The sequence below is a fragment of the Enhydra lutris genome, unplaced genomic scaffold (assembly GCF_002288905.1).
Source record: "Enhydra lutris kenyoni isolate GAN:26980312 unplaced genomic scaffold, ASM228890v2 scaffoldscaffold20, whole genome shotgun sequence".
Lineage (NCBI taxonomy): Eukaryota > Metazoa > Chordata > Mammalia > Carnivora > Mustelidae > Enhydra > Enhydra lutris.
Genome location: NW_019154104.1, coordinates 25,607,913 through 25,679,062, shown reverse-complemented (window position 1 = coordinate 25,679,062; position 71,150 = coordinate 25,607,913). Strand labels below are relative to the sequence as shown.

The 71,150-nt window shown below is 51.8% G+C and overlaps 1 protein-coding gene across 1 annotated transcript; it reads right to left on the bottom strand.

Moving 5' to 3' along the window:
* Positions 1-16,742: 16,742 nt before the first annotated feature.
* LOC111148748 (chromosome unknown C14orf132 homolog) lies at positions 16,743-63,485 on the bottom strand. Its single transcript, XM_022505537.1, has 2 exons — positions 63,459-63,485; positions 16,743-16,967 (listed from the first exon to the last, which is right to left on the bottom strand). The coding sequence occupies exons 1-2, from the start codon at positions 63,483-63,485 to the stop codon at positions 16,743-16,745; spliced, it is 252 nt and encodes an 83-aa protein (XP_022361245.1).
* Between the last annotated feature and the right edge of the window lie 7,665 nt (positions 63,486-71,150).

Sequence of the window (71,150 nt, the reverse complement as noted above, 5' to 3'; positions counted from 1 at the left end):
AATTTTGGGGAATGAATTAATGCTCTGGAGTTTTCTGGGCAAAGCAGGAGTTTGAATGTGGGTTTTCAGGGGGTTGGAAAGTGTTAGCATAGGTGCAGACACACATAGGTCCTCCTTTCCTGTGGGAGGGGGCCGCCCGTGGGGGTGGGGGTGTGGAGAGGGAGTCGTGCCTCTTGCCAAACACTCCGGGGAAGGAGAATCACATTCCATGACAAGGTCATCCCAGGTCCGCATGCCCGGAACCGACCATCGGCAATGACACTCTATTTTCATCTTTATCTTCACCAAATAATGCTCCTGCCTCCTCTCCCCTCCCTGGCTAGAAGCAGAGTAAACTGAAACAGGAGGGGCAGGAGGAGAAGACTTGAGTGGACACAAGGAAATCTTCCTAAGTGGCTTTGTAACAAGAATGTTTTCGCCCCCTAAGTTAATGGAAACAAGTTTTCATTATGCAGCTTTTAAATACAGAAAAATAAATCTCTTTTTATTCTCTGTACAGCAAATACATAGTATTTGTGCTTTGTCCATCTCCAATGCCCTTTGTCATAGAAGATATGGTTTTTAAACTCTACGCAAATGGAATTCTTAATCCCTTGGACCTTCCTGTGTATGCATAACAGACGAGTGCAATAAGATTGGCAAATCCTAAACTTTCCTCGGCTTCTAAATCACACGGGTTTGAACTGTGCGGTGTGTGAGACAGAGTTTTTCCAATAAATACAGTCCAGCTCTGCAAATGTCCTTTCTCTTCCTTATGATTTTCTTAATAACATTTTCTCCTCTCTGGCTTACTTCATTGTAAGAATCCAGAACACAATACACACGACACACAAAATATGCATCAGTTGATGGTTTATGTTATCGGTTGGGCTCAGTCGATGGTAGGCTATCAGGGGTTAAATTTGGGGGGAGTCAGAAGATGTATGCAGATTTCCAGCTGTGGGTGGGGTTGGTGTCCCTCACCCCCGTGGTGTTCAAAGGGCACCTGAATATTGATGATTTAGCATTCCTTTTTTTTCCCCTTTTAGTTACTTATTCTTCGTTTGTGGTTTTTAGAAATAACACATTCACCTAAGACATGCTGATCGCTTGGCTTTGACTCGACATGCATGATGCCACAAAATGGACACTTCGTGAACGTTGGTTCATATCGACAAGATGGTTCAGATCCACAGGCTGAAGATTTGACTTCAACACTGACGCCTGTGGCCAGCATCTCTCTGCCTGGGAAGCAGTCACAGCTGCGCCCGTGTCCTGGGACGGCTGCTGTGTATCGGTGCCCTTCAGGGGTCTAGAAAGGGACGGGTGATGGTGTCCATCTCAGGAGCCACACTACTGACTCATGAAACAAGGAACAGGATGCGGGGCTATGGCTGCTGTTGGTAGAGATCCACAATGAATCGGGGCTGCAGAGAGCTCCCTGAGGCTCTGGCCATGAACGTGAAGCTGGGGGGGCCATAGTGCCTGCAGACCACTGTGACGTGCACCGTGATGTGACAGGACAGAACATGCTGAAGCCTAGCTTATGGGGACTGGCCGCGGGTGGCAGCTTCGGGTGCCTCATTGATCCATGCAGGAAGAGGCTGCGTAGGTTGTGGGGTCCAGAAGAAGTGGGTTTGAGCTGGCTGTGTGACATTGGACAAGTCACCTAACCTCTCTGAGCCGCAACTTTCCCATCTGTACGATGGAAGTGAACGGATCTAGCTCTCAGGGCAGTTAGGGTGAAGGCTTAAGATGTGTTCCCCAGAAACAGACCCGAGACAAGGCTCATGTGCAAGTGATTTATGAAGGAAGTTCTTCTGGGCATGTTGGGAGACTTGGGAGGAAGACGTGGAAGTGCAGAAAGCAAAGCCAGGGTAGCAGTTTCAGGCAAAGCCCTGCAGAGGGCAGTCTCGGCCTGATCCTGCAGGGAGCTTGGAGATGTAATTTCTCTCTCCCGTTAGAGGGGAAGGAGCAGCACCTGTCAGTCACAGGTTAAGGGCCACCCCAGGGGTGGGCATCCGGGAAGCAGGCTCAGGCTTTTCCAGCTGCTCTCTCCAAGTGGGCGAAGCCACTTAGACGGCAGGAGGCTGGTGTCACAGTGGGTGGGGGCCAAAGCATCCTGCATGGGGACAAGCCAAAGTATGCAAATGCTGGGAGGGATTCCTGGCAGAGCGGCTCAGGGGTGTGACAAGATCAGATCAGAAAATGTAGGTCAAGGAACTCTGTAAACTATGGAGCACTGGGCATGTGCTGGTTTCGTTAGGCTTCAGAAAGCAACAGTGATTACACGGGACTGTGTTGGGGCTGCCCCCCCCCCCCCCCCCCCAACACTCTACTGATGAGGGAAAATAGGGAGGGCGCGGTCTGACAGGTTGTCATTCTTCTGGGGCCTGACCCAAAGGAATGCTATAACACGCTGAGACCAGGGTCAGGCCCTAGGTGCTGGGAACTCATTGGTGGGCCGTACCTGGGGCCATCAGAGGCCAATGGACAAGACTAAGGCCAGGGGTGATGTGTCAAGCCAGAAAAGCTGAGCCTGTGGTCAGACACAGAGTGCAAGCCACCAGAAAAAAGGGGAGCCGGGCGGGAGCAGAAACAGGTGGCAGCAAGGCCAGAGAGTCCAGGATGGTTGATGTTGAATATGATGGGGCCCCTGGAGCTTGTCACCTTAGGGGTTGGCCCACTGTCATGGGGGTTAAAAGACAGACTGCAGAGAGAGTGTGTCAGTACAGACTATTACAAGGGGCAGAACCCCAACTCAAACCAGTTCAGACATACAGGGAATTTATTAGTTCATGCAGCTGAGAATCCTGAAGGTCAACTTTCAGGAATGGCTTGATCCAGGAGTCCAGTCAGACCCATCAGGAACCATTGTTTTTCATGTCTGGGTTCTGTGTCCTCTGTGTCATTCTTTGATGGTTCTCCTTGTGGGGGCAATATGGCAGGTGGCCAGTGCAGACTCATGCCCTCATGACTCTCTGCGCAGCAGAGAATCTTCCTGGTATTCCCTTATGAGTCAAGTGACCATTCTGCCTATTTGTGCTTGGTTGCATGACCATCGCTGACCCAGTCACTGGGGCCAGGGTCATAAAGTGTCACAGTGGCTGGGCCAGAGCCCCGTGCCCACCGTGCATGTGTCACTGTGGCCATGGGGCCTGGGATGAACCCAATGCGCAGATGGAGAGGGAGCTATGCTAAAAGGGGGGCGGCAGATGTAGGCAGTCCATGGGCACACACCTGCCCTGGAACCCAGCAGGGGAGCTTGAAGGCTGGAGGTGCTCCCTCCCAGGGACACCCGCCAGAGTCATGCAGGGTGGCCCTCTCTACTTAGAAGAGGCCAATAAGGTAAGGGGTCCCACCAGGCACGCAGCCAAGACATCACTCCCTGTCCCGTCTCCCACACATGTGGACCCCGCTGGTAATAAGGTGCTTGAAGATGCTCGAGCAGAGGCTTGATTTTGGGGGGCTGGGGGGGTGGGACCTGGGGCATGTCTCTGAGTAGGACTTCAGAACCTTCAGTGAGGGCCCTGGCGGCCCCTTGGGGGACATACGTAGTCTGGCGTGTCTAGCTCAGCTTGGGGGCTTGCTGAACGCTTGTGGAACGAACAGAGGAAGGGTGTCATTTCCGAAGGCCCTTCTGGGACCAGACCGCACTTTGTCGGAACTGAGTCCAAAACCCTTCTCCCCCAGCTCCCCAGGGTGGTGGGCACCTTGGGTCGCTGGTGTGAACTGTCGTCTTAGGCTGAGCCAGCTCCACACCTGTCCCTGCAAGCTGGAGTTTTGAGAACAGCAAACAGCTCTCTTGGCCCTGGCTGGCTCTGTTCAAAGCCCCACCCGAGAGACTTTGCATGGTCTCCAGCAGCCAAAGGCCGGTCCCCAGGGTCCTCCAGCTCCTTTTGGACTCCTATCTGGAAAAGCTCAGGGCTGCCCGAAGAACTGTCTTTCTACCCAACACCTGACATGGGCCCCTCACCTCCTTTTCTTAAAAACATTTACTAAAAAGGTGGGGGGGACTTACACCGTGAGCCCTCCCTGGGTCTCTGCACACCTACAACTTCAGAGAACCTTTCTCAAGGCTTAGAGCCATTTCCCCAGAAATGTCATCGTGGGGAAGGACGGGGCCTCTGTTGCGGGGTCTCTGCGGGAGGGAACTTTGGAGAGTCGCCGGCTGGCAGACACAGCTGGCCTCCCGGCATGTCCACGGACCCTGGCTTTGCACTTGGTCACTCCTGACTCTACTTGCGTCCCGGCCCCTGCTGCACCTGCCCCCTCCCCATCTCCTCCCTGCTCCCTCCTGTCACGCTTGCACAAGTGGGGTGCGCTCAGGGCTGCCCTGCTGACAGTGGTGACTCGGGGCGCCAGTGTCACACTTGAACTTCTGCTGGGCCTTCCCGGGGTTCCTGACAACCCTCCCCCAAACCAGGCGCCCCCATCCCGCCAGCCTGGCCCTCTTTGCTGTGGTCCAAATATTCATCACCACTTGACGTTATAGAAGGAAAACCCTTGCTCTGTGTACACTACTTCTGATGCAGTACATGTGGACGCGTGTGGGGTTCTCCGACTCTTGGATGTCTATGGGGTGGGGGGGCCTGGGCTTTCATTCCATTCTGAGGTGAACTACCTGGAGGCTTTCTGGCCCAGACCCATCAGACTGCCCCAATGTCGGATGGTCCCCAGGGTCCCCACACTTGTGTCTGACCTGCTGTTCGCACAGCGCCTTCGTCAGTTTCAATGATTTGCTAGAACAGCTCACAGAACGCAGGGAAATACTTGCTTGTGTGTACGGGTGTGTGATAAAGGATGCCATGTCACAGGGGATACAGGACAGGGGCTGGAAAGGGTCCTGGGGCAGGAGCCTCCCTCCCTGAGGAGTTTGGGGTGCACCACCGCTGGCCTGTGGAGGAGTTCCCCCACTTGGAGTTCTCCCAACCCTCTAGTTGAGGGATTCTGTGGTGTGTCTTGGAGCAGGCGGGATGGATTCCTTATCTCTAGCCGCTGAGCTTCCCCCAGAGGATGGGGGTGGGGCTGAAAGTTCCAAGGTCAAGGGCTTTCTGGTGACCAGCCCCCACCCAGGAGGCCGGGGAGTGCCCCTGGAGTCACCTTATTTGAGTAAAGGCGCTGCTATCACCCAGGAAATTGCTCTGGAGAGGGGGTCCTGCCTTGTTCCCTGGGCCCGTCAGCGTCCCGTCCAGACCAGACGGAGGTGTGGCCGAAGCAGGTGGATGTTGGATGGGAGGGGCCCACACTGGAGCGGCCCCCCTCCCCTCCCACCCCGAAGATCAATGCTGGGTGGGAAAGAGCTTTGCAAATCCCCAGAGCAGCTCCTGGCAAGTGCGGTTACCATGGTGGTTAATGGGATTTGTGTCCTTTGCAGAAAAGGCCCCCACAGCCTGACTTGTATGAATATTCATCATCAGCCGTTTCTGCTGCCCGGGTCAGGCTTGCACTCCGCAGCACCCGACTTTAGAGGCCAGCCCTGGCCAAACGGAAAATCACCAGGGAGGGCAGACTTGGGAGCTAGGCTACAGGAACAGGCAGGGCTCCAGCCAGAATCCCCGGGGAGGGGGCCCCACCACCATCCCAGGAATTGTCCCTCCCCCACTCTGCTTCTCCCTCTTCCTCTCTCAGCTCAGACAGCCCCGGGATAATGCTGACACCCAAGGGCGATGTGTTTTTTCATTCCATCTGCTCTGGTTTATTTATTCACCCGCTGGTGTGAAGTATGACACGGTGCCGTGTCTGGGCTGGGCACTGGCGGGGGGACACAAGGGTAAGCCAAAGGGGACAGGCTGGCTTACCCAGGAGAAGGGAGCACGCCTCCCCCACCAACTCAGCAACCGACTGGCTCCTGGACGGGAGAGCGGTGCCCGTTGGAACGTTAATTTCTTTACGGGCCCGATGTTGGATATGTTCACATTCGGAGCCAGCAAACCCATTTCAAACCATCAAAATCACAAGACGGATTGGGAGCAGTCAAATAGAATGCAAACCTATGTATTTACAAACCAAATTTGTAAAACCAAAACTTAAGTATAAACGCTAAAGCGTGGCAGCGGTGGGGGCGGGGAGCAGGGCACATTTTCCCTGTGGGCGCGTTTGGCAGCGGACTCTTGAAACAGAAATACAGCAGTGCTGGGCTGTGGCTGCCACCTTCTTTTCGTTAGAAACCTTGCTGTGGCTTTCTTAGTGGTTCCTAAGTGATGTACCCCATCAGTTCTTGAGAACAGGGTCGCTGGGCTGCGGGAAGGCCTGTGCCATCTTTGCCATCTTTGCACGCTGTTTGATGGGGACAAAGACTCGAGGCTTTGGCCAGAGGCAAGAAGGCAGGGTTGGGGTGTGTGTGGGGGGCTGGTACCAAGAAGATAGCTGGAGGAGCTGGTGTGAGACAAAATCAATAGTCACTTCCCAGCTCCTTGCTGCCTTCCTCTTCCAGACACTGTGTCTCCTCCACTCCGTAGCCCACTGCCTACCATGACCCCCCAACCCTGACATTCAGGGCCCCTTCAAGCTGGCTTTATCTGCCTATCAGCCTTATCCCCATTATTGCTTTGACCTCCAGGATCCATTCTGACCTCCCAACCCACCCCCCAGCACCCATGTACCCCTCTGCTGTGCACCTGCTTCTTCTTGTGATGAGGGAACAGAAGGCCAGTGGAAGACAAAGCAGAACCTGACACAACCCCTCCCCATGGCATCTAGGTGACATTCCTCATGCGCTCTGAGTGCCCCGAAGCTAAGGAAAGGAAAAACCAATAGTTAAAGTTACAGAGATGACAGTCCTGCAAGACGGGAGTCTCCCTCGGAAGCATTGTGCCAGTAACCCAGCTTCCAGAAGGAAATGTAGACACGATTAAAGCCTTTATAACCTGCAGCCACTGACAGGCAATTGAAGCGGGCAGAGGGCAAAGTTGGCAGAGGGCAAAGTTCCTCCAGGAAGCTCCCAACTATCTCAGTGTAATGTCTTACTAGCGGGGTAAACAACCTGAACTCCACAATGGCAAGGCCTCCAGTATCTGGCAGGTCTGGTCTAGCATATGAAAGTTCTTTTGAAAACCTCCCTTCTTCCTTACCTCCCCCAACCGCATGGTGTATAATCAGCCACCCCTCACAACTCCTGGGCCGCAGCTCTCTCTGCCCACGGGTCCTGTCTCCGTGCTTTAATAAACCACCATTTTGCAACAAAGATGTCTCATGGGCCCCAGAGTCTGCCCCACCAAACCTCACCGATATTCCCAAACCACAGCACACGCGAGGTTGTGCCTGTCTCCTCCTAGCGGCCTTCAGTGATCTATTTGACTGACTTGCTGCCTAGGGAACCCTGTCCAGCACCTTCTTTTCCTTGAATCTCTCCCTCCACTGGCTCACTTCCCCCATCTAGCAGGCGAGCCTTGGCTAGACCTGGCCCAGGATTTCAAAGTCATCAAGACGGGAAACAGAGGGCGCCTGGGTGGCTCAGTCGGTTAAGTGTCTGCCTTTGGCTCAGGTCATGATCCTGGGGTCCTGGGATTGAGTCCTGCGTCGGGCTCCCTGCTACATGGGGAACCTGCTTCTCCCTCTGCCTCTTAGTCTCTCTCTCATGAAGAAATAAATAAAATCTTGAAAAAAAAAAAAGACAGGAAATGGCAAGTCTTCTCTCTCTCTCTCTCTTTTTAAAGGAGGTTCCATGACCAACCAGCATGGAGCCCAACACAGGGCCTGAACTCACGACCCCGGGATCGACACCTGACCTGAGATCAAGAGCTGGAAACATCACTGAATGAGCCCCCCAGGCGCCCCAGCAACCTGTCAGCCTTCCCGAGGCTTACGCCCAGGACTGGATCAACGTCAGTCCTGCCCAAACCTCTTGGTCGACACAGGTCACAAGGCCAGTCCCAAGGGACAGATGTTGGGAGACAGGCTCCACCTCCGCATGGGGGAACCTCAAAGCCACAGTGCCAAAGGAGCCGGCATGCAGGAATGAGAACGTCTTCTGGTCCTTTCTGTTTCTTCCCCAGCAGCCGGCATGAATTCTCCCGAAAAGCATGTTGGGAGAGAACACGGTACCATGTGGCATGGAGTGTGTCGCCCTGCCCCTCTCTTCCCCTGGCTGCGTGGCTCCGAGCGGTGGCAGCCAGGGCTGCTTTGTGGGCCTGTGACCTGTCCCGTGGCAGGCGTCCCTGCATTCAGAAGAGCCCGACGCCGGGTTTGATATCCTGCGGTCACCTCTTGAAATTCTTCAGAACATTGAACAACAGCTCCGCGTTCTCGTTTTATCCTGGGTCCCACAGATTAGGGTGGTAGGGACTGAAGACGCACCCAGCACAGGAAGCCGCCTGCTCTGGGAGCCCTAACGATGTCCCTGACAGAAGGGACTACAAGCGCTGGAACCGGTCTGAGACTGCAGTTACGGGTGGGAGGTGTGTGTATGTCAGGGGTACAGGGTCGGCAGCCCAAGATTTCATGGTCATAAAGCCCTCGACACCTGACACATGGATGTTTTGACCGGCACATCCCCTCCTGCACCTGCCTCCTACTTTTGAGGATGACCAGACTTTAAGTTGACCAGGGCTTGGGATATAAGGTTGCATTAGCCATCAGCGATTGCCCGAGTCACTGATCCAATCAGTTCCTTGCAGGGCTCCTACCTCAGTGGGACCAGGGTGCACCTCCTCTGGGGCCTGATATGGGTCCTTTACTTCTTAAAGATTTTTATTTATTTATTTGTCAGAGAGAGAGCGAGAGACCACAGGCAGGGGGAACGGTAGGCAGAGGGAGAAGCAGGCTCCCAGCCAAGCTGAGAGTCTGATGTGGGGTTCGAACCCACAACCCTGGGATCACGACTGAGCCAAAGGCAGCTGCTTAATCAACTGAGCCCCCTGGTGCCCTGCTATGGATCCCTTGGTGGGAACCCTGCTGCAGAACCCAGCATGTGGTCCCTTATCACTCTGGCATGTAACCCTGAGAGTGACACTCTTTGTGCCTCTCACCCCCTCAAGCATGTGTTTGAGGACAGAGGCTGCTCGCTGGCCCGGCATCCCTGAGTCCTTGTGCCAGGAGCAGGGATGCTGGGCCAGCGGGCAGCCTCTGTCCTCAAACACATGCTCAAACAGAAGGCACTTACCAGGTTTCTGGGTTCTGGAGCAGGGTCCCCACTAAGGGAATCCAGGCTGGGCTCAGAGTCCACATTCTAACAGCTGTAAATGCCCCCCATTTGTTGAGCACTCTGAGCCCAGCCTGGATTCTGGTCCTGGTCCTGCCATCTGCCAGCTACACCGCCTTGGGCCAGGAAACACCTCCTGCCTCCCGTTTCCCCTTTTGTAAAAACAGAAACAGGGTAACAACAGTACCTACTTCATACAGTTGCTGTGGAGGCTACGTGAGTTAATACAGAGGTAAAGAGCTCAGACCTGCGCAGAAACCTGTTTCTGTTTGCTTTCTGTTTGCTCTTACCGGTGAATGAATGAAACTGTTAAGTGCAGGCTCACCGTCTGGTGTTGTGTGGAAATGTATTAGGCTGGTTTTCCAGATATCATTCACTCATCCCCTGAGTGTCGGGTGTTTACCGTGAGCCAGGCACAGTGCTAGGTGCGGGGGAATTAAAAACTTGAGTAAGATACACCTTGCTCTGGGAGGACATACCTGGGGAGGGCTCCTGATGTTAGGTAAATGAACGCAGCTCTGGTGATCTGCTCCCCACTGTAGGGGTGAGGCTGGGGAGGAGTGTGGGGAAGAGGGGGGTCATCCTGCCTCCAGTGGGGGCAGGAGCACCAGGATGGAGGTGCCCTAGAGCTGAGCGTCGCTGCGATGAACAGACAGCATCCTTGCGTAAAGTACAGGCTGGATTCAAACACTTAGGCGTTAAAGTTTTGTTTTTAATGATCATCATAGAAAAGGACAAAATCAAACAGTGCTAACAAAGGGACACGATTCCACAGCCACAGTTTTACGTCCATCAAGGTCAGATACTTCTCAAAGAGCACACTGAAGCCTTACATTAAGAAATCGCCTTTTCACTGTAGTAAAAGTTAGTGATCTCATCGTGAAACCAGGGGGCTTGAGTAGCAAAGAATTACAAGAATAGTTAAAATACCTTTTATTATTATTATTATTAAGTAAACTACTTACAAGTTGATTATGAAAACGTTCGTCAGACCCAGAAACATCTCTGATTCTCTCTGCAGGAAGAACTGATCTATGGAAAACAGTTTGTTACCAGAATAAGGTTCCTGTAAAACTTTAAATAGTAGAAAGTGTGAATATGCCTTCAAGCCGGTGGAGGGAGGGGGGCAGGGAACAGGGTGGGATATGTGGAAAAGAGTCACAAACAAGGTTAAAATGCAGGTTTGCCCAAAGAGAGTGAGGCGGCCCCTCCCATCCTCATCCCGTCTAAGCTCCCCTCCACCCACCACCCCAGCCCACTCCCCCATCCCAGCAGTGCTGCTCAGATGTCTGGTGGAGGTCAGGTCCCTCCAGGTCCCAGAGACCAAGTTACCTGGACAAGTTCAAGTTCAGCCCCGCCTTCCCATTCGCTTTGTAGGGCTTCTTCCATCCAGGCCGTGTCTCCCCTTGAAAGCCCAAGATGGTGGGGATGGAGGGTCCGTGGGTGCCCAAAGGACTCGGCAGGCGTCAGACCACTGCCCTCCGCTGGGATGACCGGGACTCGGGGCCACAGCCATGATCACTGCTGTTGCCCAGAGGAGCTCTGGTTTATTCCAGGACTCGCAAACGGGGAAAAGCGGAACTCTGGAGAACTCCCATACTTTTGGATTCAGAGACAGCATTGCCTGGCGCCGGGTTTCCCCACCTCGGTGCTGTTGGTGCTTGGGGCCACATCATGAATTCTTTGTTGCTGGGGAAGCTCAGCAGCATCGTGGCTTCTATCCACCAGACGCCAGTAGAACATCAACCCCCAACAAGTTGTGAAAATCAAAACTGTCTCCGCACATCGCCGAAGGTCCCCCGGACAGAATTTTCCCAGGTTGAGAACCACTGGCCTAATTGTTCAGAAACGTTGCTATACAGATGCTCTGGGCTCAGGACTCCGCCCTCCTGCCGACCGGCCTGAGCCGGCAAACTCCCCCAAACCCCTCAGACACTCCGTCCCCTCAAGTGTGAAAGTCTGGGACTTCCTTCCTACCAGTTTACAGGGCCGTGGTCGGAATCGCCTGGGTTGCTTGATTCTCTCGTTCCTGAAGCCCCCCACTGTGGGACAGACACTGGGGTCACTGGTGGCTGCTTACCCACATGGGGGGCTCCATGAATAAGGCTCTGGATTTCCCCAACTGTTGTGTGCACAAGTTCCCTGCAAATATACCTTGTGTATCTGTCAGGATTTATTCCCAAGGTAGGAAGGGCCTCAGCCCTCCTTCTGGGAAGGCAGGAGGTCGCCTGGTGAAGGACCCAGAGGTGAAGGCCGGAGTCTCATTAAAGCATCTGGACAGATGCTGGCAGGTGCAAACCTGGACCGTGGCTGAAGGATGGGCGTGGCGTACGTCCCAGGTACTGTGCACACTGTCCCCCCCTCCAAAGGCTTCCTCTGATTTTATTCTCTTTTGATTAAAAAAAATACATACGACTTTCCCAGTGACTCAGAAGAACAGCACAGACTTACATTCCAAAATTGATGCAATTTCCCAAACTTTCGATTACGTTCCTGGAAGCTGCCCTTTTTTCACTCTGGGGAACTTCTTCCTCTCTTCAGTCCCTGTGGTTTGCACTATTTTGTCCCCAGCAACACCCTCTCCCCAAAAAGGGGAAAGAAAATATCCAATGTCTAATCTTAGAAGTGACTTTCTGGAGACATCTGACTGCTGCTTGATGCTGATGACCTGGGTTTCTCGGAGAGGCTCCTTTTTCACTTGGAGATTATGAGCTCCATTCCTCTGGGCTCCCAGCTCTCAGCTCAGCCAGCCTGTTCCTTGTCCCTGTCACTGAATGATGGATGGGGTGGGAGAGGTAGGGCAGGCCACTACAGAACTGCTCCCTTTGGCCCTCTGAGCACAGCCCCTTAGTTGTCCCATCAGGGCATCCCAGCCCACCTAGGGCCTGCTCTAGGGATGCTCAAAGGGCAGGTACCAGGACATGGCAGAGGGGGTGACAGCTGGCAGAGAGCACGGTGCCTGTCCTGGGACTGGCGCTGGTAATCCAGGGCCATCCCTGCACTCCCCAGTGAATGCCCAGCAGGCTGGGAGATGATGTCCTGGACCAGGCAGCCGGAGACTTGCCAGGTCTCCCCTCCTTTCCCGTGTGGCCCCATTTGCCCTTCCTAATATTACAGGTCCTGACTGGAAGCTCCTAACACCTCCTACTGCTGTGAGGCTCTCAGACTGCTAAACGCGTGCGCACCACTCCTGCCCCCCTTCCAGGACCTACTGTGATCCAGGACCCAAAAAGCCCAGCCTCGGAGTCCCCGTTCCTGGGACGGCTCATTCCAGAGGGCTCACGGTGCAGAGCAGGGAGACACAGGGCATCCATCTAGCCTCGAGAGCCAGCAGGTGGATCGGAATCCCAGCTCTGTAGATGTGAGTTCTCAGTTTTTTCACCAGAAAAATGGGATCATAATAACACGCACTTCTCCGCACCTCACTTCTGCCTCCGAGGGGTGGGCTGACAAGTAAACGGAATAGGAACAGAGCACAACACAAGGAAGATGCACGATAAATAAGATAATCATTATCAATGATTTCACTGCTAATGATAAATGGAGGTCATGCTCTTTGGAGGAGGACAGGAGCATGTCTGGAAGGAATCGGGCGGCAGAGCAGACGACAGCCGAGTGTTCGCAGTCTCCAGGGAGGGATTCCGACATATGTTAGTGGTCTGGCTGGCATCCAGGCCTTCCATTTAGAACAAGATGGACAATGGCCTATCGCCTCTCCAGCCAAGTGGTACTAGCCTGCTCTCCCTTTCTCCCTCGGATCCCAGAGATCTCCCAAAAGGAGATAAACCATCTCTCTCTCTGGAGGGTACGGGGGGTTAGGGGAATTTCATCTGCCCCCTTGACCCAGATCTCAGGAGGAGGGAGGGACAGCAGAGCAATGATGTCGCCCAGGCCCACCCAAGAGCTGGAATCCGCTCGGAACACGGCAGGCTACCGTGTCCTCCGGCCTCTCCTCCAGAGCTCGGGGGACATGGGTCCAGCCTCCTAAATCAGGTGTCGTTCTGTTCGGTGGAGCGTCCCACATGCAGATGAACGGTATGGGACCCCTATGGCTTGTGGAGGGAAGACGGGGAGGCATGTGGAGGGCCAGGCATGGAGAACTTTCCAGCAAACGCAGGACCCTTCTCTGAAGAGCAGCTACGGAAGAAGCTTCTTCCTCAACGCCGGCCCATTACGTCCGGGTGGGCTCTGGGCCAACCTCACCCAGGAGAAGCCGGATGGGAGCCTCAGGCTGGGGTTTGCGAGAGGAACACCGTCCTGCCTGCTGGGAAAGTCCGGGCTCAACAGGATGCCTGAGTCTGGGCTGGAGCCTCACCCACCACACGGACCGTCCTGACTGTCCTCGGCAATCCGGCTGCGCGAGCCTCACTTCTCATGTAGGCCCCTCTGTTGGGCTCCGGGTCGGAGCCGGGGGTCTTCTGCACGTGTCCCAAGAAATCTGCTTTCTGGTTACATTTCTGGCCACAAAAAACCACTTGTGCTCAGCTTTAAAGAGAGGGGCAGGTGACAGGGACCACCATCCTTGAAGCTTGGACAGAGACGGGCCAACGGGCAGGGGGACGAGCGTGCCGCATTCTGAGGACGGTTAGACTTCTGCCTGTGGAGGAAGCCAGACCTGGCCCCGGGTCACACCATGACATGGGACCTTGGGGAATGGCCTCTGTAGACCCAGAGCCTGGCTTAAATGAGGCCTGGAGGTGCCACCCCAGCCACTGAAGGTGGCACGGAGTGGCAGAAAGAGGCTGCTGCTAGAGGTGGAGGGTCCAGCCTCAAGTCCCAGCTTGTCACATTCACACTGTGTGGCCCTGGGCAAGTTACTCTGCTCCTCTGAGCTTCTGGTTCTCCACGTATAGGAGCAACGATGCTGTAAGGTAATCGTACGGATTAAACGTGCGCGCGCGGGTCTAGCTTGGCGCCTGGACGCAAGGCTCGGACAGCGCCTCCTGCCGGTTACCTAACGTCCACGACAGAGCTCAGCTGAGGAAGGCAGGAGGGACAGCACAGCGCCCCCTCTGGCTGGAAACCCGTCCTTTACCCTTCAGGGGACGTCTATCCTCGCTGTCATCCAGGTGATGGGGGGAAAAACCAGATCAAAACACTGTAGGAGACCGGGAGGGAGTGACCCTGAGCAGGTCACTAGAATCGCCCAATGCCGAGTTTGGACAAGCTGGGCCTTAAGCTCCAGGCTGTGTGTCTGCGGCCCTGACCCAAGAGGGAGAATCCTTGAAAGTTGAATTTAACTGGCCTTTATGCCAGGGGAAAAGAAAGCCTTCATGGGGGAGACCCCCTGTGCCCAGAATTTCCCAGAGAACCCCTGGCCCGCTAGGGCTGGCCTAGCTGCTCTGAGCCGGGACCACAGGCTCCACCCCTCCCTGGTCACAGCACACAGAAGCCCCAGAGCCCGGACGGCCATCACCGCAAGCCATTTGCAGAGCAGAGAGTGGTCACCCGCCTCTCTACGGGGCTCCTTTGGGGATGTAGGGTCAGAAGGTAAGGACTCAGAATATCTGGGCTGCACTGACCCCCACAAAGACGCCAAGCATCACCTTGGTCCCTTTCTACCCCAGCTCTGGACCTCCTCCTTGAGTTCTCATGAGGACACCTGTCTCAGAAAGCCCTCGCTCATGGGGCGCACGTGGGGGGCTTGAGACAGGGAAGAGTTTGCTCGAGAAGCATCTGGGATGACCAGCACGCAATGGCTGACCACCTAGCCCAGCCCAGCCCCTGTCCCTGCCACCCTGACCCTGCCACCCTGACCACTCGTCCTGCCGAGAGCACAGCCCTGTCAGTGATTCCAGAAGGAGCCCAGGCCGAAGGTCCCCCATCCCTTCTCCCTCTCTGCAAAGGTCACGCCAGCTCTGCACTCATGGCCTCCACTGGAGCTGAAGCCTTCGTGGGTGGATGCGTGCACGGCTGCAGGGACAGACATGACTACTAGGAGGTGGCGGCCATCTGCAGGTGCGGTCTGGGGGTTGGGCTGCTAATCCTGTTTTCGCAGCAGCTCAGCACCAAGCCCGCAGACGAGTGGCTGCCTCAGGACAATTAAGATGTCCCTTTGCCTGTCATTAGGAACAGCCATGTCTCCCGAGACCACAGGGACATAGTACACCTTTTTGCAATTGTCCCCAGACAGCACCAGGGCTTCCCACCCAGTCTTTTAAGTTTCCCCACCACAGAGGGGAAGTTTGGACCATTTATTTTCTTTTGCACAGCACGGGGAGAAAGCAAGGACAGCACTGCTCCTGGCCCGCCAGCGAGGGAGGCTGCATGTAAGCTTCCCCCACTCTGCTCGGCACAGGGCAGCTATCTGGGGAAGGGGGCTACCGGGTGGAAGCCTTTCCTAAGGACAGAAGTAGAGCAAGTCCTTCCCCATGCTGCCCCCTCCCCCAGGGCATGCCATCCTGGGCTGGTCTGCACGGGAGTCTCCCTTGCTGGCCAGAAACCACCCCCACTCCCCCAACCCCCCCCGCCCCCCGTCAAGCCACTGACTTGGAGGAAGGTTAAGGAGGCTGACTCGGACAGAGCACATCCAGGTCTGCAAGAGAACGTGGAGCCAGACCCAGTGTAAAATGCAGGTGTCTGAGCACCCTGTGCACCTCCCGACCCCAAACAGCTTCCAGACCCTCTGGGCATTCTCCGAGAGAGCAGCTGAGAAGCAGGGATTTGCTTAAGAGAGTGCTTCACTGGGGCCCGTCCCCCTGCTCCGAAAGTGCCAGTCACGTGCCCTGTGAACTGGCAAATCAGGCAAATCGTGCCTCTCCCTCCGGCTGTCAGAAGATCAGGTGGGCGTGAGGCCGCCATCTCTAAAATCCCTAAGTTCTCAGAGAGGAAAGAGCATCTGCTGGCGGCTGGTCTGAACTCGACCGCTCTGCCCAACTCTAGTCTGAAGGTCCTTCTTCTCTTTTGAAAAAGAAGAGCAGGTCTGTTCGGCCGAGAGCCCCCCACCCCTGGAAATCCTACCCCATCACCAGTCACCCCCTGTCCTTGGATTTCCTCATCCATCTGGGTCTCAAAAGGGGCCAAGTGTCTGGTGACGAAGGTGCCCTGTCCACATCAAACAAAGAACATTCTATGGCCCAGGTCACACCACCCGTATTCCAAAGGGCTGAGTGGGAGACCACGGCTGGGCTGGAAACACTCCAGTTCCGACGGCTGCTCCTGCCGGGCACCCCACACACCAGGTGCAGCAGCTTGGCATAAAAACAAGACACATACGTGATTATTTACTGCCAGCAAGGGATCGTCCCACCATGTCCATATTTCACACCTAACCGGCTATTTCCTCTGGTCTTACGTTCTTGGAATATAGGTTCAAAAAGTCCCCACTTGGCTCCTTGCAAAGGCTTTGCCCCATCGCGCCTCCAGGGGCCGGAGGCTCACACGCCCATGTCTTCTGGATCAGCTTGATCACAGCCCAGAACACTGGAAATCGGGGCTGCTTGGGGGAACTCCTGATGCACGGTCGCTGCCCCCGGAGAGGCCATGCGCGCGGTCAGAGCTCCTGGTTCCAGAAGGTAGGACCAGCCAAAGGCCAACAGCACCAGTGTCCCCAGCAAAGCCTGGCCCTGCTGTGAGCCCAGCGCGGGCTGAGCCGGCTCGGAGCTGGTGGGCGCCGCGTACCTCAGAAGGTGAAGGCATACACCACCCCAACCACCACAATGTTCCCCAGGGTCGCTATGATGGCAATCCAGAGCAGGACCGCGTCGTTGGAGGACCGCGGAGACTCCTCCAGCTGGCCCTGGCCACTGGAGGCCGCGTGGACGTTGGTGGAAGAGTTAAAGAGGGAGTACTCCGTGCTGAAGTCTTCGTTGGGCGAGTCCATGAAGGCGCCTCCCATCATGGGCAGCTGCGGAGAGGGAGAGAGAGAATTAATCTGGGCACTCGGGGCTGGAGAGGAGCCTGGTCTGGTATGGTCTGGTCAAGCCACTGGGTGCTGGGACACAGCATCTCACGGGCTCTCCTCCTGTTTGTTATCAATGGATGGTGCTGCTACAAAAGGTCATAGAGATGGTAATGCTTGGAGGAAGACGCCCTCGTGCCCATTTCGCAGATAGAACTGTTAAGGCACACAGCTCGTCCACAGCTGTGGGCAGTCCCTCCACACCAGCTTCCTTCCTCTTCTCTTTGCAAAGTCGTGATACTCAACACAGACCATTAAGGAAAGAGAAAAGAGGAAAAAGAAAAAGTGAGAATCAGCCTCGCTGCTTTAGGATAATGGCTGCTAACACGGTGATATTTCTCTTTTGCACTTTTTTCAGTGTGAGTCCATATGTGTGTGTGAGAGAGACGGAGAGAAAACATGTTTAAACACGTGGTTTTATATAAGATTCTGTATAAAAATTCCATCAGAACACCATTTTACCCATTGTATACTATTCAACCACAAATAAAACCCCAATTTAACCATCCCCTAAAACTGGAGATTCAGGAATTTTGTTTTGTTTTGTTTTGTTTTGTTTTGCTTTTATAAATAATGCAGTCAGGGGTGCCTAGGTGGCTCAGTCGTTAAGCATCTGCCTTCCGCTCAGGTCATGATCCCAAGGTCCTGTGATCAAGCCCCGCATCAGGCTCCCTGCTTGGCAGGAAGCCTGCTTCTCTTTTTCCCACTCCCTCTGTTTGTGTTTCCTCTCTCGCTGTGTCTCTTTCTGTCAAATAAATAAATAAAATCTTGAAAAAAATTAAATAAGTAAGTAAGTAAGTAAATAAATAAATAAATAAAGCAGTCAGAATGGCTAATTAACAAGTCAGGAAATGGCAGATGCTGGCCAGGATGCGGAGAAAGGGGAACCCTCCTACACTGTCGGTGGGAGGGCAAGCTGGTGCAGCCACTCTGGAAAACAGCATGGAGATTCCTCAAAAAGTTGAAAATAGAGCTACCCTATGACCCAGCAATCGCACTACTGGGTATTTACCCCAAAGACACAAATGTAGTGAAAAAAGGGGCATGTGCACCCGAATGTTTATAGCAGCAATGTCCACAATAGCCAAACTGTGGTAAGAACTTAAATGTCCATCAACAGATAATTGGATAAAGAAGATGTGGTGTGTATATATACAATGGAATACTATGCAGCCATCAAAAGAAATGAAATCTTGCCATTTGCAATGACGTGGATGGAATTAGAGGGTATTATGCTGAGTGAAATAAGTCAGTTAGAGAAAGACAATTATCATATGATTTCCCTGATAGGTGAAATTTAAGAAAAAAGACAGAGGATCACAGGGGAAGAGAGGAAAAAATGAAGCAAGATGAAACCAGAGAGGGAGACAAACCATAAGACTCTTAATCTCAGGAAACAAACTGAGGGCTGCTGGAGGGGAGGTGGGCGGGAGGGAGGGGGTGGCTGGGTTATGGACACTGGGGAGGGTATGTGCTATGGTGAACTCTGTGAATTGTGTAGGACTGATGACTCACAGACTGTACCCCTGAAGCAAATAATATATTGTATGTTAATAATAAAAAAAATTTTAAAAATAACGCACCGATCGAGACCCTAGCTATCCCTGCCCTTGGGCGTACATATGTGCTTCTATGTGCATTTGTCTTCATTGCCGCAGACTCCCGGGCAGGGAGCTTCTGAGTCGATGGGTACGAGCACTTCAGAGCTCCTGGGGCACAGGGACGCGCTCCGCAGAAGAGTGATTTTAACTCCCAAGCCTCACATACAAGGATGGGCGCACGTTCGCACTCCAGAGGTCGGAGTAAAGGCTCCAGGTTCCAGGCTGGGGGAGGGGACGTGGGCTGCTCAAAGGAGGGGGTGACCCTCCATACAGCCACAAGGAGACCTTTCCTGCTCCAGGTCTTCTGGGCCCTTCCAGAACTCCCCGGAGGCTGATGTCTCCAGGGCTGGCCCCCGCATCTGTTAGGCCCACGGTGTGTGTTTTGGATGGCACCAGGGAGAATGAACAGTGAACAGTTTCGCTCTCCTTCTGCACACACTTCCCGAGTCCTTATTACCACCAGCACGGAGGTCCGGCCACACCCAGGGGGTGTGCAAGAGATTTCAAGACTCACTACTTAGCTCTCCTGTTGGAGGGACCACTGTATCCCCATTTCACAGATGGGTAAGCAGAGGTCAAGGTTACATGGCAAGTTCATGGTGGAGTCAGGGTTGAGAGCGTCTCGCTCTACATGCAGTCACCCCGACTCCGGGCTCGGACTCCATGCTGGGGCTTGTTAATGTCAAGATCACGGTCCCCAGGAAGTCTTGGACCCCAGGGGAGCAAATCGGGTGCCACTTCACTCCCCCATTCTTCCGACAAATAAGTTTGAAGGGTGCATGGATTAGGTTCCCGGGTTCCAGACTCTGGATACAGCGGCGAGCAAGACAGACGGGTCCACACTCCAGTAGGGGGATGAGAGCAGGGAGGAGAAAAAGAGGCCAGAGGGGCGCAGGGAGGGACGAAGACAGGGAGCATGTGTGGGGGGAACGTGAACCATTGGGATCGACGCAGGGAGGCTACTTTCGGGCAGCTCTGTGCTTGGCCACCCACATCCCAGCAGCCTCCGCAGAGCACCTGCTCGGCCGAGAAGCGCAGCCTCTCTGGGCTCGCTCAGAGAAGCCCGACACTTCATCCACGACACAGCTCTGCCCTTTATCTGGTGGGGACCCGCCAGCTATCACAACCTGGGGGTGTAGAGACAGCAGGGCCCCTGGGGATCTCGGGATCGGCCGGGGCCCAGCCTGGGGGGCCGCTGCCCACAGGGGCATGCTCACGGCATGAAGATCCTGCCAGCACTGCGTGTGTATGTGTGTCCCTTCTTACACGTCTATCACGGTTTAGCCGTATATTAAATTAAGACGTTGAGTTCAATGAACATGTTTAGTGCGTGTGAGTAGCCATCAGGACGAACACAAGTGAGGAGACCAATTGACATGCATCCTATGAGAAGTACAATTAAGAACTTAAAGAAGCGAGCCGGGACCCCCTCTTGGCCCCAAGCTGGTGACGCAGATGGGATGGGTCACAGCCTCATCAGGCATAGGCAGCCCGAGGGGGGCTGAGCGGCTGGTGCGGCTGGGCGGGCGGTGGAGCCTCTGAGTCCAGGGCCTTCCCCTGGAGCCCTCCCTCCTGTGTGCCCCATCCTCGCCCCGCGGCCTCCCGTTTTGAGACACAGCTCCTCCTGTCTGCTTCCCCAGTGGCCTGGAAGTTCCAGAAGGCGGGACCAGATCCACTTATTCTCCTCATGGGGTTCCAAGAGCATTGCATAGGTATGGCATACAGTGGTGCCTAATAAAAACCCGGCTGCTGCTGCTGAATGATGGCCTCTCTCAGCTCAAGGGCTGTCACTCCTACGTTGGCTAACGGCCTCTCTGGCCTCTCCTGATGGCCCACACGTCCACCTGCCACCTGTGGGGTTCATGGAGGGCAGTGGGTTCCTCTCCCCCCAGCCCCCACCACAGCCGGCGCTCCGGGCACTCCACAGCCTGCCCTTCTCTAGGGTCTTCCTCTGGCAGCCCACGGCAGAAGCAGGACTGTGGTGAGGCCCCAGAAACTCTGCTGGTAGTATCTTAGCTGGGGGCTCAGGCCAGGACTCCCCATGCACCTGGACTTGGTCTGCAGCTGCCTCCCCTGGACCTGCTGGACCCCCCAGAGTTAACCCACGTTCCAGTCCTCTGCCCGTGGCCGCCTCTCCATCCCTCTCCCCCAGCCAGGGCCCTGCTGGGTTTCTGGGCAGAGGCCCTCCCTCCACTCTACTGTGTGGGGGACCCGCTGCGGTTTGGGGCGAGACCTGTGCCCCCCTCACCTCTCTCTGGGGTAGGGCCGGTCTCTCTGGGTATTTGCATCAAATCACTGGGGAAAAGGAGGACACTGGGCAGAGCTTCTGGGCGGGGAAGAGAGAACAGCCCCAGAGAGCAGGGCACATGGCCCTGCCGCCACCACCCTGCCCAGGGCCACTGCGGTCCACCGGCTCTCCACCCAGCACCCTTCCACCCTGCGCTGCTTCCCGTGCTCTGCTCCCCTGCACATAGTTGGTGTCCCTGTGTTAGTTTCCTATGGTGGCCTTAGCGAGTTGCCACGAATGATGACACACATTTATTCTCTTCCAGACCCAGAGGTCGGAGGTCTGACATGGGTCTCCAAGGGCTGCCAGCCAGGTGTTCACTGCGCTGCTGCCTCTTCTGGCTTCCAAAGGCGCCCACATTGGCCTGTGGCTCCTTCCTCTGTCTCCCAAGCCCACACTGTGCTATCTTCCAACCTCTCTCAGATCCTCCCTCTTCCCCAGTATGGGGACCTGGTGATTACCCTGGGCTCACTTGGATAATCCAAGATCATCTCTGATCTCAAGACTTTTTTTTTAAAAAATTTATTCTTTTGAGAGAGGGAGAGAGAGCACATGGTGGGGGAGGGCAGAGGCAGTGGGAGAGAGAGAGAATCTCAAGCAGACTCCCCGCTGGGCATGGAACCCGAGGTGGGGCTCAATCTCTCCACCCTGAGATCATGACCTGAGCCAAAACCAAGAGTCAGATGCTTAATCTACCACACCACCCAGTCACCCCTGATCTCAAGATCCTTAACCTTAATCATACCTGCGTAGTCTCTTTGCCCCATCAGGTAACCATCCTGAGGCTCACCTAATTGGAGGCTGGTCTCCGCTACACAGGGAACTCTCTGGAAAATAAGCCTTGTAACCTACACACCTCAAGCTCTCTCGGCCCCACTGTTAATGTAAAAAAGGCGACAAACCTGACCCTGTGGAATTAATGACCTGACGTCAGCAGAAGTTCTCCCCACCAGCTGTGCTCCATCAACCCAGTCCCACAGACCCCCTCGGGGGGACAGTGCGTTCTCCAGACAGTGAGCTCCCCTCTGCCCTGCATCTGCCACAACAGAGAGCTCGGCACTGTGCCAGGGACCACGGCTGTTGTCAGATCGATACTGTCCCTCTGAGGGTGGGGACAGGGGTGGGTTCCAGTTCAAGACAGACTTGGGGGTGAATCCGTATAGTAAAGCCAGGTGGGTCCTTCAACCCACTTGCCTGTAAGTAGTGAAGATAATTCATTGTCTTCAGTGGAACCAGCAGGATTCTTGCAAGGAGGAGATAAAGCCATAGGTGATAAAATGTGGCCCAAGACAGTCACTCAGTAATTCCTCATATTTTCTCCTTTTATCATTCTTTGCAGAAATTCAAAAGCAGGAGCTTGCATGCTTCTCTTATCCAACTGCTTAAGCCGAAGGGAGGGAAGGGGGACCCTGGCGTTTCCAGATGTGCATTTTATGTGAACCATTAATCAGGCACTCTCTTGCAGGTGCAACAGACCGCCCCCCTGTTCCCCAACTTATGTTCAGGCTGAGAGATGCTCCAAGTCTGGCCAGGGCTGTCATTTGATCCATCTGTCTAAGGTGTTTGGTTGTTCTGATTTTTTTTTTCCCCTTTGTAAAACAGAGTCCACATTCAAAGTGTCCATAGATGTGAAAACAAGTTTAAATGGCGAAATCTCATGAATAGAAAACAACAAACAAAAAGGTCAGCCTCAATTGCATTATTGGGAAATTGGAAACGGCTGACCAGGAGGACTCACGGTCAGAGCGATGGGCCGTAGCTGGAGTCACCCCAGAGACAGATGGTGAGAGAAGCGTCTGGAAGGTCTCTTAGAGATGCCCCTCCTCCCCTACCGGTGACAACCGGGCCTTCTCACGCCAGTGGGCAGATGTGGTCACTGGGCCCCTGAGAGTGGAACCCTTGGATGATTTCAACTCAGAGCAGATCTGGGGGTGAAGACTTCTAACTTCCCACCCTGCAGAAGCGAGAGGCCCATGGAGGCAGAACCAGATCCCGGGCATTTGAGGCTGAGTCACAGGGTCGGGCATTGGCAGGAGGAGCAGGGAGCTCGTTTCCCCAGGAGAGGAGGTGGTTACAGCCAGCCGGCCGGGTCAGAAAGAAGCCCGTTGGCTTGTTAAAGAGGGGACACCAACACAGGTCAACATTCAAGGTCCTTGCTGTCGATCAAGGCTGTGCTTCCTGACGGTACCTTTCAGGAGAGCAAGAGCCTTCCTGGTTTCCCGCAGCATCCCCAGGGCCCAGAACAGAACTGATGCTCAGAAGACAGAGGGGAAGCAAAGGAACTCCAGGTCCATCGGCCAAGAATTCTGAAGGCACGCTGAGCCAGCGCTTCCCGACTGGGTGATCCGGGCCCGCTTCCTAACCTAACCTGTCCAAGCTCAGGTTTCCCCTGGAAACCCAAGGGCAAATGCCAGACACTGCCTCCCAGATGAGGGCTGCCAGGAGTGGCAAAACGCTGTCTGCGGTGGGAGGTGGCTAAGGGGAAGTCACCAAATAAACTCAAAGAGCATCTCCGGCACTAAAAGCGAAGTCAAGGATGATCATGTGGGGGCCAGACTCAGCAGTGCACCTGTCCCGGAGGAAAAGGGCGGGGGCAAAGGAGACTGGTTTTGCCCATAACATTTTACTCTAAGAAAAGATGAGCAAACAGGATGAGTTATTAGAAAGAGTCTCTTCCGGTCACTGGGCACTCTTCAGTATTTTCAACCTCTAATGTTAAGAGCAAGGCTTAAACAACAGGAGTGGGTCACAGACAGGGTGGGTTCTAATCAGCACTGTGGGCTGGCGGCTCCCCCGGGGAACCCCGGCCCTCGGTGCTGGAGACCAGAATGGTGTGGAAGGGTTCCAGGAAAGTGTAGATGTGCGGACCCCAAGGTTCCAACCGTGGAAATTCACATGGTTCCCACCCCATCCCCCTCTCCCTGCACACAGCAGAGCTGCTGTGAGGAGGACCAGGGAGGAGGTCCGCCTCCGGGTCCCCATCTGTTCCTGCCAAGAAGAGGGAGGTTAGATAAGTCTCCCCTAGGCTGGGCCTCTCCAGAGGAAGGAACAGAAGATGCTTTCAAAGGAAAATCTTCAAAGAGATGGCTCTGGCAGAAGTTCCCAAAATAATGCCCACGCTTCAGGGGAGGGGACACCAGAGACAATGGGTGTCTGTTGTTGGAGGCTCTGGGAAGTGGGCTTGCAGGCCTCGTGCTGGGTCCTACCAGACCCTTCTCCCCCCGAAGGCCATCCATCCACAGGGCCCCTGCAGCATCTCAGCCACACATAGGATCTGATCCTCTCCTGGACTGTGGATTTCAAAGCTAAACTTATACAAGGGTAGAAACATCCATACTGTCCCCATCTCCAGTGGGTGGGGACACTCTAGTGCCTCTTAACGGCTGACACACCTGGCCCTGCTTCCCTCTCTGAGCCTCGCTTACCTAGGAGCTGTTCAGAGGAGTGACGGCCAAGGCCAAGCTTGGGGCTCAGAAGCCCTCGCCAGACTCTAAGAAAGCCAGGGTCAGGTGTAGACGGTCCTCAAGTGAGGGTTGCGTGGTGAGGGCTGGGAGATAGGCCCTTGGGTAAAATCCGCACCCCCTCCCAGTACAATCTGAATTTCAGAGAAACAATAACAAAACCATTTTTTGATGTAAATATATCCCAAGTATTTCACTGGACCTACTTAGAGAAAAAAAATCTTACTGAAAAATGATCTGACATTTAAATTTAACTGGGCCTCCTGCATTTTTATTTGCTAAATCTGGCAACTCTGTGTGAGGCCACTCTGAGAAAGAGCTGCAATTTCAGAATTTGTGCGAGGGGCCACGCCCTCGGGTCTGTCTCTCCAGAGCCCGCCATCTGTAGCCAGGCCTCTCTGGGTGACCTCGTTCCCTGGAAAATTCCAGGAGGCCTCCGGCCGACCTACAAACATTATAAAGCCAATTTCTTCCCTTACTACCTTCTCGCAGGATCTCTGTGGTCCAAATATAAAGGCTGGACAGCCTGAGAGTGCCATCCATCCATTTATTAGTCATTCAACAAACACTGAGGGCCTACTGGACACCTGGAGGCACTGGACTGACTCTAGGGGTTCCCAGGGGAGACCCTGAAGGGCTTAACATTTAAAATGAATACAGATAAGCTCTCAGCCATAAAACGGCATTTAGGGCACTTTAACAGAGATGAGAACCAAGCAACGGGGTTCTCACAGCATGAAAGAGGGCAGGCTGTTTTTAATCCCTTGAACCAAAGAATCAGGCACAAGGCTGAGCCCTGGTTCTGTTCCTTTCTGGCTGTGTGCCTTGAGCCAGTGACTGACCCTCTCTGGGCCTCTGTTTCCTTTCTGTCCAAGGAGGATAATAGCAGGGACCACTCTGTAGGGTGCTGTGGGGGTGAAGTACCATGTCCTGGCTCTAAGGAGCCAACACCCGGGGCCCCTAATTGTTAGTATCATCCCCGCTGTCATCGCTGGGCGGGCACAGAGCCAGGCCTGCTCCCCTCTCATGGCCTCACCGTCGTGGGGCTTTTGTGATTTTCTCCATTTTCCACCTTGAAGACACAGGCGCGGTGAGCTTCCTGGCATCCTCCCTCCTGTCTTCCAGCGTCGACAGCTAAAGCCCTACAGAACCCCCCTCTTTGTAGACAGAGGGCAGGGAAGAGGGGCTCCCGGGACCCAGAGAATTTGGGGGATCCCTAATTTCTTTCTCTTTTCTCTGTCTGGCTGCCCTGGGGCCAGCCACGGTTGCTGGGTGCTCTTCTGTGGCAGTGGTGGGCAGTGGCAGGGACGGGGGACCTAAAGTGTAAGACAAAACTGAAGAAAGGGCCCTTGCAGTTTGAGATGTGTCTGGGAGTTAGTTCTTATCCCTCATCTCTCACTCTCTTGCTCTCTTGTCTCCTGCTTTGCCCTGCGGGCATCGTGACAGTTCACACCTGTGGAACACACAGGGCAATAAAGTCGACAGACTCCCAATTGGAGGGTTAGGGAAGAAGGTCCCTGGGAGCCAAGGAGTATCCCAGGGGGAGAGAGCGCAGAAAGGATCCCCTAGTTCTGCACAGAACCTGTGCACATTCTGGGCTCGCTCTGGGCCATACAGGCATGTGAGCGACCCAAAGAAGCCTCATGAAACCTTGGATAAGTCCAGACGCACCCCTGAGAGAGGCCCGTGCTGGACAGAGTCGGACAGCATCGCCGCGCTGTTACCAACAGACCCACGCTGGGACCACCACTTGCAGAAGGTGGGGCAAAAATCTCCGAACAAAAGAAATACCAAATGGTCTCACTGAGTCATTCTACCAAACATGCAAGGAAGAATAATACCAACTCCTCACAATCTCTTCCAGAAAATAGAAGAAGGAAGGTCACTTTTTAACTTTTTTTGTGGAATGTTTCCCAAATCAGATTAATAAAGCCAGCGCAACCCTGCTACCAAAATCAGAGATATGACAAGAAAAGAAAATGGAAGATCAATATCCTAATTAAACGTAGACAAAAAGTAGAATGAGAAATACTAGCGAACCGAATCCAGCAATACATAAAAAGATACTGTATTTTTTGTTGCCTGGGTCAACATTCAAAGATCGGTTAATGTAATTCATTACCCTCACAGAAGTAAAAAGAAACAAAACATAATCGTATCCATAGACATAGAAAAATCATTTGACAAAATTAAACATTGACTCATGGTAAAAATTCTTGGCAAGCTACAAATAGAAGGGAACTCCCTAAGTCTGATCAAGATCATCTACAAAAACCAAAAACCATCACCAAAAAACAGCTTAAAGCTAACATCATACCTAGACTATTAAACAAATCAATTGGTTGTCTATAGTCAATCAACAATTGGAAGGTGAAGACAGCGTAGCATTTGCAAAAGAGATACACAGATCGATGAGACAGAACAGAGCATCCAGAGCTAGATTCACATAAATATGGTCAATTGAATTAAAAAAAAAAAAAACTCAGAAGAAATTCAGTGAAGAAAGGGTAGTCTTTTCAACTAATGATGCTAGAACACTTGGTTACCGATGTGCCAAAAAGATAAATAAATAAAAATGTTCCTGGAACCTGATCTCTTATATAAAAATTACCCCCAAGGCCCCACCCTCATGCTTTACACAAAAATTAACCCCAAATGGATCACAGACCTAAATGAAAATGAAAAAGTATAATACTTAGAGGAAAATACAGAGAAGAATGTCTGTGACCTTGAGTTAGGTAAGCAAAGAATTCTCAAATCCAACACCAAAAGTGCAATTCATACAAGAAAGCATTGGGGGGCACCTGGGGGGCTCAGTGGGTTAAGCCTCTGCCTTCGGCTCAGGTCATGATCTCAGGGTCCTGGGATCGAGCCCCGCATGGGGCTCTCTGCTCAGCAGGGAGCCTGCTTCCCCCCTCTCTCTCTGCCTGCCTCTCTGCCTACTTGTGATCTCTCTCTCTCTCTCTCTCTCTGTTAAATAAATAAATAAAATATTAAAAAAAAAAAGAAAGCATTGGTAACCGAGATTTCATCAAAATTAGAAACATCTCCTCTGTGAAAGGCACTGATAAGAGAATGAAAAGTCAAACCATCGACTGAAGGAAAATATTTACAAATCATGTATCTGACAAGGGACTTGTAACGAGAATATATAAAGAACTCTGAAAAATCAACAATAGGAAAACAGTTTGAGAAATGAGCAAAATTTTGAATGGTCACTGCACAGGAGATACTCAGAAGGCAGAACAACACATGAAAACTTGTTCAACGTCATCAGTTATTAGGGAAATACAAGATAAAACCATCACAAGATACCACTATACGCCTATTATAATGGTTAGTTTTTCTTTTTCTTTTCTTTCTTTCTTTCTTTTCTTTTTTTTTTTTTATCATTATTAGTTCTGGCAAGAATGTGGACCAGTTGGAACTCAAATACAAGGCAGGTAGGAAAGTAAAATGGTACAGTCGTTCTGGAAAATTTCGCAGTTTCTCATAAGCATACATTTGCCAAACGACTTGGAAATCTTGGTCCCATGTATTTGCTCCCAAAAAAATGAAAACGTACACTCATAGAAAAATCTGGGCAAATGTTGACAATAGCTTTATTCATAACTACCCCAAACTGGAAGCAATGCAGATTGTCTTTCAACAGCACAGAATAAAACAAAACCAAAAAACGGCGATACGATCACTCAGTAAAATACTAGTCAGCATGCAAAATAGATCAGCTCCTGACGGACAGCAGCACGGGGGACTCTCCAGCGTGTGAATAAGTGAGACAGAAAAGGTTTCGCACTGTGTGATTCCATCCCCGTGACGATCTGGAGGAGGGAGAAATGACAGGGTGACGGCGGGAGCGGGTGTGGTTATGGGGTGAACAGGAGGGCAGCGGCAGGAAGTGTTTGGGGTGAGGGAGGGGACTGTGGTTGCGGTCCCAGGACTCTGCATTTGTGAGAACTTACAGAGCTGTATGTATGGCCGGGAGGGGGTGTATGTTGGAAAGGAAATTACAGCACACCTTGAAGGCCACTGCTGTTTCTGTAGCCCATGGGAGCCGTGCAGTGTTCTCCATGTCCTGGAAGGCAGGGGGGAGGTGGGAGGGGCGGGAAACACTGGCATTCCCACTGTACCGGTGGGCCGGAGCTGAGGCTCCCCCTGCAGAACTGGGCTGGGGAGGCTGGGGGAGGCTGGGGAGGCTGCCTAACCTTCATAGGGCCCTGAAGCCTGGGCTCTGTCCACGGCCCCCAGATTTTCCTGCATGTATGGCCAAGGCAGGTAGGGAAACTGAGCCACGTGGTTCATGGCAGAGGTCACTGTGACATCTCCACGGGCTGGCTGAGGGCTTAGGACCCTGACCTGAGGAAGTACTAAGTACCCTGCCTGTTCGGCCTCCTGGTGGCCGCTCACACCTTTCCCGGACCAGGAAGCCCATCCCAGACCTCCGCGTACCAAAATGCCACCCAACTTTCCAGGTCCAGCTACTATTTCTGGAACCTTCCCTTGAAGTTTCAACTTCCTTTGGTTCTCAGAGCATTTTATTTGTGGCTCTCCTGCCATCTCCCCACTGCCAGAACACAGTAAACTGCATTCATAAGATACGGGGTGTGTACCCACACACACGCACACGTGCTACCATCCGTCATCTGACCCCTGGGGCTGGTCTCCCTCTGGACATTTGGGGCTTTCATTCACACAGGCATGGAGCACAGCTCCCCAAAGTTGAGGGGTGCCACCTCCCAGGCCTGGCTACAGGGCTGGGTCAACAGGCTTTCCCCTCCCCCCGGGCCCCACCTGGAGGCAGGGCACGGGCTGTGGCCGGCTGGTCAATGGCTGGGGGTCCCCACGGGGCTGTGTGGGGAGTGAAAATGGCTTCAACGGAGTGACAGCAGTAGATGGTGGAGCTTGGGACACTGAGGTTTATGCCGCCAGGTCCGGGGGAGGCTGAAGGGGTTGGTGAGGAAGTCCCTTTAGGAGGCAGGCACGGAGGCCAATGGCCACTGGAGGGAAAGGAAGCAAAAGACCTCACAAAGCAGCTTGCACACCCAACACACATGCAAATACGTGTTCACCAAAACACGTGTGCACACGTGTCCATACAGCATCACTCAGAAGAGCCCCAAACCGGAAACAGCACAATTGCCCATCAGCTGGAGAATAGATATGTCGACTGTGGCGTATTCACACAATGGAATCCTACACAATGAGAACCATGAGCCACAAATATAACGACCCGAAAAACCCAGACTCAAATAAGAACGTACTCTGTGGTCCCATTTATTTCAGCGGGTCTCAACTGGGAGTAATTCTGCACCCCCTGGGGACTTTCGGCGATGTCTGGAGAGTTTTGACTGTTACAAACGAAGGGGAGGGCGCACTACTGACTACCTAGTGGGTGAAGGCCAGGGCTGAGGCTGACTATCCCACAGTGCCCGGGACATCCCCCCACAGCACAGAGTGATCCAATCCAGTATCAACAGATGTCAACTGAAAAATCCTGATTTTTATAAAGGTCATGACCAGGCAAAACTAGTATCTGGTGTCAGATTCAGCCTATGGCTTCTGCTGGAAGGGGTGAAGCCTGGGAAGAGGGACAAGGGTGTTTCAGGGTAGAAGGCTGGCTGTTCTGATCTGGGTGCTGGTTATGGGAGCTCCCTTAAAAAACACCCATCAAGCTGTACACGGTCCTGTGTGTCTCCTACTTCAAAAGTTTTCCTTTAAGAAGATGGACGGAACAACTAAACTTGCCCAGGAATCTCGGATTTGATTTCAATGACGTTTGAGATGGAACCTCTACTCGGAATATCCACAGCTCATGGGATGTTTTTCCCCTTCCCGGCACACGAGGCAGGGCTCAGCGTGAGCTCGCCTATCTGCAAAGTGCAGACAAGAGCATCCTGATGTGGCCATCATCACCCCACACTTGCGGGGCTGCCTGCAGGGATGGAGGGGAGATATGGTGACCCAGGGGCATCCTGAGGGTGGCATCACAGCAGGACGTAGGGCAGGAAGCTTAGTCCCCGGCACGCCTTCAGGTTGGACCTTCAGAATGGCCAATGGCCCAGCTGGGGCGCTTGTCTTCCTTCACGCCTTCCAAAAAGGACGCAGAATCTGCCTGTGGGAAGAGGGAAGGACTTTGCCCAGGGTCAGTCCCTCAGCTGGCAAAGGACAGGAATTGGAAGGTGAGCGTGAGCACGTGAGCTTGGAAGTACATGTGTGAGAGAGAGAGGAGGGAGAGGGAATGTACGAACGAGAGAATTCACGTGCACAGGGGAATGAAACTTCGTAATCCACACACCAGTTCAGACTTGGAACACGGGTTACTGGTGACAAGCCCTGGATGTCTCCTCCTCCCAGAGTCCTGGCATTTCTGCAAATATGGTTTGCAGTTTATGTGCCCAAGGCTTCCCCAGGGGGAGAGACGGGAGAGGCTGCGGTGGTGCAGAGAGCCGAGTGAGGACCGAACTGGCCCCAGAGGGACGAGGTGGGCTGGGTTCCTCTCCAGGGACCCAAAAAACAGCCGCTGTCCGTGCTTCGTGGGACACAAACAGGGAAACCAGTTATTTTAAAAATAAATGACCAGGTGAAGAGTGTAGGGTTCTGGGCACTGAGAGTTAATCACCAAGGTAAATGGACAATCCTCGAAGGACTCCCAGAGTGCCCTCCACATGGAAAACCCTTCTTTGGTCAAAGGGCCCACACCTCATGGGCTTCCGGCCCAGCTTGGGAGCCAGGTGGCATGTGGGCCAATTGTCCTGGCTCAGTACTGAAGTCGACTCCCATCCTGAGAGCAGGGCTCTGGGGCGTGGGGTCTTAAGTGGAAGCAGGACTCCATCTGGCTCTGTGAGATTCCTCCCTGGGACCTGGGAATGTGCTGGAAGAAATGCTAATGAGCACAGGTGTGAAGACTTCTCCTCAATGAGGGGTTTGTGCCAAGGGCCCCATATCAACTCCAGGTTGTGAGAACACAGGTCAGCATGGCACAAGACGGCCTCCCAAATAAAGAGAGCCTTTCCCTCTAAACGATTAACATTTACACCCCCTACAACGTAAGAGAGGCAGCATTTCACAGAGCTCAGCTCAACATCCTTAGTGCCCTTGACCTCCACCTCGAGCCTGATTCACGAAGCAGTGGTCAGTCATCAGCCTCTGAGCCCCGGGCCTTTGAGGACAGTGAAGGGAGCTGAAACCTTCAAAGGCTACCCACCTCCCCAGGCCAGTTGCCCTGGCCCCATGGGGGACACCACGTGTCCCTCTCATGTTACCTTGCTCCTTGACTGTCCCATACCTGCCCTGGTTAGACAGACTGCCTCTCAGGGAGGTGGGATTTCCCCATCTTAAAGATGGTAAAACCAAGGCTTCGATAGGTTAGACATTCCCGAAGTTCCAGAGGCTGAATTCAAAATGCTTATTACAGGGTTCCTGGCAACATTCCAGGATGATTCTTATGGAAATCAATAGTCTGAGTATTAGGGGGTTCACAGCAGTATTACAGGATGATTCTTATGGAAACTATGTCCCTGTGCTCAGCGGCTGGAACAGAAGGTGTAAAGGCAGCAAGGTGTCAGCGGACAGAAACCTCGCACAGAAGCCCGACGGATGGGCTCTGCTGAGGAACGCGCCTGCGACCTGCTCACCCTCTCCGCGAGCCGTGCCAGCCGGCTGTGCTCCAGACACCAGCCGCACACTTGCTCCCCTGGAGGCAGAAATGAAGAGTGCAATCGGATCCTGCTTCGGTCTCTTTTGGAAGTGGGAATTCCATTTCTCCTCCCTAAGAGGGTATCAGCAAGGGGCTCTGACTCCTTCTACAGATGTTGAGGCTACAGACCCGAGTCCACACCGGCCTTGGCAGTGAGGCCCCCCCGGCCACGAGCTTCAGGCATCCTGCCTACGAACACTCCCCTGGGCATCCCGCCAATACCCCAAACCCCCGAGAGTCCTGTCATGAAGTCACCCAGCCCCAAGCTACTCTGGAACGCTGTCCTTCAGAGAACTGGCCTCCAACTTGGCTAATTTGTTGAAAGAGCACAAGGAAAAAGGCAGTTCTGCTCTTTCATCAAATCGACCACACATAGCCAGCTACCCACCAGGCTGTGTCTTCCTTCTTGTCGGCTCTGGTCAAGGGCAATGCAGCCGCCCGATGCTAACACTTGCCATTCGTGTTGGCTCCTGTTCACGTTGCTAATGAAAGAGTTGCTAATGAAGAGTTGCTAATGAAAAACAGCGTAGGAAATAAAAATAAAAGCTAGTATTTATGGAGAGCCTGCTCTGCACCAGGGACGTGTTGGGTCCTTTTAGGGCACAATCGCATTTTGTCACCAACAGCCCCATGAGCTGGGTACTGTCCCCATGCCTGTGGGCAGGGAAAGAAAGGAAGGCACAGAGTGAAAGGAGGATGGGGAGGTTATCGCCCCACAGTCCTTTCTGTGGCCACAATGATTGGACACCTCCATGAGCCAGTGGATACTTCCTTCTCTTGTGGGGTGTCTAAACAGGCCAGGAAGGCAGAGGTGACACTCGGGACACTCACCAAGGTGACAGGGCACCGTGACATCAGGACCAGCACTGAGCACACACAGGGAGCTTTTAGAGTGACATCTGTGTTCATTTCAGTGCCTCCTCGAGGAGCACTGTGACATCAATCTCCTTCAGCAGCCAGGGGTGGCAATGGGTCAGATCCCACACCCTCAGAGACCACACTGCCACACTCCTGACCGGATGCGCTGGGTGTTTCCACCCAGCCCCCTCGCTGCTCAGGCGGCCGCCTCTGCTTCATGCTGGACTGTCTGTCCACTGCCTGCGGGTCCTCTCCTGAGTGTCTCCCGAGCCTCTCCAGAGCCGGCCAGCGGGAATGAGCAGGAATTCACCAAAAGGGGCTGCTCTGGATGCTGTCACTCTATGGTACAGCCTCCATCTCGCCCCAGACCAGCAGGAGGTGGGTGACCGGGGGCTCAGAGGGGTGTAGTCATTTCCCTGAGCTTGCACAGTTCCAAGTGACTGACCAGGAATCAAAATCCACACGTGCCAACCCCTCACTCCTGTCGTTGCTCTAGGCTGCATTACGGCTTTCTCTGCTGGGTTCCCATAAACCTTTGTTCCTACAACCGAAAGAACTTTTAATACATCGTCTTAGATTTATGACTTTACATGATATTTATTATATTATTATACTATGTTACATTAGGCGATGTTATGTTGTATTACATTTTTATAGTTCGCGGTGTACTAACATGTTATGTCACTTTACATTATGGTTAGCTGTGCACTTGAATGATTGGTGTGACATTACATAATGTTACATTATATTCCAGTCGGCTGTATCCTAACATTATGTTATTTTGTTGCAGTGTGTGATGCTATCTTAGATTACATTGTATTATAGCTGTGAACTAAGATTACATCATAGTACATCGTTAAGTCCCATTATAGTAAATTGTATTACAATTAGCTGAGTTCTGATCTATCTTTCTTAGGGAATGTGAGCTTCCTCAGAAAAAGAACAGAGTCTAATCTCCCTTTGGATTCCCAGTGCCTAGCATGTCAACTCGCACAGAACATTTTATTTAAAAGAACCTGCTCGATCGGTGGCTGTACCTTGTGCTATTTGAGACGATATCTGTAGGATGCATAAGGTTCTACTCGTGACTAAACACGTGTAGACCCAGGAAAAACCTAGGACCCAGGAAAACAAGGATATTTTTGGCAAGGCTCAAAGCACTACTGAATTAAAAGGAAAAAGCAAATTCACCACTTTTGAAACCGTTGCCATAGAAACTCAGTACAACACAGCAGGAGAAAATGCTGGCTTGGTCAGAACACACATCAACTCTGATTACCAGTAATGGAGGGAACGCTTGCCTTGGGGGACAGAAATGCCAGGCGGCGGGGCTCCAGGGCTCCCAGGACCCTGTCCTCCATGGTGTGTCCATGGTCCTCCATGAGAATCAGGGGGGCAATGCTTATTTTGAAAACACTAGCTGAGAACCTGGAGGAGAAACAGCCAAGACCTGGTGGGGATGCTGCCACCCTCCCTGGTGGCACCTACCAGCCTCTCTAAGGCCCGGGCTTCCTGGGGTGGCAGGGCCGCCACGCCTCTGTTGGTTCAGCTTCAAAAAGCTCCTGTCACTATCACTGGGTATGAACAGTTGAGCACACCCAAAACAATAAGGAGTTTTAAAGTTCTCCCCCTAGGAAACAGTGGGCAAAAGATGTCTTAGGTTAGTACTTATTCTGCCCCAACCCATTCACGAATATCCCTGGGATGATTCAATAGTGGGACTAGTCCCCTGTGAGCGCCCACATCCTCCTGACCATACTAAACTCCCTTTCCCTGGTGCAGTGGACTTTCAAGGCCTTGGGGCGAAGGCTGGGAAATTTGTTTGTTCAACTGGTCATTCATTCACTGGCCGGACAAAGCAGCTACTACGTGCCAGGGAGACTGGCTGGAAGCCAGAAGTGCAAGGAGAAAAACCATGTGCTCTTTACTTTGGAGGAAGAGGGAGAAAGAAAGGAAAAGAGAGGGGGAGGAGCGGGAGAGCGGGAGGGAGAGAGGGTAGAGAACAGAACTAACAAATGAAATTAACGGGAACAGAGCATCACTCTGTCTGCCACGGCGAAGGCCCTGGAGGGAAGGGAGGTAGGGCCATGACCTACCCAGCGTGCTTACCTCCCTACGTGGAGGCTTTTGGATCTTTTTTCTTTTCTTTTCTTTTCTTTCTTTCTTTTTTTTTTTTTAAGGTGAGGAAAGATGTCATTTGAAAGTATTCTTGCCATTAAGTGGAGGGTGACTATCACCATAAGAAAAATGTCTGGGTCATTTTTTTATCTCCCTTCCTCTGCACCACAAAATCATTTTCAGTAGTCACTGTGGCCTGAGACAAATGACAAGAACAGAAGCCCAGGCACTCTCCACTGGGGGGGGACTATCGGGACCTCCAGGGGAACGTTTTTAGTACACCGGTCTCCTCCCAGTGATGATGGTCCTGGTGAATGTGCTGTGCCCCTCCTCCACAGGGACACCTGTGTCAACAGGAGAAGAGACAGGACACAAGTGAGAGAATGACTAATGTCCTAGGAAGCTTCCAGAAGGTCTCCATGCAGGGGTGTCTCTTGAGATAGGTCCTAATAGATGTACAGAAAACCTGTGGGCAGACGGGGGCATTGTTCGTCCACTACTTGCTGATACTGGGAGCCGGGAGCTGGTGAGAAGCAATCTCTCCCCATCTTTTGCTGGCCGCAGTTACCGTGTCAGGAAGCTGGCCATTGTCGATCCAAGCTGGCTCAGAACACGTGATGTACACTCACTGGTGTTTCTTTTTTTTCATTTGTTCATTTAAGATTTAGGCGCCTCAGTGGCTCAGTCAGTTAAGCAGCTGCCTTCAGCTCAGGTCACCATCCCAGGGTCCTGCTCAGCGGGGAGCTGATTCTCCCCTGCCTGCCATTCCCCCTGCTTATGCTTGCTCTCGCTCTCTCCCTCTCCCTTGCTCTGTGTCAAATAAGTAAATAAAATCTTTTAAAAAATTCATTAAAAAAAGATTTATTTGAGAGAGAGAGAGCAGGGGTAGGGGCAGAGGGACGGGGAAAAGGAAAGAATCCCAAGCAGACTTCGCGCTGAGCAAGGAACCTGACACAGGGCTCGATCCCAGGACCCTGAGATCATGACCTGAGCCAAATTCAAGAGTTGGACACTTAAAATGACTGAGCCCTCCAGGCACCCCTGCACTCACAGGTGTTTCTGCAAACCCTGCTGGGTTGGAAGTCAGAGGAAGAATCTCCCCCATCCATGTTCAAGAAGCCACGTCACAGTCCCTTGCATGTCCATGGGAGGGAAATCCAGCCCATGTGTCGTAAAGAAAACAGGGCCAGAGAAATAAAGGAGGCTGGAGCCCTGGGCAGTCCCTGCCAGAGAGAAAGGCTGGTCCCCGGAGCTGGCACGGAAGCAGGGTCCCAGCGTGGAAAAAGCCAAGTGCCAAAAAAGCAAAGAGAGACTGGGCTAGGACTCTTGTGATTCCTCAGGAGGACCTCAGAGTCCCGCTCCTCAGGTCAAGAGTGCTTTTAAAGAGCAGGATTCCTCTGCCACTGACGTTCCCCTTCACAACCTGGTCCTGAGCGTAGCCATCCACCAGCAGGGGCTTGGCCAGGGGTGAGGAGACTGGAGAGTTAACTCACAGCTGCAAATCAGCAGGGGCTAAACAAAAAAACCTTCCTGGTCTCAGCTTCCAAACCTCAAACAGACACACCGTGATGATCCCGACCTCCTCCACCTTCCAGATATTTTGCGAGGGTCAGATGAAATGATTTTTCCTGCTATGTGATGAAAGTCAGAGCTTTACCATTTTACCATGTACTGATGTTTGTTTTATAACTCAGGACCGTGAAGATCCGAGTTGTCACCTTTGATCCTGAGTGCACACAGTAGGTCCTCACTCTGTGCTCCCAGGCTTGTCTGGGCTAAATCAAGTCTGTATTATGCTCTGTAGGAAACCTGCCTGTTGGAAAGAATTCATCTCAGAAACAAGGCTATATTCTTCTCAAGAGTATTTAGGGCTAACGAGGCTCCAGGCGCCCCAGGAAGGATGTGCTTGAAGAGCCCAGGAACAAAGAAAGCGCTTCAATCCTCTGTTGGTCTGGTCCAGTTTCAGCTGCAAAGTTTGGAAAAGGGATGTGGGCCTGTCCCCTGGGTGGTCTGGCAAGGATGCCACTCACAAAAGTGGTCTTGAGGGTACCCGATCGTTACCAGCGGCTGGCAGGGCTCTGGGGAGGAGGCATTTTCTCCTAGAAGACTTGGAAAAATGCCTCATTTCTAAGTGATAATGACCAGTCCCAGAGTTGCAAAGGATTAGGGTAGAGATGCACGTGAGGGGGCTATAAAATCAATGTCTGCTTTTGCAAAAGGCAGGGAAGAAAGAAGAAGGAATAAAGGAGAGGGTAATACAAAGATCCACTAGTCCTTTGGCTTTTCTTCCTTCCTCTTTCCCTCCCCCCTTCTTTTCTTCCCTTCTTCCCTCCTTCCTCCCTTCCTCCTTCCTCCCCTCCCAACTGGGAGCACTCAGCAGCTGTAATGCTCATCACACCGTGGCTGTGGGCTCAGGCCACTCCCCCTGTGGCCACGGACCCCTACTTCATCCCGAGCCCAACTTCTTCATCTGACCCAGGGGACATCAGCCCAGCTGTCAGACTGGGGTGTGGGGAGGGCAGGTTCAGAGACAGTGGACGCCTGCTGCAGGCACTTGATAAGCACAGGGACTTTCTGAGAAAAGCTGAGCGCAGATAACAAAGTGGACGGCAAGGGCTCTGACTTCAAAACATGCCAAGCCTCCGGGCCGGTGGATAGAGGATTTCTCCCCACAGACGTGGATTAACTCCTTATTAGGGTGGGACGTGGTTACCAAGAGAGAAAACTGAGCATCAGAATAACATCCCTTTGAGGATGATGCTGATGTGTTTATTTTTTTAAACCCTGCTCAGCCAGGGGCACCTGGGGGGCTCAGGTCATGATCTCAGGGTCCTGGGATGGAGCCCCACACTGAGCTCCCTGCCTCTGAGCTCCTGCCCCACACAGAACTCTCCCTCTGCCTTTCCCTCTGCTCCTCCCCCCAACTCCTGCTCTCTCTCCCTCTCCCTCTCTCAAATAAATAAAATCTTTACAGAAATAAATATCACTCAGCAAAAGGCATCATCTCTTACGTACTAGTCACAGGGCCACTAACGTGTTCTACCAGAAAGGAAACACAGTAAATTCAACACACGCACACACCCGGACCCTACTTCTGCTGTAGCAGGTGTCCACCACACCCAGCCCCAGCAATCGCACTGGGCTCTCCTGGTGGCCGCCTTTGCTGTTCTGCAAACACCTGAATAAGGGCAGGTGGCTCCCCGAGTGAACTTATGGATGGTAACACAGGGCGACAACACTTAGGTCTGGTGACAACAAGTCATACCACACCCCCGCTACTCCCACGGGGAGAAAAACAGGGATTGGGAGCTGGGCCATCCCTGTCTGTCCACCGTCTGATGTGGCCACCAGGGAGCTGTGTGACCAGGGACCCATCCCTCACCCTCCCTAAGCCTTCCTCTTCACATCTGCACAGAGGCTAACGAGAACACCCTCACTGGGGAGCCGGGAGGACTTCCTGGACCAACAGGTGTAAAGCCCTTAAGCTCAGTGCCCGGCACATGGTGTTAAGGTGGGTAATAATTTAATAAGCTACCTTATTCCTTAATGTTACTAGTCGTAATAGTAGTAGGAGGTCGTGGTGACAGTGTCTTTATTTTTATTACTTTAAGGTGATGCATGCTCTGTAAAGAACATTTGCAAACTCTGGAGTTCGAGCTCAATGTTTCTTGCAACTCAAGAGTCTACAGCAAGTAAGCCACGAAGGGAAGGGCCAGGAGGGGACTCAGGGCACCCACCCGGTCAGAGGTGCCCGCAGCGGTCTAGGAGAGACGGGCTGGTGGGGCTGCAGGAATTTGTAGACAGGTGTGTGTGTGTGTGTATGTGTGTGTGTGTGTTTAAGATTTTATTTATTTATTTGAAAGAGAGAGAGAGAGATCCCAAGTAGGCAGAGAGGCAGGCAGAGAGAGGGGGAGAAGCAGGTTCCCTGCTGAGCAGAGAGCCTGATGCGGGGCTCGATCCCAGGACCCTGAGACCATGACCTGAGCCAAAAGCAGAGGCTTAACTCACTGAGCCGCCCTGGTGCCCCAGGTGTTTGTGTGTTAAGAAACACCCCATCCCATTAGGGGCCCCAGGTTAAGCAATATCCTGCACTTCACGTTGCATCTGACAGGTGGGCTTGGCATGGCGGTGGGAGATGAGTAAGCTGCCAGCTGCCCTTGGCCTGGCCACCAGCAGCCCGCCAGCTGTGTCCCAGAGCCTCCCCTCCCCCACCGAGAGAGGCTGGGCCACATCGGGGAACTCCGTGAAGGTCAGTCTTCCTGGCCCCCTGTTAACATCTGTCCTGTCGATGCAAAGTGTGTCCCATTTGTTCTCTTGCTTTCAAATGTCATTTATAAATAAAAGTACGTACACATACAGTTTAACCCAGTGTGCTGCACTGGCTCCACTGTGTGCCCAGTATTTACCCACGGCCTCTACATGTAGGGAGAGGTGGCCAAGGACAGAAGGCTTTGGCATGAACCCCGCCCACCTCCCTCTGGCTTCCAGGAGGGAAACTCTGGAGGGACCTCGAGTCTGGCACCAAGAATATGTGGTAAGAAAGATGGATCCTATTTATCCACAAACAAATGTGAACAGGAACTGATCAGGGTATTTCATTCCATCAAACTGGGCTCTGGAGTCTGCAGGGCTCTGTGTTGATTTCAGGAGCCTCATTCCCACATCACTGGAAATACATGGGTCTCTCGAGAGTGTCCATGAAAATGAATTACACAGGAGAAGAGTTAAAAGTACTTCATTGCATCAATGCAAGATCCATCGGTATTTCAGAATCCTGTTGTTTCAAGGGATTAAATTGTTTTAACCCTATTGCCGCTATTTGCAGATTTTGACTTTTTGCTACTGTTCCTGGTCAACATGGTGGGTGCAAACGGAGCCCTTTCTGTCTCTCCTTCAGCTAGGACTATGGAAAGCCTGTCACTCCCCGAGAGGACCCTGATCCCTCTGGGGAGGACAGCAGCCTGCTGGGTGCTGTCCTTGATCCCCCCAAGCTCTCTGTTTGAGAGAAGAGACTCTCTGAAGCATTTCCCCGAGTCAGCCGTCAAGCTCTACCATATGTTCGAGGTGCGGCCGTGTGGGAAAACCCACCACGTTAGTCCCCATTCAACATTGTTCTGATGAACAACGTCCATGAGAAAAAATGTTCTCAGATCCGGGGTTGGAATCGGAGCTTATTAAAAGTCTCCGGCAAGAAAGTAGACTATGAAACCCCCCAGGAGCATTCTAATAACAGACATCATTATAATAAGCCACTATTCACAAGACTTTTTAAAGTAGAACAGGGAAGAAAGTTCTGGGGGTCAGGGAACAGGCTCAGTAGAAATGATGTCATTAAGGAACATTCTGGTGGATAAAACACTGCTGGGTCAGAAGCAGCTATTTTCAGGAGACAAAAAGATGCATTTGTGAGTAAGAAAACAATTCTTCTGTATGCAACCAGAGCTGCCTCCGGAGGAGTGACCAGGGAAAGATGCTCCCCGAGGCCTGGCAGGGATGGGGGGACAGGGAGAGCGAGATGGGGAGCAGGTGCTGGCTGCAGGAGGGCATCTTTAGGGGGAAAACGATCTACTTCTGGACCCAGATGGCAGTCACAGGGGTGCTCACATGTATATGTTGGGCCCCGAGCCTACCCCAGGTTCGATGATGCCCTGGGGAGACTCATGGCTCCCATGTATCATAGCACAGGACGCAAAGCAAGATCAGCAATGGGAAAATGTGCAAAAAGGAGGGAGCCCACAGGAAACTAGACACCAGTTTGCAAGGATCTCCTCCTGGTATGGTCAAGCAGGACGCACCCAATTCCCCAACAACAAGTTGTGACAAAATGTCCCCATTGCAGCCAACTAAGGATACACAGCACCAGAATTTTTACTGGGGGCTGGCCACACGGGAACCCCCGGCCGGCACACACCCACATTCCAGACCTCTGAGGAGGAAAGCAAGGGTTCTGCACGAACCCTACTGTTTGCACGAAACTTACTGTTGGCACGAGCAGCGCGTCGGCACTTCGCAATTAGGAGGGGGGACCCTCCAGCCAAGCGCCAACTTTTTAAGTAGGGATTTCGCCCGATGGCAGCCAGGCCTGGTATGTCCACAGTTTTTGGCACAATACGTAGATTCATCAGGCCGCACGGCTAAGAGTCTTGCTCTATCTCCTATAAATTACACATCACCAGAAGCAAACAAGAAACCAGAATCCAGACAGGTTTGCTTGAAATTTGAGAGACCATGAAGCTGTTGATACGGGATCTTACCTTGGCTTAGGCAGATAAGAGGAAAGATGACGAAATATTTACATCGCCGTTACCTGATCATTTAAGTTAAAGCCAAATAGATTCTATAGCTTGTCCTCCAAAGGTCAAGCTGGATTCTGCTTATGGAGAAGAGCCTCCAGCTTTGATATTATAACGAATGCTGTTTCAACGGCTCTAAAGGCTATGGACTTACCAAGCTGAATTGCTATCGTTTGTTAGAATATTTGCTTTAGAAAACTATTTGGTCAGCCAAGGATTTTCTCCACCAACCTGGCTGTAAGTGACCCTTGGACCGCAGAGCCCGTGATCTGGCCAGAATCAGTTCAACATGCTGATTGTGTTAAAATGAGGAATATAGTGGGCACCTGGGGGGCTCAGTGGGTTAAAGCCTCTGCTTTTGGCTCCGGTCATGATCCCAGGGTCCTGGGATTGAGCCCCGAATCGGGCTCTCTGCTCAGCAGGGAGCCTGATTCCCCCTCTCTCTCTGCCTGCTTCTCTGCCTACTTGTGATCTCTGTCAAATAAATAAAATCTTTTTTAAAAAATGAGGAATATAGCTAAAGGCTCTTGCTTCCTTGCATGTAATTCTTCTGCAAGTCAATCACTGTGAGTGACAGCCAAGCTTCCAAAAGCAACACCTGCAATCTCACCCTGTCATGTGGCACCAACCTTGACCCATAATGGAGCTAAAAAGATGGGGAAAGAACCATCAGATTTGAGATGAGGTTCTGGGAGAGGGGACTTGTCTGAGTCAGGAGCCTTTGCCAGCTGGAGCCAGGCGTCATGCTCTGATGTCCCGTCCCCCTTCCTGGGCCTCCCTTCCCTCGATCTAGACAATGCTCAGTGCCAGGCCTGTGCCCTTGATCTTCCCAGTCCCCACCGAACCCTTCCAGCCAAATGTCACTTGTCAATCTCACAGGCAAGGGAACAGGTCTAGAGCTGCTAAGTGACTGGTTCAAGTCACACAGGAGCCTGGACGGCAGAGCACGAATTTGAAGGCAACTGTGTCCTCCAAATGCGGACCCACAGCTGGGGTAGGTGACCCAGAGGAGCTGCCTGTGACCCCAAAGAGACTTGTTAGGGTCGTAGAAGGACGGATCAGTTATTACGACTGATAAGAAGGCAGAGGAAGAGCAGGGGGTCTAAGAGGACAACTGCTTTTCTTTTTAAAGATTTTATTTTTTTATTCGACAGAGATAGAGAGAGAGAGAGAGAGCGCGCGAGAGCACGCGAGAGTGCACAAGCAGGGGAAGAGGGAAAATGAGCAAGGAGACCGACATAGGGCTCCACCCCAGGACTGTGAAATCATGACCCGAGCTGAAGGCAGATGCCTAACCTGCGGGGCCACCCAGGTGCCCCTAAGAGGACATCTTTCCTAGAGGCCAGCTCCAACCACCAATGCAAGCCCTGCCTCAGGCACGTTCCAGGCCCTCGACACTGTCCCACACAGGACCGACACCAGCTCTGTGTGAAGAGGGCTTCGATGCCAGGTCCCTTCCTGCTCCTGCAAGATGCTAGTCTGTGGTTGGCGGTCTGAGCCTCAGGTGCTCTCCCGGCCCAAACGGGAAACCGAGTCTCCCAGGTGAACAAATGTCCCAGGGCTGACACCCAGAACCTGAACTCCCACCTGGAAGGGGTCTCGGGCAGGAGCCTGGGCCTGGTCTAGAGTGAGTGTGGCGGGCAGGAAGTCCCTGGGCTCTGAGCGTGCCGGGGCCAGTGGGCCTTGGGCATTACAGGTGTGATGAGGACAGGGGACACAGGATGGGGGTCTGAGCCTCAGTGGGTGGGAGGAGCAGGTAGAAGGGCACCTGGGCTTCACTCCTGTCCTGACCCCCCCCTTCCTTCCTGAGGGACCTCACTGCCCCAAGGTCAAGCTTTGCAGGCCCCCAAATAGACAGAACCTGGTGCTGTCTGGAGCCCAGAATTACAGGAGTCCAGGACCTGTCAGCCTGTTCCCTCCAGAGCCTGTGGTCATCCCAGAGCTGCCGCAGCCTCCAAGCAAGCTGCAGGCACAGAAGCATAACCACAGAGCTTGCGACGCTGCCTTCTCGAGGAAGCCCTCCCAGAGAGCCCGCTCTAGCAGGCTGCTGGAGGTGCCCTCTGGTCAGCCCCACCCTTCCCTCTGAGTATCATCCGTTCTCTGGGCTCCCCTGCTCTCCCACCAGACGGCTGGGCCCTTGGTGGCAGGGACTGTCCCAGCCACCTCTTCTCCTGGTACCCAGCGTGGAGCCAGACCCAGGCGCGTGGCCCAGAGGACAGCTGTCCAACGAATTAAGTGGACTAAGGAAGGAACACGAGGCTTGGCCCGAGGGCCCGAGGGGTAGCATCAGTCTGCTTGTGCTGCAGTCCGGGTCGCTCTGCGTTCCAGGGCCGAGGGGTTCACCCCCAGTGGGCACCGAAGCTAGAGGACCTGGCATCTGGCTACCATTCTGTCCCTTGGTGCAGTGCCCTCCCCGGTCCCCAGCATGGCCCCTCCTGCAAGCAGAGCACTTTCCAGATGTGGCCCTGGGCTGCCCTGTTCCGGAACCTTCTCAGACCACTCACCAGCTGCTTCCTCAGCCTTCCGCTGGGCTGCCCTTTCCCCCGGGAGCTGCTTCTGGCCCGCTGGCCACACCCTGCAGTAGGGCTGGGATCCAGCCTGGGGTAGGGTTACCCACTTCTGCTCTCTGCACCTGGGGTTCCGGTTTTGGAAGCAGAGGTGCTGACCCGCGCTCCTGTATCAGACCCGGCTCTGAGGCTTATGGCAAATCTAAAAGCACAGTGGCAACGTGAGGGATGCCTGTCACTGCTAGTCTTCCAAGTCCCTGCTCGGGCTGAGCTCAGATCCAGCAACGTGTCCACCACACGGCAAGGCACTGCCCCCAGGGAGGGCGGTGAGGACATGGTGGGCACTGCACAGTGACCCTAGGGACCGATGGCAGTTGGAGGCCAACTTGTCCACCACTGTGACATGAATCAAGCCAGAAGGGGCCCTGGGATCTTCACGTTCCTCTCCACAATGGATCCCGGGAATGGAGGCCTGCAGATTCCTCCCCAGAATATCCCTTCGCACCACGGAACTTTCCTGACCGAAAGTATAGAGAATGGGCTCCACCTCGGAGTGCCCAGAAGACGTCACCTGCCAGGAGGCAGCTGAGCAGACTTTCCTTTTGCAGAAGGCATTGTTCCTTCCTGTCCACCCAGGGGACTGTCCACCCTGCTTGCCACAGTGGTACGATGAGCTGGGGGGGATGCATGGGGGTCCATCAGCCCAAGCTGCTCCAGAGGATGTCCTGAGGACTAAGCCTTGGTTTGGGATGAAACGATGGGCGCTCCAGCCACTGGGACCGTGTGCAGCCCACTTTAGACTCCTACCTGCTCTGGCCCCAAGGAGGACTCCAAGTCTGGTACCTTCCTCCTGGCGATGGCCCCTGATAGAGGGGCTCTCTGGGACCAGCAGCCCTGCTGACGAACAAGCTCAGAACTAAGAGGCACCCTGACCACCAACCCAGCTCCCGGGCCAGGTGTGGTGACCAGTACTTTTGTCATACATGGAGAAGGAGGTGGGATCAGCCGCTGCTATGGAGGGTGGGCGCAGGGAAGGGACAGGACCTGTCCAGGTCACACACAACCAGGAAGAATCTGAGGAACATCTGGACCAAGGTTTGCTCACCTCGACTCTGGGAGTCTTTCCATGTCCCCACGCAGTAAGAGGTCCTGTGGTCCCCTCCCACCGGCCCCGTTTTGCAGACCCAGACCCAGAAAATGCAGCATCACAACAGGCACCCTTAAGTGGCTGGGCTCTGCTCATATCTGCTCATATCTGCTCACATCTGCTCACATCTGGCCTCTGCTCACAACAGCTCCATGAGGCAGGAAAAGTCATCACCCCCACTTTACAGATAAGGACACCGAGGCCGAGGAAGATACACCGCCTTGTTTGAATCTCACAGCCAGTTTCCAATTCAGGATTTGAACCCCATCTGTCTGACTCTTGGTCTCCAGCCCTCAACCACCACGCTACGTGGAGGCCCTAAATGGAGCCTAAGGAGGGGAACATTGTTACCCAGGGTCACACAGTGTGCAAGCAGCATTGCAGAGACCAGACAGCAGGTGTCGGGGGCCCGAGGTACACCGGCTTCTCGAGCCCATGGGACGACAGCTGGTTCAGTTCTGTGTTCCCTACACAGGAGACTCATGGGGGCCCTGCCACGCAGATGCCCCTCACGCGGAGCAGTCTGCAAGGTTTGCAAAACCAGCTCACGCCCCGCAGCCCCCTTGGTGGTGGTTCTCTTCCGCATCAGTTCTCTCCAGGGAGCGGCTGGCGTGGCCACCTTTCCCAGCCGGTAGGGAACGTGTGTTTTCACCCTCATATTGTGTTCCGGGAAGCTCAGACCCCAGGAACAGCACCGTCACGGCCCTGCTGAGCACTTGTCTCACGCGGGAATGCTCCAAACGCGCTTACCCCCTCCTTTCATTTGTTCCTAAATCCCAGGAGGCAGATTCTATGACATGGATGAAGAGGTTGAGACTCGGAAAAGCTCGGCGGGAGCCAGGCTCTGTGCATTCTGCTTGGAGCCTCCAGAGCCCAGCTTTTAGGCACTCATCCTGGCCGTGGGGCTCAGGGCCACGATGGAGACTGGGCCCATCTGACAGGAGAGAAGGGGCAGGAGCACGAGCACCAGGTCTGAGAGGGGTCGTGGAGACACAGGGGCAAGAATCAAGAGATGGAAAGATGAGTTTCCTATCATGGTGATGGCGGCTCCGCTGCCTCCTCTCCTCGACCCACTGGGTACCCGCACAGCCAGCACGCTTCTAGAAGGCGATTCCTAAGGACGCCTCACAGCACTTCTACTTCAGGCTGCAGAAACAGAGGACCAGAGAGCTAGTGCTTTGCCCGAAGTGACACAGATCAGGAGTAGCCAAGGGAGACCCAGGCCCATATCGGTGCACTGCGGTTCGCGGGAGAAGCTGGAAGACCATTCTCCATCCATCTCTCACGCGCCTTCTTGGCAAAAGAATCGGTGGCTTTTTGTCTCAGACTGTCTTTTGTTTTGTTTTGTTTTGTTTTAAGATTTATTTATTTATTTTACAGAGAGAGAGAATGAGCTGGGGAGGGGCAGAGGGAGAGAAGAGAGAGAATCTGAAGCAGACTCCCTGCTGAGCGTGGAGCCCGTCATGGGGCCTGAACCCACAACCCTGAGACCATGACCTGAGCTAACATCGAGGGTCAGACGCCTAACCGACTGAGCCACCCAGGCACCCCGCTTCAGACTATCTTTTAAGGACGTTTGCAGAGCAAACTGCCCCGAACAAAGATGATGTTCCCTGTGCGGCTGAGGGCACATCTCTCTCCTGACCGGGGTGACTCCCTCGGAGACAAAGGTGGGGCAGGTTTGCCAGCAGCTCCCTTGAAAAGAGCAGGTTTTCCTAAGCATGGGGTTTCTTGGCTGTTCCACAAACCCAGGAAGCACGTAGAGAGAGTCTCCCCAGGCAGCTCAGCATCACCCCCCTGGGCTCGTGCAGTAGGGTGTACTGATGAGAACATGAAGCTCACACTGCTGGCTGCGCTCTGAGTCATAGAGTTCTCTATCCAGGAGCCTCATGTCTTCTGCCAGCATCATTTAAATTATAGCAGGCAAACTTAAAAACAGGGTAGAATTTCAGACACCTCGCAGCTCTTGACATATCTGTGCTAAGGTTCAAAAAGATCAATTGTACACATTCTGGAAAGCAGAACTGGCTACATAGCACTCGGAAAAGAGATGCCTCTCATCAGTAGGAGTCAAAGGTACAGCATCACGGGAGGCAAGATATGGCTCTCAATAGCCACATTAACGGGTGCATCAGGGTTAGATCCGAGGAGGTGATGGATTCTTCTGGGGCATCACGTCATATTTTAAGAAAATGGATTTATAAGAACACTGCCTGACCTGGTGAAGATTTCAGAGAGAGTAGTCATTTGGGAAGACAGTTGAGGGAAATAGCTACACTTAGTCCATAAAAGGAATGGTACCAAGGGAGGATAAAGGAGGATGGCCCAAATGGAGTAATAATTACTGGTATTTGTGCACTAAGGTGTACTTTTACAACCATCATCTCCTTTCATTCCCCTGCCCACATCATGAGCTAGGTGTTACTGCACCCATTTAACAGAGACACGGAGGCTACAAGTTAAGTATCTTACTCCAAATCATTCGTGGCAGAGCCAGCCCTGAGACTCAGGCCTTCTGCCCACCCGCCCCCCCCTCCCCAGGGTGCTCTCTGTGGTCCCCCTGTGCAATCACAGAAGAGCCCATCATGTGCAAGCAGGATTAGACTCGGTGCCCGGGACCAAGGGCAGATGATTTTTGACTCAAAGGAGGAAGTCTGTTGTGAATAATTCCCATTCACTGACACTTAGTAGGAGCCACATTCCTGCTGGTAAGCCTCAAAATCTTGAGCTTGATCATAATTTATCACAACTGCCATGACTCCACTGCACCCTGAGCATTCAGGGGCTTGGAGAGAGGAAGTGATTTCCCTGCTGCACAGTGAAGTCATGTCTTGCCAGGTGGTGAGTTCCCTGTCCATGCAGATACACAGGCCACTTCACAAGGCATGCTGGGAGGGATTTCTGGCATTACAGTAGGTCTTTCTGGGGATCTGGTCCTAGAGTAAGGCAAACATGGGAATCAGAGTTCACTCTCCAGTTCCCTGACTCGGGGGGTCACTGTGTCCATTCCATGGGCTACTAAGGACCTATGGTAGGCCAAGTCCCGGAGTTCCAAAGAGGAATAAGGCACAGCTTGTCCCGTTAACCTCTGAGGGCCCCTTGGACAGAGAGGGGAGGCAGACATGTGTGTAAAGGGGAATAACTGTAAGGCTTTGGTGTATGGAAGGGTGCAGCTTCGGTTTGCTGTGAGAGCTCTCCACCAACGCCTCCTGACTCTAGCAGTGCTATCTTCTTTTGGCATTTCTTCCCCAGATGGGCTTCTGGGGACCAACAGGGCGAGCCAAACTCCAGGTTGGGTGTGCTCCCGTAAGTGTTCCAGACCCACAGGAGGCTTCTGGATGATGGGTGGCCAGTGGGAGACAGAAGGACTGAGGGCAGCCAGGCAAACCAGCTTCCCCAAGCCTTGGGATTTATTTCCTGGAGGTGGGCTCTAGTCTCCTAGTGAGATCACCACCAGGCCTGGGGCACCCAGCAGGGCTAGGACCAGAGGAGAAAAGAGTACACAGCCTAAGCAGCCCAAGGGAGTCAGCTCCTGGGGCCAGGGGTGTGAGGGGCCCTGTTCGCCCTCTGCCACCTTCCTGATGAAGCCACAGGGGTCGACAGTTTCTGGACACCCCACTGGGTGGCCTGTCTGCTCTCCGGGGCCTTGGTCACCTCTCATGGGAGGGGCCATTACTGATTATAACCAGCTGTATACGTGTTCACCTGTACATTCATTATCTGTCCCCATGCAGATAGCATGGACCTTAGCACTTGTCCCTCACCTTGTGCCTAGACCAGTATCTAATCTATACCAGGTGCCTATGACATATCTGAGAAATCAATGGGCCACGGGAAGGTGCTAATTCCACCAGCCCCGTTCATTTGTAAGGAGCACGAGCTCTAGTGAACTCCACAGTGAGGGGCACTTCACTCTGGAAGAACATCTCTGCCATCCCTGAGGGATCCCAAGAGCCCTTCTGAACCCCAGCGGACTTGTGAGAGGGGTGACCCACCCTCCTGGTTTGCCAGGGGGTCTCCGGGGGTCAGCACTTAAAGGCCCGCACCCTGAGAAGCCTCTTAGTCCTGGGCAGACGTGGACAGTGGGCGGCTCACCCCTGAGCCGGCTCTGTGATGCTGAGGTATGGAAGTTGCAGAGGGACCAGCCCTCTAGGCAAACCCCAGTCCCAACAGCTCCTGGCTGCAGAGGTTTCCGTCTCTCTGGGTGGGACAGCCACCATGAGACTGTTCAGAGGACGTTCAGGGACAAAATACTGCATGCAAAGCCCTAGTCCCGGGCTGCACCCGTGCCAGACACTCTGTGGGGGCAGGGGAGGGTGCTGGGGAGTCCTGCACAGGTGGCAGGACTGGGTATGGTCGGTATGGTCGGGGGCCTTGGGGGAAGAAAGCTGTGACCCAGACCCCAACAGGAAGTGATGCAAGGTGACACAAGACACGGTTTTCTATCCAGCTTTTCTTGTGCTTCTCGGGATTCCTGGCCCTCTCAGTTCATTGATTCAGTATGTTCCCCGTCTGGCCCTGGTCTGGGCAGTGGTGATACCAGCATAAAGGAGACAGGAACCCCGACCTCAGGGAATGCCAGGATTCTCTGATGTTCTGATGGAGGAGGAGGGAGAGGACCTCTTCCAGAGCAGCTCCCCCTGCTGCAGCCCTGCACTCCGCCCCCACCCCCCACCCCCTTTAGCCTTCTGTGGGCCTCTGGCCAGCCTCTGGCGCCAGCCTGTCTGGGCTCTGGAACAACTCCCTGCAGCTACAGTCCCCTGTGCGCACACAGGCTCTAGGGAGGGAGACTGGCTAACAGAAGGCCGTGACAAAGAACCATGCTGGTCCGGGGCTTGGGGTGCCCTGGAGGCCCACTGTGGCGCAGCAACCCATTAGCTGCTCCCCACCTGGCACCTGGGCCCTGGCTCAGACCCAGCCCCATCTTACCCCTTCCTCCCTGGGTGACTTTGGGCCAGAAACACAGGCTCTCAGAGCCTCGGTCTCCCTGTGTGTGACATGGGCGTGCAGTGGAATTGTCCTCGCTGGGTAGTTGGGTAGCTGAGGATGGAGCCCATCCTCAAGGAGCTCAAGATTCATCCACACTACCCGCCCCCTCTCCCATCAGGGTGGGCTCCTGCCTCACCCGTCTGTGTGCCTGAGAGGGACGTTCTGTAGGTAATCTGTGCTCACACAATGTTGATCAGGGTGACAATGATGACGGAGCCTGGTAATAGCTCCTTTTTGGCTCCTAGACATCCCCCAACACAGCTTGGGGGGGGGGGTGCTCTGTGTGGCATATTGCCTGCAAGTCCACCCTGCCTGCTAGGTTACTGGGATGTATGGCGAGGCCGCAGCAGGATCTCCATGGGAGAAAGAAGAGCTGGCAGGACCTCAGAGAGGAGGCAGGACATGCCAACAACACCGCCAGGCTCAGGAGAGGCGGGGGTGCAGGGGTCTGGGAGAGCAATTAGTTACCTCCCTGAGGTTCCCCCTCCCCCGCAAAGCTGCTGGAGGCCAAGTTAACTGCATTTCTCACCAGCTCCCACAGCTCCGTGCTGAGGGAATGGATGAGGGGAGGTTGCAGGGTCTGGAGAGGACACACGGAGTCCCAGCTGCTGCCTGCCAGCCTGCTCCACCCTTCACTTCCATCCCTCTGGGCACCGAGCCTCCCCACGGTGCAGGGGCCTGGAGGGAGGCCTCAGGGAACATACTCCTGCTCACTAAGCCACCTGACACCTGCGGCACAGCACTGGCTCTCCATGTCCTCTACGTCCTGTCCCAGGGCACCCGAAAAAAAACTCACATGGCAAGGTAGCATGGAAAGGAACTTGCCCAGTCTGTGCAGTTTGGCTTCCTAACCCTGGCATCAGAGAGTCACCTGTGAGATTTTAGTGCGCACCCCACCCACATTTTATGACATTGAGATTAAGTGCGCACCCCACCCACATTTTATGACATTGAGATTAAGTGCGCACCCCACCCACATTTTATGACATTCAGAAGATTCCAAGATGTGCCAGACCAAGCAAGGGGCCAGGGCTGGAGTCGGCGGGGGGAGAGAGTTGGCCAGAGTCAGACTCAGGTCTTAGGTCCCCTTCCCCATAATGCAGGAAAGGAGGAAGGTGGGAACGTAGTTGTTGAAAATACCTATGAATATTCTGCTTCCAGCCAAGAGGAGTAACAGGGACTGGATCTACCCTTCCAAATGAAACAATAATAAAAACGTACAAAATACATGAAAATGGGTTGCAAGACATTGGACATCAGGCAGCAAAGAGTACTGACTTTTGAGAGACTTTTGAGGAAACAAACTAGGTGATCCCTCCAAGTGACTCAGTTGCCTACCTGAGGAGAGTTTCCAGGTTGTGGAACAGGACAGGGAAAGCTGGCAGAGACCAGTAGGTTCCTTGATGGAAAAGATGGGACTGAAAGTCCGGGGAGACCAGTGCAGCTGGAGACAATGAGGCAGAGCATGGAGGGGAAAGAGCTATACACAGAGAGAATCCTGGGGGTCTGCAGAAGGACCCTTCAGATATCCAGGAGAGGACTGATGGGTGCATGTGTGTCAGGGAAGCAATAGAGGCACCCAAAAGGATGACAGGGAATAGTGCCCAACATCCACACAGGCTGGAAACAGGCCCTGTTTCCAACAGTCACTTTGAAAATTTTGCAATCCACAGGCACTGGGTAAATTACTCAGAACTGCCTGCCTTGCCAGCAGGAAAGAATGGCTCTTTGACTAAAGATGGTTCCAGTCTGACCTCACAAACCTTAAAAGCAAGACCCCAAAGGATCAAACTGTTTCCAAGTAACATCACTGCATCCTAGAATAAAGCTCAAGAATATTTATAGGGATAAAAGGATATCGAGCATCCCACAATGTAAAATTCACAATGTTTGGCATCTAATCAAAAATTATCAGGCATGCCAAGCAGCAGCAAATATGACTCATAATGAGGAGAAAGCAGTCAATCAAAATCAGCCAGAACTGGGGCACCTGGGTGGCTCAGTGGGTTAAGCCTCTGCCTTCAGCTCGGGTCATGATCTCAGGGTCCTGGGATCGAGTCCCGCATCGGGCTCTCTAGTGCGCACCCCACCCACATTTTATGACATTGAGATTAAGTGCGCACCCCACCCACATTTTATGACATTGAGATTAAGTGCGCACCCCACCCACATTTTATGACATTCAGAAGATTCCAAGATGTGCCAGACCAAGCAAGGGGCCAGGGCTGGAGTCGGCGGGGGGAGAGAGTTGGCCAGAGTCAGACTCAGGTCTTAGGTCCCCTTCCCCATAATGCAGGAAAGGAGGAAGGTGGGAACGTAGTTGTTGAAAATACCTATGAATATTCTGCTTCCAGCCAAGAGGAGTAACAGGGACTGGATCTACCCTTCCAAATGAAACAATAATAAAAACGTACAAAATACATGAAAATGGGTTGCAAGACATTGGACATCAGGCAGCAAAGAGTACTGACTTTTGAGAGACTTTTGAGGAAACAAACTAGGTGATCCCTCCAAGTGACTCAGTTGCCTACCTGAGGAGAGTTTCCAGGTTGTGGAACAGGACAGGGAAAGCTGGCAGAGACCAGTAGGTTCCTTGATGGAAAAGATGGGACTGAAAGTCCGGGGAGACCAGTGCAGCTGGAGACAATGAGGCAGAGCATGGAGGGGAAAGAGCTATACACAGAGAGAATCCTGGGGGTCTGCAGAAGGACCCTTCAGATATCCAGGAGAGGACTGATGGGTGCATGTGTGTCAGGGAAGCAATAGAGGCACCCAAAAGGATGACAGGGAATAGTGCCCAACATCCACACAGGCTGGAAACAGGCCCTGTTTCCAACAGTCACTTTGAAAATTTTGCAATCCACAGGCACTGGGTAAATTACTCAGAACTGCCTGCCTTGCCAGCAGGAAAGAATGGCTCTTTGACTAAAGATGGTTCCAGTCTGACCTCACAAACCTTAAAAGCAAGACCCCAAAGGATCAAACTGTTTCCAAGTAACATCACTGCATCCTAGAATAAAGCTCAAGAATATTTATAGGGATAAAAGGATATCGAGCATCCCACAATGTAAAATTCACAATGTTTGGCATCTAATCAAAAATTATCAGGCATGCCAAGCAGCAGCAAATATGACTCATAATGAGGAGAAAGCAGTCAATCAAAATCAGCCAGAACTGGGGCACCTGGGTGGCTCAGTGGGTTAAGCCTCTGCCTTCAGCTCGGGTCATGATCTCAGGGTCCTGGGATCGAGTCCCGCATCGGGCTCTCTGCTCAGTGGAGAACCTGCTTCCTCCTCTATCTCTCTCTCTGCCTGCCTCTCTGCCTACTTGTGATCTCTCTCTGTGAAATAAATAAATAAAATCTTTAAAAAAAAAAAATCAGCCAGAACTGAGGCAGAATTAGAAGTAGCCAATGAGGGCCGAGGGGGCAGTTGTTCTAACTACTCCACAAACTCAGAAAGCTAAAGAAACACTGAGCATGCTAAGACAATTGAAAATATAAAGAAAGACACAAATCAAGCTTCTAGACATAAAAACTACCATGCCTGAGATAAAAAATACACTGCATGGGATTCACAGAGATTAGAGGTTCAAGAAAAACACTGGTGAACTTGAAGACACATCCATACTAGTTACCCTAAATGAAACACAAACAGAAAAGGAGACTCCCCAAAAATGAATAAATACCAGGGAGCTGGGAGACACCTGTAGGCAGCTGGATGTATGTGTAAATGGAGTCTCCAAAGGAGAGGAAAGGCGGGAACAAAAAAGCTATGTAAAGAAATAATGCAAAGCTCATGTGACGCAATAGAAAAAACCCAAAGAACCCAGATAGAAAGTGGGCAGAGGATACGAATTGGAGTTTTTCCAAAGAAGACGTTCAGAAGACCTAACAGGTGCATGAAAAGGTGCTCGACATGACTTATCATCAGGAAAATGCAAAACAAACCTGCAATGAGCTGTCGCCTCACACCTGTCCGAGGGGCCAGCATCAAGAAGAAGACAAAAAAGAACTAGGGCTGGTGAGGACACGGATGGAAGGCAAGCCTCATGCACTGCTGGTGGGAGTGTAAATTGGTGCAACTACTGTGGAAAGCGGTGTGGAGGTTCAAAAATTCAATTAAAAATTTAAAAATATAGAACTGCCATGTGATCCAGCAATTTCACTTCTGGGTATATAGCCAAAGAAAATGGAATCACTGTCCGAAGAGCGATCTGTACCCTTATGCTCACTGCAGCATTACTTAGAACAGCCAGGACACTGAGACAACCTAGTGTGTATCAATGGATGAATGGATAAAGATGTGATACACACGCACGTGTGCACACACACACACACACACACACACACACACACACACACACCAGAATATTATTCAGCCAGAAGAATGAAAGAAATCTTGCCATGTGCACCACAATGGATGGACCTTGAGGGCTTTATGCTAACTGAAGTAAGTCAGAAAGAAAAACAAATACTGTATGATCTCACTTATATGCAGAATCTAAAAAAATCCAGATTCATAGAAACAAAGACCACATGGATGGTTGCCAGGGGCAGGGGTGGAGGAATTAGGTGAAGATAATCAAAAGGTACAAATTTCCAGTGACAAGATAAAAAAAGTTCTAGGGATATAATGTACAGGACAGTGACTATAGTTAAAAAGTACTCTACTGTATATTTGAAAGTTATTGAGAGAATAGATCTTAAAAGTTCTTACTACAAGAAAAAAAAATGTAACTATATGAGCTAAGGATACGGTAATCATTTTGTGATAGACACACACACCAAATCACCGTGTTGTAGACCTTAAACTTACAAACCCACAGATGGGAAAGCTCCCAGATCCTAAGCACAAGAAACATGGGAAAAACAAACAAAACAAAACAAAACAAAAAAACTGCAATAAGCCACATTATAAGCAAAGTTCCCAAAATCAATAAGGAGAAAGCTGTTAAAGCAGCTAAAGGAAAAAAGACATATTATGTTTAGAGGGCCAAAATCCAATGGCAGCAGATTTCTCAGTGGAAACACTGCAAGCTAGATGTTGGAGGAACAATATCTTCACTGAAAAACAAACTGTCGACCTAGAGTTCCATGCCGAGTAAAAATTAACTTTCAAAAATGACAGCTAAAAAAAAGAGAGAGAGACTCTTCCCAGCCAGACATATAAAAGTTGGAAGAATTCATTGCCAGCACTTGTGCACACTAAAAATGTTAAAGTCCTTCAGGCAGAATGAAAATGATACCACATTTGTGATCTACACAAAGGAATAAAGAACACTGGAAATAATATCCTATGAGAATATATAGAAGATTTTTTTCTTACTATTTAAATTGCTCTAAAAGATCCTTGAATTTTAACAAAAATAATAATGTAGCGTGAGGCTTATAACACACAGAAGTGAAATGTGTAACAATAACAGCACAACAGCTGAGAGGGGAGAATAGTGTGAAGTGGTATAATATCATTGCAGCTCGGCTGTGATAACTTAATGATACATACTAGAAATCTTAAAGCAACTGCTAAAATAACAAAACAGTTAGAGCTAGTAAACCAACAAAGGAGATTATATGGAATAACAAAAGTTTCCTTAACCAAAGTAAGGCGAAAAAGAGGAGAAAGGGAACAAAGAACAGATGGGACCAACAGGCAACAATGAGATAATAGATATAAACCCAACCACATCAAGAAATCGCACTAAACATGAACGGCTTAAAGACTCTAAGCAGAAGGCAGAGACTGTGAGATTGCATTTAAAAAAAAAAAAAGCTGACATGGCAGAGAGATCTGGGTTTGAATCTCAGTTGTGTGTGCCCTAAGCCTCAGTTTCCTCATCTGTAAAATGGATCTTAAAATTGCCTATTCCAGAGACCTGTCATAAAGGATTTAGTGAGATTCTGTGTGTTGCACAACACAGGGCCTGCCTGGTGCCCCCCTAAGAATTTGATAAATGGCAGTTATGATGGGAAGGTACAGGGACATCTTGAGGGGACAGAATGAGGCGGCAGTGAAGAGGTGAGTCTCCATCATCTCAGAAGAGAAGGAATTGGGGTTCAGTTCCTAAAAGCAGAGTGAGGAGAGTTCAGCACACAGGAGCTGCTCCATAAACACTCAAGTATTTGATTGGAGACTTGCAACTCACCTCTGGATGCCCCAGTTCTCTTAGCTCTGTGACATGGAGTGTCTTGATTCCCAAAATGCTGTCTAGAAATCTGGTCTACAAAAAGTACCATGAATTTTGAGTCTTCCTTAACCACTCATTACGCCCCTGCAAAAATGTAGCATTATATTCTCTCTTGAAGCAGGTCTAATTACAAAGATAAAATATTTAAATCTTTTAAATGAAAATTGGAAGTATAACAAGACAGGCCCTACAGTTAAAAACATTTGAGATAAATAGACAATTTGTATTTTAATGATAAATCTTGTTTTAAGAGAAGAGAGCAGTTGCTGGCTGGGGAAAACATTCTTTAAGTAGGAGGTTGCCAGACTCCCTAGAATTCTATTTTTCTGGGCAGTGCTGCATTCTTCTGGGGAGAGAAAATTTCTGCTGGTGTCTTGTAGATCTTTTGGAAACATCCCAAAAGCCCATGCCTATAGGGACGGCCATTTCAAGAGATAACAGAATAACCTCTTCAGCACTACTGGATTCTTTTGTGGATTTTTCCCTCTCCATGAAAAATGATTAAAATGCAAATTAACTGTGAGGCCCCCAAGGTCTAGGGGGGAGGAAAGGGCAGGGGATGAGGGACCGGCGGCTGATGCACCTCAGCCATGATTAGACCACACAGGCTGTCTTCCGGAAAGACCTGCCCACTACTAACACAATGTTCCAGGAGTGACTGTGTCCTCCCACCAGCAAGGTTAAGGTTCTGAAAGCCCAGCTGAAGGGAGAAGTGTGTGTGTGTGTGTCTTGGGGTTGGGGTGGGGAGACCCCCTGTCTTCAAACACAGGAAGCCCCCTCAGGTTTCCCCAACAGGTAATGATCCCCCTCCCCACGTCTCCTCCACTCCTTTCCTCCATAACTCAAGAATTTACTGCCTTACCAGCTAGCACCAATTAGGCTGAACTATATGAAATTGTCAGGTAAAATGGCCATGGATCAGCAACTTGGTGCAGTTCAGCCTAATGATATCATGGCCTACCTCCTTAGCAGTAATTTATTTCTCTCTTGGAGTTGGCAGCTCACAAGGTTTGGCCAAGTTCTACACACATCCCACTCGTCTAGGGCAAATGCGTGGGCAGCCCCAGGACCAATCCTGCACCTGCCGGGTTTGGCTCCTGGAGCAGCCAGTCCCCAAAGATATCTATTCCTTCTGTCCCTCCTGGATGTGCACGCTGTTCCCCACACTGAGAGGTGGAACCTGATCCCTTCCCCTGAAACCAGGTCTGGCCTTCGGGCTTTCTTGGCCACATGAACAGAGTTACTGACATTCTGGGACTTCCGAGCCTCATTTATAGGAAACCTCGCAGCTTCTACCCAGGAATGCCTGTTCAGGGGGAAGGCAGTGTGGCACAAGGAGACCACCGCACTGGGAGGAAACCCCAGCTGCCCCAGCTACCCGAAGAAATATCAGCAAGACGAAAGGCCAAGTGGTGAGAATGGTCAAGTTGAACAGAGTCGCCAGACGTGTGTACGATGCTGGAAGTCTTGACTCCAGGCCCTGCTGCCACTGAGCAGAGACAAATGGCCAAGCCGAATCCTTCCCAAATTCTGGTCCCACAAAATCATGAGCAAAGCAAATGATTGCTTTAGGTCACTAAGTAGCTGAAATAAAAAGCATTAAGTAACTGAAACGGTTCACAGCATGGGTGGCTGGCTTACCAAAAATTTTTAATGAGTGGCCAAATTTAAAAATCCAGACTGCATGTAAAAATCCAAATTTTCAGTTTTCTTGAAAACCTGGAAGAACCCACAGCCCTGGACCTGTGTGTCTGTGGGGCACAAGTTAGGGGCTAGAGATGCCTGTGCCCTCTTCTAGGCCAGCCCTCTGCTCTGTGGGTCACCCCACCCCATTCTCCTCCACGGCATGAGGTCAGCTATCTGGCCCTGGTCTCCCACTCCCTTCCCACCTCCCCCACTGCCAGCCAAATGCCGTGACTTGCAAACCCCACACCCAACAGGAGACACTATTTCAAGCTCTATTCCATTCAACCCTTGTGCATGCTAATCCCTCTGCCTAAATGTCCTCCCTCCTTCTTTGTCTACGTAACAGCTAGGCATTCCTCGGACAGCTCAAATCAAACTTCCAGAACCCTTCCCTGACCTGTGGGTTAGGTACCTTGTCTGGCCCTTTACACAAACCATGTCACATATCACACAGCAGGCCCGTGGCCTTCTCCCCAGAGCTCTGGGTCTGGCCCACAGGAAGCTGAAGGACTACGTGAACAGTTCCACTGGGAAGGCGATTTTGTGCCCATTTCACAGATGATGAAACTAAGGTGTAGAGAAGTGATCTGCCTCCTGCCTCTCGAAGACCGGAGGCCACTAACCCAAGAATCAAGATTCGGATTCTTTGTGGGTGTTCAGATGTTATTATGGGGTAAACTGCGTCTCCCCCCAAAACATGCTCTTGAAACCCTAACTCCTGATACTTGTGAGTATGACCTCCTTTCAAACTAGGTTCTCTGCAGGTATAGTCAAATTAAACGGAGGTCATCAGAGTGGACCCTAACCCAGTATGCTGGCATCTTTCTAAGCAGAGAAGAGACACAGAGACACACTGGGCGGGTGCCAGGTTTGCTGAGGGAGAGATCGGAGAGATGCAGCCACAGGCAAGGGGCACCAAGGGCCACGGGCAACTCTGCGAGGCTGAGAGAGGCCTGGAATGGATTCTCCCCTGGGGCCAAGCCACTCGGTGCCCCTTTGTTAGGGCAGGAAACTAATAGAGTCCTCCTTAGGAACATGTTTAAAAATGGACATAGGGGCGCCTGTGTGGCTCAGTTGGTTAAGCCACTGCCTTCGCTCAGGTTGTGATCCCAGAGTCCCCGGATCTAGTCTCGCATCAGGGGTCCCAGCTCAGAAAGGAGTCTGCTTCTCCCTCTGACCTTCCTCCCTCTCATGCTCTTTCTCTCTCTCTCTCTCTCAGATAAATAAATAAAATCTTAAAAAAAAATGGACATAAACATGGGGCGCCTGGGTGGCTCAGTCAGTTAAGTGTCTGACTTGGGCTCAGGTCAAGATTTCAGGGTCCCGGGACTGAGTCCCACGTTGGGATCCCTGCTAGGTGGGGAGTCTGCTTGTCCCTCTCCCTTTGCCCCTCCCCCTGCTCATGCTCTCTCTCTCTCTCTCTCTCTCTCTCTCTCAAATAAACAATCTTTAAAAAAAAATGGACATAAGCACAACACTCTGTGTTCAGGGGCTGCTCCATGGCAGGGCCCTGGGTTCCTCCCACACCCCCGCACCCTGGCACTGGGTTTGCTCTGAGAGGTGGTGAACCCACATGCAGGACAGCCGTGGGGTTTGGGCTCCACACCTGGTCCTCCGCTTGCTGGCTGAGCCATCCTGGCACTCCCCTTCTTCCCTGTCTGCATGACGGGACTCGCAGAGCCACCTCCCCGACTACGGGTCTCCCACATGTGGCAGGTATGGGCAGGAGGAAGGGGGAACCTCAATTCTGGAGCAAGTCTCCATGTTATCATTCTGGGTCTCGCTTTTTAAGTTGCTGAATCCATACTCAGTTGACTTCTGGGGACCACAGGATCTTTTGTGACCTGAAAGGGACAGGGAGCCAAGGACCTGTTCCATCCAGAGGAGGGGGAGGGAGACGGCCCTAAGTGTGGTTTCAGCTTTGAGCCCCCAACCAGACCACACACTGGAATCTTCTGGGGAATGGCAGAAAATACTTACGTCCGATTCCAGCTGAGACTCTGAGGGGAGCACTGGGGGGGGGGGGGGCACAGGTCTTCCAAGCTCCCAGGGGATCCTCATGGCAGTAACGTCGGGAACTCCTGAGTTTAGACTAGTCACCGTAGGGGTGGCACAGAACAAACACAGGACTGAGCTCGTGTGTCCTGTGTGTGCTCATTCAACCCGGCCTTATAGCCTCGAGCACTCCTCACCCTCTTGTTCATTTCTGCCCACACGGCAGGTCCCTTAAATGTTCACTCTCTCGTCTCATCGCAGAGGTCTCAGGCTCTCTGCATTTCCCCTAGAGCAAGCATTCTAGGATTCATCAGTGGGCACTGCAGTCTCCTTAAAAGCTAATCTCAGAGATTCCAGAATGCCACTCACACTGCCTTCTCCTGGTCAAGAAAGTCACTGATGTCAACCCAGATTTAAGGGCAGAGGAACCATGATGGGGAGGGAGGGAACAGGGCCATCTTTGGAGTAAGAGCCACCCCACCAATGACACAGGGATTTGGAGCTCAGTCCTCAATGTCTGTGCTGTCCTCCTCATCCCCAGCTCCCTGGGCATCTGCACAGCCCTGCCCTTCTGGCCACCACTGACCACAGAGAAATAGGTGCTCAACCTGCCAGAGGGTCTGGGGACCCAGGAACTGTGCAGAGAGGGGCTAGGGTGTGTCCAGGGTGGAGGAAAGGGTGGCTGAGCACCTCCAGGGCTCAGGGGTGAGGTTGTGTCCACAGCTTCTCCCCCCCCCCCCCCACAGCCCCACGCACCCACGCCAGTGAGGGCGGATCTGTGGCTGGGGAGTTGCGGGAGAACTGGTGTCCACCCTCTCCATCCATAAAGCATGTCTTTGTAATGCATAGTGTTTGAGAGGCCACTCTTTCTGAAATGGCTTATATCCTCTGGGCCCTTTAAAGCCAGGAGCAGGAATCACAGTCCACAACCCTGAGGAGGGGGAGGATCTCTTGGAGTCCCAGGGAGCTGGCTTCATTCCCTCAATTAATCAAGGAGGTGGGTGCTTCTGGCTCCACTAATGCCTCCAGCCTCTCTGCTCCACTGGGGCTGGGATCTTCCCAAAGTACTGTTTCAATTATAAACCATTCCCTGCTCAATGACCTGCAATGGCTCCCACAGCCCACTGATTCATGTGAACTTCCCAGAGTTGGAACCTCTGTGACCTGGCTCCAGTCCCCCTCTCCCAGATGTCCTCTGCTCCTACCTTCCCCCTTTCTGAAGGAGTCTGTGACTATATTCTGGGCCTCCCTCCTCCTGCCTCTCTGCCTAGAGCCCACCAGGGGAGATCTGCCTGAAGTTCTACTCCGTCCAAGTTCAAGTTCTCCAAGTCCTGACGATGACAGGTGTTTGGTGGGGAGGGGCATCCAACACAACAAAGGCACTGTTTTCCTGTTCTTGCCTTTTAACAATACACATCCATCTGTGTGTCTCACCCCCATCCAATCATCTAACAGAAACTTGCCAAAGGCCTACTATGTGCCAAGCGTCTTGGTTGGCTCTGATCCCCTGATCCATTCCCCCTGCTGGGGATGGCCTGGCCCATCACTTCTCCAGTCCTCTGTAAGTACCCAGAAAGAAAACCTACATATATCCCCTTTCACTTTGTCGCCAGCACCCCGTCCCACCCCATATGCCCGGCACGGAGCTTGGCATGAGCTTTTCGGCACTTTTGCCAAACAAGTAGATGGAGGCATTAATATTTCCCTGTCAAACTGTCCACTGGTGATGTGCAGGGACATGCACCGTGCTGGCAAATTATTTAATCTTGTTCAAGTTTCATATCCTGATCTGTGAAAGAGGGAATAACAGTGCCCATGTCACAGACTTGTCCGGATTTACTATAATACAGCGTGCAAATGGTGGGCACACAGCAGGCGCTCCATAAACCTTAGGCTTTCTCCCTAGGATGGCTCGTTGTGTTTCTGTTCCTTGCAACTGACTCGGGACTGAGCATGTCACCAGTGCCCAAATATCTGTTGGTAGGAATACACTGAGCACACAAAACTTGAGAGTAAACAAAAAAGAGAGACAGAGAAAAAAGAACCCAATCTCTGTGCGGGCTCTGCCTACAGATGGTGGAAAGTCCTATGTTTATTTTGTCGGGTTACCATAGCAACCTCCAATGCTCCAGACAGCCCCAGGGTTAGCCCTGATCAATTTATCTCATCTCGTAACCATGGATGCAAGCTGTTTGGTGGGATCCGGAGGAGGCAGGCAGAGACAGGTGTGTGTGAACTCCTGTCTCCCCTAGACATAAATCTGGTGAGGCCACTCCAGTTAACCTGTAGCTAAAGTCACCACTGTCTACAATGATGCCACATGACAATATTTATAAACAAGGGTTTAGGAACAGGAGACAGAAAATTAGGCAAAGAAAGACCAGTGTTGCTGACTGGAGCAAGGCACATTTTGGAAAACTAAACAAGAGGCTGCCTAGAGCTGGGATCTGGAACCATCCTGGGGATCCCGCATCCTTCCATGACTGTGTTCGGGATCTTGTTGTCCATACAGCCTGGATTTTGCTATTACTTTTTCAAGAGGCTTCCACGGGGGGGGGGGGGGGGGGGGATTTGGGGGGTGGGAAAAGAAAGTGTTCTCTTCAAATCCATCCCCTGGAAAATTAAACAGCAGCGGGGCCCCTGCTACACATGCAGGGGACAGAGGGACCCCCGGTGGCCTTCCTTCCTCTGGGCTCCCAACATAAGCAACTCATAGAAGGGGCAAGGTCCGAACGTGGTATACTGGGATCTACTCGTTTAGACCCAATGCGGTCTTCCCTGGAGCCAGACGGTCCTCGGCACTGGGTCCCGGGAGAGGCCACAGGCAGCTCTGCAAAGGGGGTGTCTGCCTGTCTTTGTTCTAGCTCAGGAGAGCTGAGCACGAAAACATAAAGACCCAACGCTCAGAACTCCAGGGGACTCTCTTTCAGCAGGGATCAAGTGATGAGAGGTCATCTGTTTTTTTCCTGACATTGGCAACCTGTTTTGTGTCAAGGGAAGAGTTACGGTCGCGTTGGGCACTGATGCCTACAGACTCCCTACAAAGGAAAAAGAAGGATAAAAGGATAGTGGCGCTCTGGCGCTTGGTTGGTCACAGAGCGGGTCTCACCTCCTTCCTCAGGCTGCGGGGGCTGTTGTCTCCACTTAATGGGGGGAGACTGAGTGGGGGGCGCCCGAGGTCTCCCGCGTCTCGGGAGGATAGGGAATGGAGAACAGCGAGGGTGCCCGCCCACCCGGGTTTGCACGGATCTGGGCTGCACGGCTCTGAGGGAAAGGCCCGGGTCCTGGAGAGGAGACGGCAGGGAGGGGATGGGCCGGGAGGGGTCGCCTCGCAACGCCCAGGCCCCTAGCAGTCTGGGAAGAGCTCGGCCCTGCGCTCTCAGGGCACACGGCCGGCCCCACCCCCCGGGAGCTGCGCTCTATGCCTCGGACGCGAGAGATCAGGTCGGGGATGCCCGGCTCCGGACAAAGGACTGGGACGTAGATCCCCGGCGGGCGCCACCGCCCGGCTCGAAGCCTCCCCGCGCGGCCAGCGGTGCAGGCAGGGCGAGCCCGTGGCCCCGAACCTCCCCAAACTTGCAACCCAGGGGGCGCGGGGAAGGCTCCCCGTTACCTGCGCGGCCATAAAGGACAGATCCATGGTGTCGCCGCTGCCGCCCGCGCTCGAGTCCTCGCTGCTGCCGCTGCTGCGGGTCCAGCCGCCTGCACAGCTGGCCGGGAACGCGCGGAGCCGCGAGCAGACACCTCGGATCCTGCGGCCCCGCGGACCTCAGCAGCCTCGGCGTGGCGGCCTCGGTGGGCTCTGCGCGCTCTGCTCCAGACCCAGACCCGGCAGAGGCAGGGAGCGGGGCGGGGCTCCGGGGCCCGGGAGCCCCTCCACGTGACCGCCCCCAGCCCCACCCCGAGGGCGGGGCCCGGCGGAACCCCCCGCGCGTCCCACATCCTCTCCTGCGTGGGGGGCCAAGTGGGGAAACTGAGGCCGGGGTCGCCCAGCTGATGGGAGTAAGAACTTGGGCCTGGACCCCAAGTACAACGCTGTCGGCGCCCCGTAGGGGCTGGCGTGTCTTGCTCGCGGTTTGAGGGTCAGGGTGACCCAGCTTTCCTTGCCAGCTCTGTGCCCAGAGTTCAGTGTGCCTCAGGCCCTGGAGCTGGGCGCAAGGAGATTTAAAAACTAGCTTGGCTTGTTCTTTATTTCCTTGCCTTGCCTCACTTTCTGAGCAGAACTAACTTTAGGATCCGTAGGAATAGTGAGAGCCGACGGCCATGGTCATGGCTTCTCCCCGAGCCCCTGGAGGGGAGGTGGGCAATGATGGAGGTGCAGAGACCTGCCCAAGGTGGTCCTCTCTGCTTGTTGAAGACTGTACCCCGGGATTGGGGGAGTGGGCGGACCACTGGGCATCTCACCTAGAAGGCGCTCTGCAGACCTAGGGTTTGGGCAATTGCCCGCCTGGAGGGCCTGGCCTTGCTGGGGTGGTAGAGGGTGGGAGGCATCCTGACCTCACCCCAGACTCAGTTGTGAAGGAAAACAGGACAAGAGAAGAGGGATTGATGGACCGACATCTGCCTCTGCTTGTTTAGGTTTTTCTAAAACCCAAAACTCCCCTGAGCAACACCTTGTAGTGCATACCAGTACAGGGCTGTGTATCCTTGCACAAGTGTCTCCCCTCTCTCTGGGCCCCAGTTCCCTCATGCACCGCAATTTCCTGAGTCCATTCTTGTTTTCTTTTCTTTCTTTTTTTTTTTTTAAGATTTTATTTTATTTGAGAGAGAGTGAGAGCAAGAGAGATCACAGAGGCAGAGGCAGAGGGAGAAGCAGACTCTCCTCTGAGCGGGGAGCCCAGCGTGGGGCTCCATCCCAGGACCCTGGGATCATGACCTGAGCTGAAGGCAGGCGCTTAATAGACTGAGCCACTCAGGCGCAACCCCTGAAGTCCATTTTTAATGCTCATTATGTCCTTGCCCTGAACCAAACTCTTTAACTACAATGTCCTTGAATAGAAGAAACATTCTAATGTTACCACACTCTCTGAGTAACAAGGAGGACCAGAGGATTTAAAAGGCTGTCAACAAAATCTTGAATGGAGGTATTTAACTCACCCTATTGATGTATAATTTACATAAATGTATCTATTTTACAGGTCCATGTCAATGAGTCTTGATACATATATACACCTTGTAACCAGAACTATAATCAAGATACAGAACATTCCACTCATCCCTCCAAGTTCCCTCTTGTTCCCTTAGGGTCAATACCCACCATCCATCGCCAGCCTCAGGCAAACATTGATCAGGTTTCCAGCACTACAGTAAGATTTATCTTTTCTAGATTTCTATATAGATGGGATCATACCGATTATTGTTTTTCTTTGTCTGGCTTTGGGGTTCAGCCATGGAGACTCATTCATGGTGTGGCATATGTAGATAGTTACATTGTGATTACTGAATACAGACCCTGTGTATATGGACCAGTCTTGTTTGTATCTTTTCTCCTGCTGATGGACACTTGAATTGTCTCCAAGGTTTTGGCCATCATGACTAAAACACTGAACATTGGCTACAAGTCTTTGTTTCCATTTTCAAAGGGCAATGGCTTATTTGTGTATTGATAATAGGCCGCCAAACTGTTACAAAGTGTTTGTACATTTTATATATCCACCAGCAGTGTAGGAGAATTTTGGTTGCTTTGTGTTCTCACGGAACACTTGGCATTGTTATTAACAGAAGCCGTTCTAGTGGGTGGAAAGTAGGACTTCATTATGGTTTCCATTTGCATTTTCCTGATGACAATGACCTTGAACATCACTTTAACTTACTCACTCTTGGATGTTTGTATATTTTCTTTTGTGAAGGGTTGGATCCAGTCTTTTACCCACTGAAAAAAAATTGGATCAATTGTCCTTTTATTAGTGAGTTGTAAGAGTTCCTTATGTGTTTTTTTTTTTTTTAAAGATTTTATTTATTTATTTAACAGACAGATCACAGGTAGGCAGAGAGGTAAGCAGAGAGAGAGATGGGAGGAAGCAGGCTCCCCGCGGAGCGGAGAGCCCGATGCGGGGCTCGATCCCAGAACCCTGGGATCATGACCTGAGCCGAAGGCAGAGGCTTTAACCCACTGAGCCACCCAGGCGCCCCCCTTATGTGTTTTGGAAACAAGTTCTATGTCAGATATATATACCGTACACAGTTTCTCTGGGCCTCTGGTGTTTTAATCTTCTTAATGGTGTTTTGTTGTTGTTGTTGTTTTGTTTTGTTTTGTTTTTTTCCTGAAGAAAAATTCTTAGTTTTGATGAAATCCAATTGTTTTTTTTTTCTTTTTTATGGTTCATGCTTTCTGTAGCCTAAGCAATCTTTGCCTACCCCAAGGTCATGAAGGTTTTCTCTGTTTTTTTTTTCCTCCCGAAAATTTCATACTTCTAGCTTTTATGTTTAGGTCTCTGACCTATTTTTGTTTTTATATACAGTGTGAAGGGAAGTGTGAGGTTTTTTTCTTTTTCTTTACCAAATGAGTGTCCAAGTGGGCCAGCACCATTTGTTGTTAGACTACCTTTTCTCCATTGAATTACACAGGATGGAACTAGATTTAAGAAGACACAAATTTTACGGTGGTACTCACTCTCAAGTGCCAGCTCTGCACTTATGTGATCCTGCGAAGGAGTATCTCCTTAATTTTAATTTCTGAGCACCTTGTTGACGTCTCCCATGGACTCCTAAGCACCTCACAGGCAGACCTGGCTGTCCCTGGACTGCCTCATCCAAGTGTGTGATGATCCAGTGAGGACACCCAGACCTCTGCCCTGAGATCCAGGTGGGCATATCCACCTGTCTACTCAGCAACTTCTCTTGGTGGCTAATGATATCTCGAATTTAACCTGGCCAGCACTGAGCTATGATTTCCCCCTTCTGTCCAGCTCTGTCACAGACAACTAATGGCATTCCCCAGGTCCTCCATGTACAGTTCTGCATGTTGCACACTGCACAAAGGTGCCTGGCAGACAGGCAAGTAGGGGTTAAAATTCAGCTATGTTCCTCTCATGGAATCTTGTGGATGGATAAGGGGTTATGTCTATCCAGAAAGAGGGTTACCTTTGCTCTTTTCCCCAGAGGCCTCATGAGGGCCAGTAGATCCAGTCTTCTGTCTCCCTTATACCCCACTAACCCTGTCATTCACTGTGCTCTGGCCACACTGAGTTTCTTTCTGTCCTAGGAACACACCAAGTATGATTCCCTGCAGGCAGACAGTCTTTGTTATTCCTTCTGTTTGCAATTGTCTTTCTCCAGATCTTTCTTTTGATGGTTCGGGTTTCATTTCAAAAGCTACCTCCTCCAGGAAGCATTCCCTAGCTTAAGTAATCTGTCCTTAAAATAAAACAAACAGGGGAAAAAAAAAAAAAAACCTTTGGTTTTTTTCCATAACATTTCTCCATTTAAAAAATTTATTTACTTGTTGGGAGAGGCAATCTGCCAGGGCCTTGAGCATCCCAAGTTTGTTTGTTTGTTTGTTTGTTTATTTATTTATTTATTTATTTATCTGACAGAGATCACAAGTAGGCAGAGAGGCAGACAGAGAGAGAGGGGGAAGCAGGCTCCCCACTGAGCAGAGAGTCCAATGAGGGGCTCGATCCCAGGACCCTGGGATCATGACCTGAGCTGAAGGCAGAGGCTTAACCCACTGAGCCACTCAGGCATCCCAAGCATCCCAAGTTTTAAGTCACCTGCATGCTCTGGGTCCTGGCAGTTTAGCCTGGGGGAAGGGAATGCATCTATGCATGCTCCACTTAGAGGATTTGAGTCCTGGGGACAGTCTCCAGACTGCCCTTACGCCAATTACTGGTGTAGAATCCATGTGCGAAGAGAACTGGGGATCCTGCGAGGGGAAATATTCCATTCCTTAAAAGCTGTCAGTCTGAAGGCCACACAGGGAGGCCTGACCCTGACATTTGCTTTATCCAGGACCTAGATGGAAAGACCACAGGGCACCAGAGACCCTGGAGGGGATGCCCTCCCTTCCCGGGAGGCCCTTAAAAGGGTTTAAGAATTCATGAGCTTCTCACTTAGTGGCTTGATCAATTATTCAAGGCCCTTCACAGGAGCAGAGATGGCCCAGGACCTGTCCTTTAGCAGGCAGAGAGAATCCAGGGCAGTGGTGGAGACAGTGAAATGCACAGGAAATCCTTCTGTCCTTTGGAGGCCTGGCTCACTGTCTCTCCTCTGCAGCCTTTGCTGTGAGACCCATTTCTTCTGACCATTTGAATGCTCCAAGGTGATCACTTTCAAAAAGTGATTCCTCAGCGTCTCGCCCCCCGCGCCCCCCCATGTCTGGCTCATGAGCCGGATTCCTCCTGAATCTCATTCTCAGGAAGACGGGCTGCAGTTGGGATTGTACATGCTTCCTGAATGACTCTGATGCCAGCTTCTTTTATCTTTATCTTTAGCTTTCTCTTCCCCAGCCTCCCCAAGGCTCTTATCAAATTGCAATTCAATGCCGTTCCATTTAACAGGTGTTTTCTGAGCACCTACACTTTGCTAGGCATAGAATCTCTCATACATTGCTCCCAAACCTCAGAAAACATAGCCCCAGAGAGGTTAAGAACCTCGCTTGGGTCTCTCAGCAAATGTGGGCCAAGGCAGGATTTGAACCCAGATCCAGCTGATTTCAGAGTCCATGTGCATTCTGTTCCCATCAGGGACCTATATTTTAATCAGACCAGCATGAAAACAAATCATCACAAAGTGATGAAGAAGTCATTCATTCATTCTCTAATTCAACGAGTATCCTGTTGATCCATTCAGTCTGCATTTCCAGAGCCCCTGCCATGTTCTGGGCCCTATAGCCAGGCAGAGCTTCAACAACAGAGACAAGGAGCTGCCATAGGGTCCCAAGCCCCACATTTAGGAAGGCTGAAGAGTCAGGCTTGCCTCTGGGCTCAGCCACCTGCTGGCTGGAAGCCATCAAGCACGCGACCTACATTTTCTGACCCAGAGTTTACTCATCCCTAAAAATGGAAGGATTGAATGAGATGATGGAAAGAGGGTCTAGCGCTATACCTGGCACATAGTAGGTGTGCTGTCAATGGAAGGGGAGAAGGAAGTTTAGTTAAAGTCCACATGCGGTGCCAGGCTGGCTCAGTCGGAGGAACATGCAGGTCTTGATCTTGGGGTTGTGAGTTTCAGCCCGTGCTGGATGGAGAGATCATTTAAATAAATAACACTTAAAAAAAAAAAAAAAAGGTCCACAGGGGAAAGGGAAGGTGTTAGCCTTATACAAGTGTTGCTCGTTTGCTTGTTTATTCTAGTTTAAACACGGGTTCTGCTAGAACAAGTTCACCAGAGGATTACAGAGCAAGAGATAGGATGGTTTCTTATTTATTCATGAAATGCACCAGCACCTAGCAAAAGCCTAGCTTAAATGAAGTATGCTGGGAACATTCCCTAAATGAACAAACTAATGAGCTAATAAGCATTTATGGTTGAATAAACAAAGGGATGAAATGAAGTCAGGGGCTTTAGGAAGTAAAGTGTCTCACTCTAGGCCCCCTCTCCCCTCCTTGGACTTACCTACTTTCCTTTGCTGGTCCACACACATCAGGGATGATTTTTAAAATGAGTGAGTGCCAGATGTCGGACCTTTACTTGTTGCGGCACTCTTTCCTCTTTGATGCAGGGCTCCCAGATCATGGGAAAGAAAAGGGAACTTGGGGCAGGATTCCTGGACCATTGCCATGCCCACATCTCCTAGCACCATATCATATTATGGGCAGAGAGACCGTCCCTCATAATGAATCTTTCATTTACTCCAAAACAATGACGAAGCTCCTACCAAGAGCTAGGCACTGTGCCGGGCTCTCTAGAGGGTGAATATGTCCTCCCTGGATCCTAGTTCCACAGGAGGGAGATGTACCCTGTTGATAAATGAAGATGACTATTTCCTCAATGTAAGCACAAGACAGACCTGCACTGTCCAATACAGTAGCCACTGGCCATGTGCGGCCACTGAGCTCATGAAATATGGCCAGTCCGCACAGCGATCAGACAAGAGAAGTAAAGTAAAGGAGAAGTTTAACTGGCCTTATTTGCAGTTGACATAATACTGTACCTTAAAAAACCCCTAAAGACCGCCCCCCCAATAATTAGAAGTAATAAATGAATTCCATAAAGTTGCAGGATACGCAATTAATGCCCAGAAATCAGTTGTATTTCTATACATTAATAACAAAATAGTAGAAAGAGAAATTAAGAAAGCAATCTCATTTACAGTTGCACCAGAAAGAATAAAATAGTTAGGAATTAATTTAACCAAAGAGGTGAAACCACACCTGTACTGTGAATGCTTAAAACAAAGATGAGAGAAATCGAAGAGGACATAAACAAATGGAAGACGGAAGAATATTCTACGCTCATGGACCAGGAGAATGAGTATTGTTAAGATGTCCGTACTCACCAAAGCAGTCTTCGAATTTCATGCAATCCTTATAAAAAGACCAATAGCATTTTTCATAAAACTAGAACTAATAATCCTAAAACTTGTATGGAACCACAGAAGACCCCAAATAGCCAAAGCAACCTTGAGAAAGAAGAGCAAAGCGGGAGGCATCACAATCCCAGTATCGTAATCAAAACAGTATGGTTCTGGCACAAAAATAGACACGTAGATCAGTGGAACAGAATGGAGAACCAAGAAGTAAACCCGAAATTATATGGCCAATTAATCTTCAACAAAAGAGCCAAGAGTATACAATGGGGAAAAGCACAGTCTCTTCGATAAATGGTGCTGGGAGAACTGGACAGCTACATGTGAGAGAACGGAGCTGGACTATTTACCAACTACAAAAGTAAATTAAATACAGACTAAAGACCTAAATGTGAGTCCTAAAACCAGAAAACTCCTAGAAAAGAACATAGTAATTTCTCTGCCATCAGAAATAGCAACATTTTTCTAAATTTGTCTCCTAAGACAGGGGAAACAAAAGCAAAAATAAACACTTGGGACTACTTCAAAATAAAAAGCCTCTGTACAGTGAAGGAAACCGTCAACAAAACCAAAAAGCAACCTACTGAATGGGAGAAGACATTTGTAAATGATACATCTGATAAGGGGATAATATCCAAAATATATAAAGAACTGTACACCTCAATGCTAACAAACTAATCTGATTAAATACGGGCAGAGGACCTGAAGACATCTTTCCAAAGGAGATATACAAGTAGCCAACAGACACATGAAAACATGCTCAATGTCATAAATCAAATTGCACATCAAACCCCAGTGAAATCACTTTACACCTGTCAGAATGGCTAGAAACAAAAG

Coding starts and splice junctions, on each gene's coding strand:
- LOC111148748 (XM_022505537.1), bottom strand. CDS start 63,485: ATGGATCTGTCCTTTATGGCCGCGCAG. Junction 16,968..63,458: donor TGTCCTTTATGGCCGCGCAG/GTAACGGGGAGC, acceptor CCCTCTCCGCAG/CTGCCCATGATGGGAGGCGC.